General features: G+C 46.3%; 2 protein-coding genes across 2 annotated transcripts; one reads left to right on the top strand and one right to left on the bottom strand.

Moving 5' to 3' along the window:
* Nucleotides 1-22,935: 22,935 nt before the first annotated feature.
* On the bottom strand, nucleotides 22,936-29,332 carry ALG2 (ALG2 alpha-1,3/1,6-mannosyltransferase). Its single transcript, XM_047830466.1, has 2 exons — nucleotides 28,914-29,332; nucleotides 22,936-25,718 (listed from the first exon to the last, which is right to left on the bottom strand). Exons 1-2 carry the CDS (start codon nucleotides 29,259-29,261, stop codon nucleotides 24,816-24,818), a joined length of 1,251 nt encoding a protein of 416 aa, XP_047686422.1. The 5' UTR covers nucleotides 29,262-29,332; the 3' UTR covers nucleotides 22,936-24,815.
* Nucleotides 29,333-29,372: 40 nt separating this feature from the next.
* On the top strand, nucleotides 29,373-36,427 carry SEC61B (SEC61 translocon subunit beta). The gene is made up of 4 exons (XM_047830467.1): nucleotides 29,373-29,728; nucleotides 29,924-30,021; nucleotides 32,617-32,718; nucleotides 36,144-36,427. Exons 1-4 carry the CDS (start codon nucleotides 29,726-29,728, stop codon nucleotides 36,229-36,231), a joined length of 291 nt encoding a protein of 96 aa, XP_047686423.1. The 5' UTR covers nucleotides 29,373-29,725; the 3' UTR covers nucleotides 36,232-36,427.
* The last annotated feature ends 24,521 nt before the right edge of the window (nucleotides 36,428-60,948 follow it).

Raw genomic sequence — 60,948 nt, 5'->3', positions numbered from 1 at the left:
GCTGGATGTGAGTCCCTTCTCGCAGGAGTCTCCCATGTGAGTCTCTCAGAAAATGCAACAGCCTCACTAGGCCTGATCTTGGAAAACAGCCCCTTCCAAATGGATGTCCCAGTCAAGGGACGGACGGGAAAAGCTCAAAGACTTTTGTGTTGCTCTGGAGGCCACATGGCCAGAAGCAAAGGGGAACTCCCGGGGATCTCCCTTTTCCTTTCGGCAGAGGCACCTACACGGCAAAACACAGCCTTGCTCCGGGGGAGAGGGGGGAAGCCGGTGGGGGGGGGGGCTGCAGAGGGAAGCAGGAGAGGGCCTCTTATAAAGCTGAGAAGCCCAGACCAGCAGATCTGGTGCCCCCTGGCCCTGGGAGGCAGCCAAGTGAGACAGAGGACATAGGCTGCGGAGGGGACCCTTCTGCTGTCTCGTCCATTCCTGGAGTGAAGCACGTGTATCCTGACTCTTGATTATGCACGGGGCACCTGGGTGGCTCGGTCGGTTAAGTGCCCGACTTGGGCTCAGGTCATGATCTCATGGTTCGAGAGTTCGAGCCCAGTGTCTGGCTCCATGCTGACCGTTCAGAGCCTGGAGCCTGCTTCGGATTCTGTGTCTCCCTCTCTCTCTCCTGTTCCCCAGCTTGTGCTCTGTCTCTCTTTCTCTCTCCCTCTCAAAGATAATAAACATTTAAAAAAAAAAAAGGATTATGCTCATTTCTAGTTTTTCTTTGCAATCGCATGACTCTCCTTTTCAGCAAATCTCATTGGTGATACAAAGGAAGGCTTGCGATAGAGTTTCTCTTCAGCCTCCCTTGTCTCAGGAGCCACTCACTGGTTTCGCACAGGAACGCAGGTTACAGAACTTCAGAAAAAAGTGTTCTAGGGACAGGGATCCCAAAAGGGAAGTTCATTCTAGAATGATGCGAAGCTCTCAAAAATGTCATTTTTTATGGGGCGCCTGGGTGGCGCAGTCGGTTAAGCGTCCGACTTCAGCCAGGTCACGATCTCGCGGTCCGGGAGTTCGAGCCCCGCGTCAGGCTCTGGGCTGATGGCTCGGAGCCTGTTTCTGATTCTGTGTCTCCCTCTCTCTCTGCCCCTCCCCCGTTCATGCTCTCTCTCTGTCCCAAAAATAAATAAAAAACGTTGAAAAAAAAAATTAAAAAAAAAATGTCATTTTTTTTTTTTTTAAATTTATTTTTGGGACAGAGAGAGACAGAGCATGAACGGGGGAGGGGCAGAGAGAGAGGGAGACACAGAATCGGAAACAGGCTCCAGGCTCTGAGCCATCAGCCCAGAGCCCGACGCGGGGCTCGAATTCACGGACCGCGAGATCGTGACCTGGCTGAAGTCGGACGCTTAACCGACTGCGCCACCCAGGCGCCCCTCAAAAATGTCATTCTAAGTGGATTCCGTTCTGTGCTTAATTCCAACAAAGGAGAAAAGAGAGAAGTAGCCAAAGACACAGGCATGGCCGCACTGGACACTGCTGGATCCAAGCAACATAACTGCCTTGTGCCAAAGGTGGGACGAGAACACACACACACACACACACACACACAGCAAGGACACGTAGGGATACGGTCAGGATGGTAGCCCAGCATGACTAAGATGTGTGGAAAATGACAGAAAGGTTTTGATGGTTCTACTCTCTGTGAATTCAAAGTTGCATCTAACTGCATTTTCAGAGGCCTGAAAAACAATGGTTTAAACCAATAGGGCTGCACTTTTGTTTCTCTCTCAGGCAGCACAGGGTTGCTCTGGTGGCTTCACCATGCCATCAAAATCTGCTTGCTGCTCTGCCATCCTTACTTAGTGAGTGGCTTCCATTTGCAAGTTTACCTCATGGCCCAAGAGGGCTGCCAGCGCTCCTACTATATTGGTGTTCCGGGCAGGAAGAAGAAGGAAGTGAGGGAGAGCAAAAAGGGTGCCTTCTGAATGTGTAAGTTCCCTTTAAAGTGATTCCCCAGAAATCTCCCCAGCGACTTCTGCATACATCTGACTGACCACCTCATTTGCAAGGGAGGCTGAGAAATGTGGTTTTAAAGTGAGACACATGGCTGCATTCAACACTCTGGAGATTCTGATTACTAAGAGAGCAAAGAGAATGGGCCATGGGGAGGCAACTAGCAGTTTTGGACACAAGCTCAAGGAAGACAGTGAACAAAGAAGGGAAAGTTCCCTCCCTCCCCTTCTTAGTCTGGAGTACGTGGTGCACTATTAACAGGCAATAAAAGCCTCTAGCAAATTTTCTTCCACCCTCTCTTTAAACGTTAAAGGAAAGTTCAGACCCAGGGAAGTGTGACAGCAGCATTTAAAATGATTTCAAGTTCCAGCTCCCCGGATGAGTTTCAGTGCAGGGTGCTGAAAAGGACTCAGAAATCCAGAGAACGTGATGAGATGAGGGAGGGACTTGAACAGGAATCCCATTTTCTGAAGTGCGTTCCACAAGACGTCGCTCTGTGTCACACGAAGAAATGGCTCCTTGGCCAAAAGGCTGGGAAACTCTGGACTAAAACAAGTTAAGCTGTTTATTTAAATTAAAAAAAAAATTGCAGTCATAAACATGCTCACATACCTTATGATTTTTTGTTTTCCTTTCTAAAAGGGAGCATTTCCAAGCTTATTTGATCATGGAAATCACGTCTTGCAGAGCATGCTGTGGGACGAGGGTTCTAGAGTAAACATTTGGGACACAGCGATGTGGTCAGAGGCTGCCTCCTTACCTGCCAGGCTCTAGCTTTCTCAGAGCACTGCCCGCATCAAAATCATCCTAGCCTCACTGCGGGCCTACTAAATGTAATGTTGGGTCCATGGCCTGAAAATCTGCATTTTCCCAAGCTCTCTTGGTAATTCTCAAAACTCACTGGTGTTTGAGGTCCACTAGACAACAGAGCCGAGCCTCCACTTTACAAATACTATGACTTGATGAATTCACCTCCAGGTGAGCTCCTGATGGCCCCCTCAAAACTCATTTCTCTCATCGCCATTTGGTACCCGGATAATTTCCTCAGCGCGGTGCACGGCAGCCTGCATTTATCTTTATTGCCGTTCTCTTTATTGATTTAGGTCCACCTCTGCAATTCGTCAAGCTTGGATTGTGTTTTAATCTTGTCCTCCCGAGTAGCTAAGATCCCTTCCAGCTTTGTATCATGCCGACATCTGATTAGCTGGGTCTCGATTCCATCCTTCAAGTCATTAATGAAAATATTAAATGGTGCTGGGTGAACACAACGGTCTTCAGGCCTCTCTGCAGACGTATGGCTCCTATAACTGCCACTGGTCTCTTCTCGGTGCCGTCATAGGTTGGACATCGCAGCCAGCGTTTCGGTTGAAGGTTTTTGCCTCCTTTACAAGTCCACACGTACAGGGTAAATCTAGGTAGAGGAAAATAGAACTACCTAATGAATCAATTCAATAAACATTAGAGCAACAAAACGTCTTTAAGGCATGCTATGATTTTCCTCTCACTCCAATGGCGTGTGGGCCACAGGGTGAAGAAGCTTATCCCAAGTGCGTGCGTTAGAAAGATCAACTTTTCTGTAAAAGGCGGCTCAGCGCCATCTTTGAGCCACACCATTCTGGGCTGAGCCAGGCTCACAACAATCAGCTTGTACGTAGTAATGCGGTGAGAGCTCGCTTTTCTGAAACTTTCCTGAGTGCTAGCTACTGTTCTTACCTCTTCAGAGGCGTTCACTCTTGGGATGCTTAGAACTCTCCCATGACGTGAGCGCTGGCTGCTTCAGCGCCCTCTTCTGGACGGGCTGTCAGAGGCACAGAGAAATTGGCTAGCCTGCGCGAGGTGCCAGCGCTGAAAAAAGAGCAGACACTCAAACTCAGGCAACCTGCCTGGTTCCCTCACTGGACTCTGGACCACCACCCTGTGTGGCTATAGCTGTGACGGAGTGAGCAATTTGGTCGGAAAGGCCTACCCAGGGCTCAGAACCCAGAAATTACCAGCAAGACTGTGCGTGGTGTTAACGGGTTTTTATCAGTTGTCTTACTGAATGTTTGGGAGCTGTCAATTGGGATTAGCTGCACCTGTTGTACAGATGACAAGAGAGAGGCACCGATATTCCCCTCCCCCCCCCCCCCCCCCCCCCCCCCCGAATCCACCCCAGCTCCTGCTGACTCCGTCCCCAGGCTGGCCTGGAGGACACCTGCCAAACAGCCGGGGCCCTGAGGACTCCCCAGGGCAGCGGGGGTGGAGAGACTAGCACCACAGGTCACGTGTTCAGTCCTCCCCACCCTCCCCACTACCCAGAAATTCCTTCTGTGGCCTCCTCCGCAAACCTGCAGCAAAGTGGGGCTGGGCTGAAATTTTCTCCCGTAGAACAAACACGCTCACTCACTCCAGGCTGGGCCTGGCCTCATTCCAGCAGCTGAACGAGACCAGGCCCTGCCTTCGGAGATTTGAAAGTGGAGCAGACATCAGCCAACAGTCCCCTCTCACCCTAACCCCGGGGCGGAGGAGGAAGCGGAGGTGTCACCCAGCTGTCACCTGCTCTGGGAGAGCCGGGCGGGAGCCAGCCAGGCTTCCTGCAGGGGGCGAGAGCTGGGCCTTGAGGTCGGGTTTCAGCGGCAGCCGAGGGGCAGGCGGGTGGCTTCTGGGGGCTTCTGAGGGCGACCGACGCCTGGCGAGCAGCGAGCACCCACAGGCAAGTAAGTGCCTGCCTGGCAACAGGCTAGCCCCATCCTCACCTCAGTCCTCAGACTCAGCCCGTCAACCAGGCCCCGGCAGCTCCCTCCTGAGCTGACGCCCATCTCCTCCATCAGTAGAGCCACGGCAGCCAAGGACAGGGCCCCCGGGATAAAAAGCTGTCCCCATTCGGACACTTTGCCGTGGCGGGTGGAAGAGACCTGGAGACACGCGTCTTTGTTCTCCCAGTTGGCTATGAAACACTTCGGCCTTTGGCCACCAGAGGGCGACAGTCGCCCACACATCGGCTATTGCAGCATCCTGGGGCATCCGCCCGGGACATCCGGGAGGCTGTGGAAGAGGACTTTGTCACTGAAATTTCGTGGGGACTCCCCCCACCCCCAGCTTTTAAACGCCTTCAAAGCGGCGTACTCCAATCCCAGGGAGCAGCCTAGTTTAGGGATAGCACCTTAGGTACCAGGATACCAGATCCGGGGAGTCTAGACGACTGGTTCAGACTCGAGCTCTGACCCTCCCCAGCCTGAACTGTCTCCTCTGTAAAATGGGATGGTTTCCATGACAGGAGGGAAGTGAAGGGGCTCTGAAGGACACAACGCATGACGAAGAAGTTTTGATCAAAGCTGTTTCTCCTCCTGGTGTCAGTGCCAGTATCCTGCTGGTCACGGAGAAGGATGGGGAGGCCAAGGAGCCCGCCCACCATGACCTCGGGTGTCCCGGAACGTGACTGTGTCCCTACTTCCGAGGGCAGGAGGGAGGCAGGGAAGCTGGGACAGGGTGGGTGGTAGTTCACAGGGTGACGGCTCTGGCCCTGGTTCTGACACCGCCTCACAGTGTGACCTCATGTGTGCCTGGCCATCTGTGCCTCTGGACCTCCCAGCGCCCTCCCAGCTCTGCCATTGCAGTATCTCCCAGCCTGCGGTCCTCTGAGCTGTTTTGAGAGAGAAAGATCACTGCTGTGGGAGTTGGAGGGAGGGGCTGAAGAATAGCCCCCATACACCTGGAGATGGGAGTTTCCCTCTTCCTTTGAGCCTCGATTTTCTTATCTGTGGAATGGGCAGGTTAGACTAGGTGATCTGTAACCATTGTCTCTTCACCCTGTCTCAGTAAATACACACAGAGTTCATATTGGTGCTAATTAAACAAACAAACGTGCCTCTGCCCAACCTGGCCAGGTCTCCAGGGACAGACACTCTGGGGCACATACAAGTGTCAGTTCTGGATCCTGAGCTCCCCGCCCTTCCTTCTGCTTGCCAAAGCTCTCTCCCCTCTGGGTCTCCAGGGTGCTGTCTACGACGGGTCATTTTGTCTTCGGGGGCTTCTTCTGTCTCCATCCACAGCCCTCCATCCTCCCAAGTGAGGGAGCTGTCCACAGCTTTGTCCTTTCTAGTCCCTGTCCCCAGTGCATGACCCACCCACAGCCAACACCACGGGCATAGGGCTATTCCATAAACAGGAGCTGGATGAATATTTAAAGGGAAGTAGTAAGTACTATATTAACAACTTACATGGATGTTGTAATGATCCACAGTGAAATATTCCCTCACCTCTTTGCGAAATTATCATTCCAAACCACGGAATACATTAGGTTTTATGATCTACTCGCTTCCTTGGGGAAATATAAATCTTGAAACATCATCTTCATAGGACAGGGCAAAGAGTCCCCTGGGACACAAGATGTTTAAGAACGTTAACTGAGAATCAGAAATAGTTTGCGATTAATATCGGGGTTTTGTTTATGGGCACAAATAAATCCCTGGTGTAGGGCTGACCTGTAAAAATCTGTCCAAGATGAAAACTCTGATTGCAGATGATGGAAATGGGGAAACAATCTGAATTTAAAGAGGTGATTTGGGGTGCAGGGTTGCAGTGTTTAGGAGCTAATATTTTCTGACCGTAAATTTGTATGCTGTTCAAACATTCCTAGTCACCCACTAAAATAGATATGATAGAGACTAGGAATTTATATCAACGGTCTACAGCCATCCAAGTTTTGTAAGTAGGTCGTGTGAAACGGGAGGTTCTTGTTCCTAGGGTCATTGAAAGATCCCCCCTCAGCCCTGTTGCACCATCACTCAGGTGAGGCCCCCGCTGTGAGATGCTCAACGTTGGGGGGTTGGAGAGAAAGCTGTGTCAGCATCTGGGGCCTCGGGTGACTGGAAGTAGGGGGTCCTCCTGGGAAGAGAATTGCTTTGGGGGTGAGGAGACCCACGTGTGCCCTCTCACTCAGTAGCTCTCCGGGAGGTTAGGCAGGCCTCTTCTTTGTTTACAATCCATCACGGACTCCTCATAGCTTCTCGAACAAAGTCGAACCCTCAGAAGCTCTAGCCTGGGTCATAAAATCCTCTGTGACTTGACTCTGCCCCTTTCTCCAGGATCATTTCCCATCACACCAGGCTTTTGGGACTCAGTACGTACTCTCCACTTCTTGGTCCCTTAACCTGCAGCTTCTTCCCAGAATATCCTTCCTCTTTGAGCCATTTGGTACACAAATTGCTATTTTTTAAAAACAGCACGACGGTCTTCTTGTCTCTCAAGCCTTCTCAATGGCTCCTGGGGAGAGGTAGTTTCTCCTTCCTTTGAGTTTCTGGTAAACCCTGAACATCGCGCTCTCCCTCTGTCTTGCAACCGCCCTGTACACAGAATTACAGAACCTACTTCCCTGCCTTACTGGTCTTGGACTTGGCCAAGGGGCTTGATTAAACCAGTGCGATGTGAACAGAAGAGCCAAGGCCTTAAGAGGCCATGTGTTTTCGTGTTCTCTAGTGCTTCTTTGATTTTCCATGGGAAGAATGTGTCTCTGACAGCTGCTCTCCCAAGGAGAATATGGAGTCACCTGGAGCCAATCTGAATCCAGCCCTTGTCTGGAGCCAACCCCAGCTGCCCTCAGCCTGGAGCAGAGCTGCCTTCACCAAAGCACAGACACGTGAGTGAAAAAAATAGATGCTTATCGGACGCCACTGAGTTTTGAAGTGGTTTGTTATGCAGCAATACTGTGTCAACAGCCGACTGATGCACCATTTCACCTTGGGGCCAGAGCTCAGAGAGGAAGTGCACGTAGAGGAAACCATCTGCTAATTTCGGAGGAGTTAAAAAATATTGGGGCTGGTGCTCTAAGCCTCTCAGAAGAGTCCACCTTCGGCGCGATGCCATGTCTGATAGTGGTGCGTGGGGAGGCAGCACCTTCCAGAAATGGGCAGAGGTAGTGCCCTGGCTTCATATTCGATGCTGGGACAGAGATCCAGGAATTCCCACATGTCCGGTGGGGGGTGACGAATGTCTGGGGGGAGCTCTCTGGTTTATATAGATGAGAGATTAGCACAGGGGCACCACAAAGCACAGGCCGTTGGGATCTCAGGTTGCACAAGGTCTCCAGTTATCCGCCTGACATGCCGAGATCAGACAAGGAGCAGCCACTGGGGGTCCCCAGGGAAGACCCCAGCACAGGCTGCCCCTATAGTATGAGCACATAGCAGTAGAGAATAGATACATGTTGTTTTAAGCCACGGCAGCAACGGAAAACGACTGTAAGCTGGAAGCCTGTTGCTACTCTCCAGCGGCAGGGGATTGTCTGATATAATCTTGTTTTTGTAGAGAAAAAAATGACAGAGATTTATGGGAGAGAGTATAGAGCTGTGGTTACAAGTTCGGCCTTTGGAGGTAAATAGATCTGGAGGTCTTCCTCTGGTTCCACGCTTCCCAGCTGTGTGATCCTGGGCAAGTGACTTACCCTCTCCCAGCCTCAATTCCTGCATCGGTAAATCTCATATTGTTGTTGTGGGAACTGAAATGTGCCTGCTGTACAGTGAGCACCCACTAAACAGAAATATCTATTATTATTATTATTATTATTATATTATACAAAAGGACCTACAGCAATGTGACAGTCATCTTGGGGTGAGGATGACTTTATTTTTGTCCTCGTTTTCTGATTTTTCTATCACGGACAAAATTTCCTTTGGAATACGAGAAAAAACAATACCAGGTGAATTGAAACAGTGAAAGAATCTGAAAATGTTTAGAGCTTTTTATATGTCTGATTTGTTCTCAAACAATGAGCTAGATGGAGTTTGTTGCCTCTTGGGTAATGTTCCCATTTACTTTAATTTTTACAAGCTAGTTGCACATAAATGCTTTCCAATGCCAGTTCTTTTAAACCATTTTTTATTTTTATTTATTTTTTTTTAATTTTTTTTTTCAACGTTTATTTATTTTTGGGACAGAGAGAGACAGAGCATGAACGGGGGAGGGGCAGAGAGAGAGGGAGACACAGAATCGGAAACAGGCTCCAGGCTCTGAGCCATCCGCCCAGAGCCCCACGCGGGGCTCGAACTCACGGACGGCGAGATCGTGACCTGGCTGAAGTCGGACGCTTAACCGACTGCGCCACCCAGGCGCCCCTAAACCATTTTTTAAAAAAGCACAACAGACTGCTTTTGCCCACGTGGTTTGTTCCCAAGACCTTGGGGTGGAAGGGACCCTAGCGGGGCACGCGGCCCTGGGAGAAGCGCATGGGGTGCAGGAAGCCGGGTCTTCTGAGAATGCAGGGTTGGGTGGGAGCATCTTGGGACAGAGGGCAAGCGGGCCGTTGCTTGATACTAGACTCCGGGAGGAAAAAAAAAAAAAAAATCAATGTTCAATTGTGGTTTTAAGGAGATTATGTTTACTTAAGAAAGTCATTAGTTGTGGGTATTTCTTTGCAAATGGCTTGAAACCGCATCTTTGCTTAGCTATGCAAATGTTAGCAGGTAAAGCGAATTTTATTTCTAATTTTAATTCACCAAACATATCGAGTGTCCACCATGTGCCGGGTAGACTGGAGAGTGGATTTGGGCGAGTGGATGAGGAAAAATGGATAAATCAAGGGCTCCAATTTCCCTGAGCTTTATTACCTACTTTAACATTTCCCCATATTTGCTTTATTTTGCTATTTCTTTTAAAATTATTTTGCAAAGCCATTTGAAAGTAATTTCCAGACAGCGTGACTCTTTATCCCCACGGATTTCAGCATAAACCTCCTAAAGATAAGAACATAGTCCTGTATCACCATATGCTATTATTACTAAGAAAAATCAGTAAAAATTCTGTAATATCTAATACTAAGTCTATTCAAACGACTCTCTCGCACTCTCTCTTTTCAGCTGTTTTGTTGTCATCGACACCGATGCTGTGTTTTGAATTGTCTGGAGTAAAAATGACCTTTGTTCCGTGTAGCCAATGGCACTGTGTTCGTCCCCTAGCACCCGCTTGCACAGCAGAGTCCTGTTGGAGAGAAAGTCATGGGCTCAGCAGGGCTGCCTTGCACCTTCCCCTTATGTGACAACAAATATCATGTCTCATAAGAGAAGCTGGTCCCTTTTGACTCCCCTTTCCAATGCTACCCAGGAAGAGCTTACGCTCTCATCCCAGAGCAAAGGCTCAGATACACACCTTGCCTGATGTCACCACCTAGAAAGTGGCAGAGCAGAGAGACTCTGAACTGAGTTGTGTAATTACAAAGCTAGAGCTCTAGGGGCTCCCAGGTGGTTCGGTCGGTTGAGCGTCCCACCGGCTCAGGTCTTGATCTCACAGTTCATGGGTTGGAGCCCCGCGTGGGGCCCTGTGCTGGCAGCTCAGAGCCTGGAGCCTGCTTCGGATTCTGTGTCTCCCTCTCTCTCTGCCCCTACCCTGCCTCAAAAATAAATGAATTATTAAACATTTTTATTTTATTTTTATTTTTTATTTTTTTAAAAATTTTTTTGTTTTTCAACATTTATTTATTTTTGGGACAGAGAGAGACAGAGCATGAACGGGGGCGGGGCAGAGAGAGAGGGAGACACAGAATCGGAAACAGGCTCCAGGCTCCAAGCCATCCGCCCAGAGCCCGACGCGGGGCTCGAACTCACGGACCGCGAGATCGTGACCTGGCTGAAGTCGGACGCTTAACCGACTGCGCCACCCAGGCGCCCCTAAACATTTTTTAAAAAAGAAAACAAAGATGGAGCTCTGCTCGTCTCCCCCCATCCCCCCTGTCTCCCCTTCTCCCACGTGCAGGAACCACTGGAGTGAATAACTCTGACACCAAAGTAGGAAGCGGACCCAGCTCAGTGGAGGCGATTACTGTCCAATGGTGATTCCCCTCACAGTATGCCACAGAAACCATGGCAAGAGCTTCAAGGAAACAAGAGCATTGCCTTCTCCAGAATGACTCCCCCTGACAACCTGTTGACTTAGCTCAGGCTGCCATAACAAGGTGCTGAAGACCGGGGAGGCTCAGACAGCAGCTCTCTACCTTCTCGCAGTTCTGGTGGCTGCAGGTCCAAGGCCATCAATGTTGGCTTCTGTGAGGCCTTTTTTTCTGGCTTATAGACACCTGCCTCTCGCCGTGTCCTCACGTGCACTTTCCTCTGTGCGCACTCAAAGAGACAGACGGAGCTTTCTTGTGTCTCTTATAAGGACACAGTCCTTATTGGATTAGGGCCCGACTGTTATTATCTCATTTAACCTCAGTTTCTTCCTTCAAGGCCCTGTCTCCAAATATAGTTATAGCTTAGGGCTTCGGCGTGTGGATTTTGGGAAACACGATGCAATCCATCGCGCCTGTTCAGTGTTTTTACTGAAAAGCAAATATTTTGGTTGCATCTAAGTTGGGTTTAGCACAGTGTAGATGGTGGTCTGCCTAGCCTAGATGCTTATTTACAATCCTGACCATTCCCCCTGCTTAAGTGAGGTTCCCCTGGCTTTACCCATTGACCCAGCAAAAGGAAATGCCAACTGATCACATCCTGGAGAAAAACCCAGCTCAGCCCTCAGTTTCTTCCTATAGTCTTCTCCTCACACCCTCCCACTGTAGAAACTGAAAATGCCAAATATTCACTGCCCTGTCTCCTTTGCACCAAGCAGGACCATGACCAGGGCTTGGCCAAATCAGACTCGTGCCCGTGATTTGAAGTGTAGCCTGCTGAAGCGGAGGAGGGATCCTGCAGAAGCCCCTCCGGCAAGGCGTCTGGAGCAACAGCAGCCAAACAGTTTCCCGAGGTGGCAGATCTGGCGGCCGCCTCAGTGGGGCAGCAGCAGTGGGGTCTCCGCTGGGCCAGTGATGAACATGGTTTCCAACACTGTCCCAGCTGCGTGGCTTCTGAGGCCCTCTCGTATGCTCTGTGTGCTACTCAGTGTCCTACGACAAAGTTGTTGTCGGTGTGAATTACTGAGTAGATTTCTTCCACTTGCAATGAAGAACTCTGGCTGCTACCTCACCACCTCTGAAGGCCGTGCAGGCACGATCCATTACTAAAAGGAATCGTCTTACCTATTAGCTAAGCACAAGGGATGCTGCAAACTTCCTTTTCTTTCCAAATATACTCTTTCTCTTGGAATAATTTTAAACATACAGAAAAATTGCAAAGGTGGTACAGAGTATTCTCATATACTTTACAACCAGTTTCCTCTATTTTTTTTTTTTGAGAGAGAGAGAGAGAGAGAGAGGATGGGGGAGGGGCAGAGGGGGGAGGGAGAGAGAGAATCTTAAACAGGCTCCATACTCAGTGAAGAACCCCACATGGGGCTCGATCTCATGACTGTGAGATCGTGACCTGAGCCGAAATCAAGAGTTGGATGCTCAACCAACTGAGCCACCCAGGCGCCCTAGTTTCCTCTATTATTAATATCTTACTTTAGTATGGTACAGTTGTCACAGTTAATAAACCGTTACTGATACATTATTGTTAACTAAAGTCCAAACATTATTTAGATTTCTTTGTTTTTACCTATTATACTCAATGTCCATTTTCTGTACCAGGACCCCATCCCGGATTTAGTTGTCATGTCTCCTTAGTCTCCTCTTGGCCATGACAGTTTCTCAGACTTCCCTCGTTTTTGATGATTAGTTCTGAGGAGTACTCATTGGACGTTTCATAGGATGTCTTTCTATTGGGACTTTTCCGATATTTTTCTCATGATTAGACTGGGGTTATGGGTTTGGGGGTAGGAAGACCACAGAGGTAAGTTGCCCTTCTCATCATATCATATCAAGGATACATCCCATCAACATGACTGATCACTGTTGATGTTGACCTTGGTCAGCTGGCCCAGGTTGTATTTGTTATATTTCTCGACTATCAAGTGACCCTTTTTTTTTTTTAGAGAGAGACAGCATGAGTTGGGAAAGAGGGGTACAGGGAGAGAGAGAGAGAGAGAGAGAGAGAGAGAATCTCAAGCAGGTTTCATACTCAGTGCAGAACCCAATGTGGGGCTTGATCCCATGAACGCATGACATCATGATCTGAGCCAAAATCAAGAGCTGGACACTCAACCGACCGAGCCACACAGGCCCCTCTATCAAGTTACTTTTGTTCTTTCTTTCCATTGTGTAGTCCTTGGAAGGAAGGAGCCATGATAGCTCCCCAACTAACAGAGGAAGTTATGATTCACTTCCTTGTGGGTGGGATAGCTTCTGCACAAAAATTTCCTTTCCTTCCTTCCTTCCTCCCTTCCTTCCTTCCGTATGTAGGTATTTAGTACTTATTCGGATCAGTATGGGCTCATGGGTATTTATTTTATATTTTGGATTATAATCCAGCACTATTTTATTTATTTTGTTGCTTCCATATCCCATTAGCATACCCTCCATCAATGTGGGCTTTAAAATCTGTTTTGTTGGCACTTTCTTCCTTTGGCATTGTAAGGTGTTCAAGGCTCATCTTGCCTATTTCCTGCACCATTCTGGGGTTGGCCGTTTCTCTAAGGAGTGTCAATTCCTTTCACTGGAGAATGGTATTTGAAACCACGGTTCGGGTGCTAGGTATGCTTGTAGCTACTGAACGGTTCTTGCCATTTCCTAAGCCTCTCAGCTGAGAAGACAAGATGTACATGGATACACTAGCCTGTGTGTATACGCACGCCTATACGTACTCTATGTGCGACCGTCTGTGTTTATATTAAGTTGCGTAGGAATTCATAGTCTTATCCCCAACTCCCATCCATTGCGCACTCAGCACCTGCGAACCTCCCACGCCCACAATGAGAAACCTCTCCCCCATCTGCCATCCATTTACGTCAGTGTCCAATTCCAGTGTACCCACAAAGTAGGTTCAGAATTCACCCTCACCCCGATGGGAAACAACTTTGTCAACTACAGTAGAAGAGGTTTATGTGTCATTCCTTTTGTCTTTAGTTGTTTTTTAAAAAATTTTTTTACATTTATTTATTTTTGAGAGATAGAGAGACAGAGCACAAGTGGGGAGGGGCAGAGAGAGAAGGAGACAGAATCGAAGCAGGCTCCAGGCTCCAAGCTGTCAGCACAGAGCCCGACGCGGGGCTCAAACCCATGAACTGTGAGATCACGACCTGAGCCGAAGTCCAGTGCTTAACTGACTGAGCCACCCAGGGGCCCTGCTTTTGCCTGCTTTTGCCTTTAGTTTTGCAGACACCACTAACTTGCAAAGTTACCTCAGGCAGCACCTTCTGCTCCACCCCTTTCAGTAAGGCTGTTTGACTTTTGTGCAAAATCCCTTTTTTCTCCCGTTATGCAGATCTCAGCCCAGACGGAGTCAGCCTCAGACAGTCCCTAGGACCCCTTCTTTCTCCTGACCATCCTTCCTCTTTTCTATCCTCCGTCGTCTTCCTGAAACCTGCTAGCCCTTTCCCTGGGGTGGGCCGGGGAATATGAGCTCGGTCTCGAACCTGAAGGAGCAGAGGAGAGTTCTTCCCGTCAAGGAGTGATGCTCCATAGACCTCCGGGGGATGAGGTCCAAGGTCCCAGATCCCCCAGAGGATAGAAACTATAAAACAAGAACCATTTTCTCTTCTTAGGGTTCATGGTCTCTCGGAGAGTTACTTCCAGTATATTGTTTTTCGAACTTAGCCACCATCCACAGACATGAGGATGGAAAGGAAGAAAGGGGTGAATGGGAACAGGGAACAGTGTCCTGCCACGTGGAAGACTGTGTGGACTGGCTGCAGGGTTGGGTGAGAGTCACTCACGCCACAGTTCCACGGGGTAAGGATTCTCCCCAATCAAATCGTTCATGGAAACAAAATTTCATTTGCTTTTAAACATTATGTTCTTCAAATTTCTCTGTTACGTCTATTTAAAAAAAATCACCAGTGTATTGGAATATTTTGAAAACTCACCCACTCCTGCCTGAAAGGTGATCTAATAACAGTCTGGTGCCTGTCATAATCTCTGCAGCTCTGGCCTGGGGGTCCCCAAGTTTGAAGTGGCATCCCTCATTCTGTCCCCGGGGGTGCGGAGGGAGCCCGACAGCCCGTCGTTTCTTGCCTTTGATAAGCACCTTCCTTATACGAATTGCACCTTCCCCTGAAGTAACTTTTCCAGCTTTACCCCTCACCCCACCCCTTCTGTCCCTGTTTAAAAGGAGGCTATTCAGACAGCTTGAGAACAATGATGCTTCGGGATGGTTTAATCGGGGAAAGGAAACCTGTAGAGGGTCTTATCTGGGGTGAGTGTCTCAAGCATCCAAGATTATCTCCCTGTCACCTTGTGACCCATCTTCTTCATGCCACCTTTTAATTTTGGTAGCAATTACGGTGTATCTGGATAATGCCCATTAGCATATTCATGGTCATCTCTTCACATTTATTGTCCACACGACTCATTAATCTTCATCTACTTTGTGTGTTTGACAGCTCAATCTATTTTGCAATCTCTGGGAAGCAGCCATAGCCCCCCAAAGCCTTTGTTTTCCTGTAAATAAACGGTGTTGGGACCAGAGGACAATGGTGCATCCCGTGGTGATTGACACCAGCCACGGCTACTAATCAGGATGGGACTTCATCGCCAGCTGAGTCGAGTGCATTATGGGGCCATTGTTCCAACGCTGCCAGGGCAAGAACACACACAGCCAGTCACCTTCGCAAGATGGGTTGATTGTTCTTCAAGATTAGACCGAGTTGCCTTATTATCCGTCCCAGACAACAAGGCATCTCACCCAAACAGACGCATGTGCAGGGATGGCCGGTGCGCTGGCCAGATTTGAATTGCTAATGTATAATCTGCCCGGCACAGATGTGCAATGAATATTTGGATGTTGTTTTGCCCGTCAGTCGAAGAGGCTGAATGGATGAGGTGATGAGTATTCAGTGATGGGTCCTGGACGTTGGCCAACAGCAGAGTTTGAGAACTTGTGCTGACGATAATCAGACTCCCCTGCAAAGTACCTTTGCGGTACTTTAGCAGCAAATTCTGTTAGAGACTGGTTGGTGGAAAGTTCCCTTTCCTTTTTGGTGCAATGAGATGTTTCGTTATGTGTTTCAGACTTGGAAAATGTATAGAAGTTGCCTTTATTGTGCCCTCACCTACCAACACTTGAGGCTGTGAGTAACGCAGAGCTGACTGGTTGGGTTTGAATTCCCCGTTTTCTAGCTTATTTGTTTAAGCTCATTTTGCCTGTTAAAATATGGCTGAAAAATTCTATCAACCGTATAGGGCTGCTATGAGAATCCAATGAGTTGATGTACATAGAATAAGCCCTAGAACAGTGCCTGGCTTAAGCGTGTGCTCAACAAATGTTAACAATTACCATATTATTGGTCATTTGCTTTTTCTCAATGTTACTGTGGCCAAGTAGATCGGATACACTGAAAATAAAGTTAAACCATGTTCATTACGTCAGGATGTCTCCTGGCCTTCACTCTGCTGCTTTATCTGGCACAACTCCAGGTGTATGGGACATTTCCCATATTTATATGATCACGGAGTCCTTTTACCAGAAGCATCTCTTACAGCTTATTCCCCCAGAACATACTATAGGAAAAGCTGCCTAGAATATAACACATTTGCAGAGCTTTAAAAGAAAAACATGGGATTCAAGAGTGTATATATAATCAAGCTACTTATATGTGAAAGCAGTAGGAATTAATTATGCAAATGCCTATATTCTCTCTGAAAAATAAGTCATTCAAAGGTAGTATTTGCACGGAGGGAACACAAGGATGGCAGCTAAGAGCTTGTAGGAAGGCAGTGAGACCAGTGGATTGCACTGAAAGAAGTCTAAGCAATCATAGTGAATATCTTGTTAAATAGACATCAAAAGATTAAAATACCTTCAAAGAAATTATTTATATTAAAATAATGGGATAACAGCATATCACAATGCAGATCAAAAGAATGAAGAATGGGAAAGAGAAAGCAGGTGATCTAAAAAAATTTTTTTTAAGTTTTATTTATTTATTTTTGAGAGAGAGAGAGAGAGAGAGAGAGAGTGAGTGGGGGGAGGGCCAGAGAGAGAGGGAGAGAGAGAGAATCCCAAGCAGGCCCTGCACTGTCAGCACAGAGCCTGACGAGAGGTTTGAACTCACACACTGTGAGATCATGACGCAAGCCGAAACTAAGAGTCGGACTCTTAACCGACTGAGCTACCCAGACGCCCCAGAAAGCAGGTAATTTTTTTTAAGAAAAAAAAAAAGAAGGTAGAACAGATTATCATCTATCTATCATCTATCTATCTATCATCTATCTATCTACCTACCTACCTTCCTACCTATCTAAAGGTGTAATAAAAGCAATTCTGGTAATTGTTCATTAAACATCAAAGGCTGGGGCACCTGGATGGCTCAGTCACTTAAGTGTCTGACTTCGGCTCAGCTCATGATCTCACAGTCCATGATTTCAAGCCCCATGTCAGGGTCTGTGCTGACAGCTCAGAGGGTGGAGCCTGCTTCAGATTCTGTGTCTCCCTCTCTCTCTGACCCTCCGCCATTCACACTCTCTCAAAAATAAGTAAACATTAAAAAAAAATAAAAAAAAAAATCAAAGGCCAATACTCTTAGATACGAAGGGGGAAAAGCCCCCTAAATCCAAGCTTGCTCCTCTTATTAAACAAACCAAAAAATAAAATATTCTAAGTTAAAATATGGGTAAAATATGATTACTCAAATGTGATCAAGAAAATCAGGTTTGGGAATATTAATATCAAACAATGTAGAATTCTACTTACAGAGTATTACATGTTAGCAATTTCATTTCTTTATTCCAGTCCCTTGCACAAGGTGGGTCCTAAACAGATAGTAGGTTTATTGTAAAAGTGGAAGAAATTGGCAAAATGTACATGGGAAGGGATGGTTTGCTTGCCAGGGCCACTGAGTGGACTATTTTAAAGGATCTCCATTTTAAGTACCGGAGAGGACACCTGCTTTGTCTGCCTGACTCACTGACCTCTGCCTCCTTCCTCTGCCCTGGGCTTCCTTCTCCTAGCTGTAGGAGTCCTGCTGCTGTGGGATCCTGGATTCTGGATCCTGGCCACAGTCTGTGGGAGTCAACCTGCGCCTAGCAAACCGTAGAAACTTGCCCCTGACTTGCATTAAGAGAAGGGTCTGTCTCCGTCCTTCACTGATGTTTCTCCAAACTCTGAAAAAGAGGAACTGATCCACCTGGATGATGCAAGAGGGAGTAAGAGGGAGGTCTCTGCTGCTATTGGTGACTGTGTTTCCTGCCACGAGGAAGAAACTGGTCTACAATGAATGACAATGAAGTCTCCTACACAGAAATGGTATTCTGGTGGCATCTGAATTTCTAGTTTTATTTGATCCTCAAGCCAGACGCACCCCTGCACTTCTCCTGGTTCCGGTGTGCAACTTTTCCTTGTGATAACATGATTCATCCCTGCAGAGTCCCCAAAATTCCCTTGCCTGCCTAAGCTAGTATTGGGTTTCTGTCACTTGCAACCAAGAGTCCTAATTGTGAAGAATGTTAAATAGTGGTACATACGTCCTGACACAGGATATTGTACTGCTCTAGTGAACTGGAGTGTTGAGTTAGGTTTCCTGGTCCCACAACACAACAGAGGCCTCACATTTGGCTGAAAGCAAGCTGGTCAACATGGTGATTTGGTTTGAAAAGAAACATTACCAGTTAGTGATTTTTGTTTTTGACAATTGCTATTTTTGTGTGTGTGTATTGGTAGGCGGTTTGGCAACCTTCTCATGTGTCTATTTTTTTACGCTTTTCCTTTTGAAATTTCCTTCTTAAAAGTTTAAATATTTGCTTTTAGAAATTAAAGTTATTTCTCCTTGAGGCTGCTCATAACTGTAAAAAGTTGGACTAATTTTGATACATAATAATACAGATTAATATAGAACAAACTGTACGTCCCCAGTAGGGCCATTGTCAGAAACACAAATATCTAAAAATATGTTGTAAAAACATAACTGACCATTAAGATTCTTTTATACTTTTATGTTCAATTTTCTTTTATTTTCTTATGAGAAAGGCAACTTATGCCACATCAGAAAATACACATAGAAGAAGAATTTAATGCATTTTGATAGTCACACTTACCTGGGGGCAACCAAAGTCATCACATTGGTGTATATTCTAGTAGAAACTTTTATAATTACCTATGCTCCTGTCCTTTCACATTTATTCACTTACAACATCTCTCATTTCCCATAAAAACGAAACTGCAGCACATGTGCTTTAAAACAACTTTATGAGGTTTAATTTCCATACAATAACATACCCTTATTTTAAGCCCATATTTTATTAGTTCTGATAAATTCATACATCTTTATAACCAGCATCATAATAAATACATAAAACACTTTCATCCTCACAAAGTTTCTTTATGCCCTTACCTAGCTGGTCTCGGCCTCACCCTGGGCTGCAAGAAAATAGTGACCCGCCTTCTGTCACTGTAGATTGGATTTTTTTCTCTGAAGTTTCCTACTAACAGTATGAATTCTTTTGTGCCTGGCCTCTTTCCCTCAGCAGCAGGCTTTTGAGATTCATCCGTGTCATTGTGTTTACTGCTAGTTCATTCCTTTTTATTGCCGAGAAGTGTTCCATTGTATAATACAACCACATTTTGTTGATCTATTATCATTCTCCTATTGATGGGCACTTGGATTGTTTTCAGCTTTTGACTATTAATACATTAAACTGCTATGAATATGTGAATAAGTCTTTGTTCAGATATATGTGTTCACTTATTTTAAGCAAAACACCTAGAAGTGGAATTGTTGGTTTGGACGGCTGGTGTCATGTTTAACTTCATAAGAAACTGTCAAAGTGCTTTCCAAAGCGTACTTTTTAATATTTCCACCAGCAATGGGTGAGAGTCTAGGTGTTCCATATGCTTGTCAACATTCTTACTGAGAGTCTTTCATTTTATGGGCGTGTACTGGCATCTCGTTGTGGTTTACATTTGCATTTTCTTGATGACCTATGATGTTGAGCATCTTCTCATGTGCTTATGGGCTATGTGCGTACTTTCTGCAAAGTGGCCTTTCGAATCTTCTGCTCTTTAAAAAATGTGGGTTATTTGTCCTTTTGAGTTGTTAAGAATTCTTTACATATCCTGGCTGCAGGTCTTTATCAGATAAATTAACTATGAATATTTTCTCTCAGTCTGTGTCTTGCCTTTTCATTTTTTTGAAAACACAGTGTCCTTTGAAGAGCAGCAGTTTTTAATTTTGATGAGACTTGACTTATCAATCTCTCCCTTTAGGCTTTGTGCTTTTTGTGTCCTATCTAGGACATCTTTCCCTACCCTAAGGTTATGGAGATTTTCTTCTGTTTTCTTTTCTAAGTTCTGCAGTCTAGCTTTTATATTTAGACCTAGAATCCCCTTCAAGTTTATTTTTGTGTATCGTGTGTGGTAAAGGTTGAGGTTTTTTTCTCCCCCATACAGGTATCCAATTGTCCCACATCATTTCTTAAATAGACAAATCTTTTCCCCGTTGAGTTTCTCAGCACCTTTGGCAAAAATCAATTGACTGCATATGTGATGTATTTTAGGACTCAGTTCTGTTGGATTGATCTATTCGTCGTCTGTCCTCACTTTGGTACCACACTGTCTTGACTGTTGGGAAACCTCCCAATGTTGAGTTAAGCAGTGCACAAATTGACAGGGAACTACTCCTTTTGGGATGGTTTAAACCACCTGTCCATTGCCCCACGGTGTGACTTGCCCTGGCACAGGCAGACTCTCAACGCTACTCTTAAGGGCAATTCATCCAGCCGGTGAAACACTGCCTTCATCCCTAACAAGCTCATGACACGCTGTAATTTACAAATCAGCTTCACATCCTCTGGCTCACTCATTTACATACTGATTCAGCCCCTCCAACTCACTCTTATCTGTCCTTCTCCACAACTGCCCTGTGGGGCAGGCTACTCAGTTCTGATCATACCACTTTATGGATAAGGAAACGTAGACTTCAGGATTATTGGCATCAAGACACCTTCTCAATAGTTGTGGAACCCTGGAATTCTAGAAGTAATCCAGAAAAACAAAGGCCAATCTGATTTAATCGTTTTAGCAGTCTGTTCTAACGGTGCCTGCCAACATCTTGGGTGAGTGGCAGGTCACAAAGGTAAGCCCCATCTACGCCTGTACCCCTCCGCCCCCAACACACACACACACACACACACACACACACTCACTCTTCTATATTTGTCTGAAATGACATCAGTAGCTGGCCTAGTGATAGTTTTGCTCATGTTCACATCTCTGGGTCACAACAATTCACCCTTATTGTGAGCCCCACGCAATCCTCCGATCCTTCTGACAAGGCCAGAGTGCTGGCTCCAGCAGCCCCTTGGCTCAGGAATCAGTATGGTAAAATCCCTTTCCTCCCTCCCAAGGGTTACTGTTTGATCAGAGGACAGGTTGGAAATGGAGTCTGGCATTTGGAAAGCTCCCATCCCCCAGCTAGTAGGCATGGCACTGGTGTCTGGATCGTGGCATCCTCACAGGCTGCTGGGGATGGAGTTGCAGAGGCTCAGGTTAGGGATAAAAAACTGAGGGGTTCAAAGGAAGTGGCAGGAGATGAGGTTTTTGATAAAAGTGGAGGGGATGTGAGGGGCCTCATTAAGAAGTTAGAGAGTTACGATGACACTGTGTGACCTCAGGCAGGTCCTTTTTTCTTTTGAGGCCTCAGTTTTCCCACCTGTGCCAGAACAAATTAGGCTGGGTGACCTCTGGGGTCCTATTCAGCTGAGTGGATTTGATAGTGGGAGTTGGAAACGCAAAGAAAGGCGGTCACAGGGCAGTTGGCGCCACTGACAGAGGCGAACAGACAGCAGGTCGGTGAAGTGTGCACGTAGGTGCCTCATTCTCCTTACGTTAGGAGAGGTGGAGCCAGGTAGCACACGTGGGGCTGGGGACTGGGCAGGGTAGAGGTGGCGAAGCATTTACTGGAGAGGCATCTGTTGGACCTTGCCCATCTGGCATCAGACAGCTGGGTTCGTTACAGCCCCAGGGCTTCCTAGCTGCAAGCTGCAGCTTTTCCACTGTCAACACAGCTACAAGAACTATCTGGAGCCATCCTGTGAAGAGCAAATGAGACAACCTGGAAAGACCTTTGCAAACTCTGAAGTTTGCGGTATTTACCGAGGGGGGACGGGCTAAGATTTCCTGGTATGTGCAGTCCTGGATGGATTGGGTAGCTGTGGTGAATCCTGGCTCATTCCCTTTTTAGCTGTGTGCCCTTGAGCAAGCCTTTCATCTCCCTGAGCTCCCTCGGGGATAAAATGGGGGATAACCACAGGCATCTCACAAGATGGCTGAGGCTGAAGAGGGAAAATGACTGGCAAAACCTTTCTAACCCTGAGGACCTCAACAGGCCCGCCTGCAGTGCTGTAGAGGGTTTCACGGAAGAAGGGACACACAATGAGTTTGGTTAGGGGGAAGGCAAACGGAATGGTAGAGTGGTTGGACTGTGGAACCGGAGAGCCTGGAGACTGTTCATCCCTCCGGGCTGTGTGACACAGGCAAGCTGCTTAACCACACTCATCTATAAAGGCAAGAACCCACACGCCTCATATAACCGTTAGGATAGATCAGTTGTCTGCTATGTATTGTCATGCCCAGCACACAGTGATTGCTAGAAGAATTACTATTGATAGGGTCCTGGACAACTCACTTCAGTGTGCCATGCTTCTATTTTCCCTAACTCCAGCTTAGTTTTGGAAGCTGTGAATACATCTTATGGGCAAAGCTCCATCCTAGGTCTAGGAGCCAGGAGCGAATCCATCAGGGGCTAGAAGCTCACGGCACGCAGAGTTCTGCATCCTTCACCCCCCATCTTTGGTCTTATTGTCACCTGCCGGGGTAGACAAGGAAGGGAAATTAAACTTAAGGCCCGTGAAGTCCTGTAGTCCATTTTGTTAGGATCTGCGTAAAAATGGCCAAATAGGCAAAAGTTGTAGTGCTCTGAAGGGGTAAACACCAGTTATCGATCAGAGCATGTATGACTCTGTCCTAAACTCAGTGGTCTGAGCCACCAGGCCTTTCTGCAAAGCCTGTGGTTCCTTGGAGGAACACGTGCACCAGGGCACAAAACACAAAACCCACAAAACGGGGATGACCAACTTTATTGGACTGTAAGCTTTCACAATGACAAAGAAAAGCAAACTCAACTTTTCATTCCACAAAAGACTTCATATATTTGACTCTCATTTTAGAGAACTCCTTTTTTGGTACATTCTTTGCATATTAAATATTAAAATATTCTGTGATACAGACTAAGGTGATAAACTACAACCTGAAAGTCCATTCTGTAAAGAACCCCAAAGCGCAGCATGAACCCACATGGAACTTCTGCAGTTTTCATTATTCCCACATTACAAAATAGCTAACATTTATGTAGCCCATCCCACGTGCCAAGTACTGTTTTAAGTACTTTACATATATTATGGTAATCTATCATAACTACTCTGTGAAGAACATAGAATATTACAGCTGATGAAGAAGCTGAGGCACAAAAATTAAGTGATTTGCCCAAAGTCACTGACACAGGCTGTTAGGCTCTCAGGTCTGTGCTCTGAGAATTGATGAACGTGGAGCCTTTGGCTAGCGATCACCACTCTTTTTTAAAAATGAATTTGGGGTGTCTGGGTGTCTCAGTCAGTTGAGTGTCTGTCTGACTCTTGATTTTGGCTCAGGTCATGATCTCACGGTTTGTGGGATTGAGCCCTGTTTTGGGCTCTGTGCTGACGATGCGGAGCCTGCTTGGGATTCTCTCTCTCCCTCTCTCTCTGCCCCTCCACGGCTCACATGCGCGCTCTCTCTCAAAATAAATAAACTAAAACAAAATTGAATTTAGCTTTTGGGGTGCTTGACTGGATCAGTTGGTAGAACATGGGACTCTTGATCTTAGGGTTGTGAGTTCAGGCCCCACGTTGGGAGGGAATAAAAAAATAAATAAGTTTATCTGTAAAGATATGTTGAAAAGTGCTTTAATGTTTATTTGTCCTTAGACCAACAGCTAAGTAAGGAACTGTAAGACTGGTCAGTGCCACGAAAGGGCTAGGGTACATGGAAGGCAAACACCACGTGCAGGCTGGGAGGAGGGAGGAGGGTTAAGCCTCACAGCCATGGCACCTAAGGCAGGCCTTGAAGGATACAAAGCAATTGTGCCTTACACTTGGTAGGAGCTCACTTAACAAAACACCAACATTAACAAAGCTGAGGACTCTGAGGACATGAAGATGCTAACCATACGGAAGAGGCACACTCATGAGTGACACTGTCCTCTCACTTCAACATCTAGTTTACTCTAGTTTTGGACTTCAGACCTGGTTGTCTACGTTCCTAACAATACCACACAGATCAAGAGGTCCAAATCTAATGTTATTTTCTTTTCCTATGATAAACATCTATTAACGTAATGTCTCAGTGTGCAAAAATATAATAAATCATCTTTGTAAAAAAGTACAGAACATTCTTGCTATGGATCCAGGCAAAAGGTATGACTAACAAAAATTTCCTAACGGAGGACAGTGAAGGCTTAGGTGCATTGATTTTGGGAACTACGGTGACCCTGTTTTCCTTATGCTATGAACCCAAATTAATCGACTTTAATGATGACGTACTTAGACTATCAAAACCAAGTAAGGCACACTATGACTCAAAACTCATAGGCAGAGCAACAAAAATCCAGAGAAAATTTAATTAAAATACTCTGCTGAATGTAGAACTGTATCATTTTTATATCTTAATCAATACTGGTAAGACGTGGAATAATCATAGCATAAAACATACCTTCTTTTTCTGAAAAAGTAGATGGGAAGGTGTGGTGTATAGGAAAGTGGCTCAGATTCAAGATTCAAGTATATTTTTCTTTAATCTTGTCTGCAATAGATTCTAGGTTTCTTTCTTGGTTTCAAAAGTGAGTCTACAAGCTACAGAAAATGGAATTATGAATACAGCATAAAGGCCTTTAAAAAATTCTGATTATACCAGCAGTTTGGCGACATACTGGTAGAGCTGTTCCGTAAAAGCTTCAGAGGAAAACTTTTCCTTCACCCTGGCTCTCCCGGCCAGTCCCATTGTGGCTTTTAAGGAAGGTTCATGGATGAACTTTTCCATTGCTTCTGAGAAGTGCACAGGGTCAGGCTCACACAGAAACCCTGTGACACCGTGGACGATGGACTCCAAGGGCCCACCCGAATTAACAGCAATGACTGGGCACTGCATGTACATGGCCTCCAAAGGGACGATGCCAAAGTGTTCATTGCTTGGTGTGTAAAGCACGCAGGTACAGCCGCAGAGGAGTGAGATTTTCTGTTTGTCTGAGAAAGACCGCAGGAAGGTCACATACTGTGCAAGGTCGGACTGCTGGACCATTTTCTTCAATTCCTGATAGTGTTCCACATTCTCCAGGACTCTTTCGTCATACCCACCTGCCATGATTAGGTGAACCTTGTCCCAATCTTGGGATGTCAATCTTCCACGCAGTTTTATGAGGGCTTCCAGCGCCAAAGTCAGATTTTTCTTCCTTTCGTATCTGTTGATGGAGAGGAACAGGAATTTCTTCCCCTTGGGGATGAGGTCATCAAGCTTTTCAGAAACAGCTGAGTCAAAGCTGGTGACATTCAGAGATGGGTAGAGGATATCAGGGTCTACGTGAGATAGGGACTTGAATGTTTCCTTGAAAATGGCAGCTGTAAACCGGCTGTTGACCAAGATGCAGTCTGCCATGCCTGTGGTATATTCCTCTATCCAGTCGATTGGAGCCCTGTATAAGCGTTTAAGCAACGAATCTCTCCTGGTGAGCAGCAGATCTGGGAAATGACAATAAAACAGGATCTTCTTACGCCGTCTGGCCAGCTTGAGCACTGGGATACAGGCAGACACCTAGCCAAAGCAAAAATCAACAGCAGATATAGACTGGTCAACTCAACTTCAACCAGTCAAAATCATACCCATCCACCCTGCCTGCTAGTCTGTGGGCTCATCGTGGGCAATGTCTGATTCTGCTTGTGGTCCCCTAGACTCTCATCCAGTACAATGGCTGGTGTATAGAAGGCTCACAGACACCTGCTGGCTGTGTGCTAAGTACTTAGAGCTGCAAATCCAAATGTTTCCTCTAGAACAGCACTGTTCGACAGAAGTAAAAATCTAGTAACCATACTACAAATTTTTTAAGGGTGAAATTTAAAGAATATCAAATTCTTATTATTCCAAAATGTAATCAATTATCATAAAAGACACTTTACATTTGATTTTTCCACATTAAACCTTTAAAATCAGATGTATATTTTACACTTACACCACATCTCAGTTCAGACTAGCCACACTTCAAGTGCTTAAGAGCCACATGTGTCTAGTGACTACCACAATGGACACAGCAGCTCTATCTAGTGCTTCTCCTCCTAAGGAACTAGATGAACTATAGTAGTTTATAGTATAGGCTCTGGAATCAAGATTGCCAGCTGTGTGACCACGAGCAAGTAATCTACCTCTCTTTGTGCCTCAGTTTTCTCTTCTGTAACATGGCGACAGCTGCAGTTCCAAAAACCCTTGTATGGTTTTTGTGATTATTAAACGCACAGGTGCGTGTAAAATGCTTAAGAATTTAGCACATAGTATGTGCTCAATAAGTGTTAACCATAATCATTACTAAGCATGAACTATATGCTGGCATTCCTAGAGACCTTCCTGTTGGGTAATCTGTATAAGTTACTTGATCTCTAGCTCACTTATCACCTGAAGAATACTGCGAGATTTATCCAAAGCTTCTTGTTAGAAAGTAGCAGATATGGAACCAAATCCAGGTCTCCTACTTCCAAGCTGTTTTTTCCCCTATTCACTAGTCTCAGCTGCCTCATGGTTTTTTTTTTTATTTTTTTTAATTAAATTTTAGGACGAAACAGATGATCTTGGGATGACTCTTCAGTTACTTAAAAAAAATTTTTTTTAATGTTCATTTATTTTGACAGAGAGAGAGAGAGACAGAGCATGAGCGAGGGAGGGGCAGGGAGAGAGGGAGACACAGAATCCGAAACAGCTCCAGGCTCTGAGCTGTCAGCACAGAGCCCGACGCAGGGCTCGAACTCACAGACTGCAAGATCATGCCCTGAGCCGAAGTCGGATGCTCAACCGACTGAGCCACCCAGGCGCCCCTCAGCTGCCTCATGCTTAATGACTAGTTACACATGCAGGATATTTGGAAATGTCCATATTTCTTAAAAAGAAACAGCTTCTATACAAGCAAGGATGACCAAAGTAATTCAGGAATAATAATTAAAGGAACACACAATTACAGTTGTGAAACCTTTTCCACTTATCAGTTTGGCAAAGATTAAAATGGTTGATAACACCCAATGTGCACAAGAGCATGGAATAACAGGAATAACATGAACAGGAAGAACATGGAATAAAAGGAATAACACTGTGGGAGAGCAAAGTGACACGACCTCTTTGAAAGCTTAATTTGTCAATAGCTATTGATATTTAAAATAAACTCTTTGGGGGTACCTGGGTGGCTCAATCGGTTAAGTGTCTGACATCATCTCAGGTCATGATCTCGAGGTTCATGGGTTCAAGCCCCATGTCAGGCTCTGTGCTGACAACTCAGACCCTGGAGCCTGCTTGGGATTCTGTCTCTCTCTCTCTCTGTCCCTCCCCCATTCTCTCTCTTGAAAATAAATAAACATTAAAAAAATTTTTTTAAATAAAATAAAATAAACTCTTGGAGGGGCCCTTGGGTGGCTGAGTCTAATCACCCGACTTTGGAACTTCGGTTTAGGTCATGACCTCACAGTCTGTGGGTTCAAGCCCCACGTTGGGCTCTGTGTTGACAGCTCAGAGCCTGGAGCCCGCTTCAGGTTCTGGGTCTCCCTCTCTCTCTTCCCATCCCCTGCTCGTGTTCTGTCTCTCTCTCTCAAAAATAAATAAATATTTAAAAAATAATTAAAAAAAACCCTCTTGGACACCAACTTTGTTTCTAGGAATTTACTCAAAGGACATGCGGACAGAAGTACAAAGAAAAAGGATACAAGGATGCCCACTACAACACGGATCTATTTGCAAAAAACTGGTCACAATGAGTGTCCTTTAACAGAATAATGTATAAATTATAGTACTTTCAAACAAAAGCAGATTTTCCAGCAACCATTATGAAGCATGAAGTGAATCTCTAATATTGATATATACGGATGTCTCAAACAGAAATTTGGGGTGAAAAAAAGGTTATCATATAGTAGGTGTGCCACAATCCTCATTATTACAATTAAGATGCATCTGAGAACAGACACATATGCTAGAGCAGCCACAGGCAATTTCGGGAAGAATCCAGGAGAAACTGCTAACAGTGGCTACTTTTATGGAGTGGAACTGGGATGGGACGTTTATACTATTTGAATTTTTGTTCTGAATAAACGTTACTTTCTAAAATAAATTGAGGAAAAAAAGAAGAAGAAGAAGAAAAGAAAAAGGCATAGAGTCCAAAATAGCTAGAGCCCAGATCCAAGTAGACGTTATAAAGATAAAGAACTCTGACTTCTCCCAAGCCTAATAGGGAGCCATGTAAAAGTTTTAACAGGGGCATGACATGCTTAGCTTGGTGTTTTTAACACTACACCGAGGACGAATGGGGTGGCTTGGCCTCAAAAGCTACAGGCAGTGGGATGCATGTGGCCTGGAAGTGTCAACAGAAATAATGCAAAGAGAGAAGACGTGCAAGTTACTCAGAAGTGAAAGGTGACTGAAGGCTGACTTCTAATGCTTCTGCTTCTTAAAGCAAGCCCCAAGGCCCATCTATTTCAGAATCGCCGATGATCCAGCGAAAATGCAGCTTTCTGGGCCCCACCTCAGGGCTCCAGGATGAAAGCTTCTGAGAATGGGGCCCTGTGACAACATGCAACTTTAACGTGTCCACACTAAAGTTCGAGAACTAGTCTCACTCCCAATTCTCATCTCTCCAGATCAGTTCGGATCTTTCCGAACCGCAGACCCGGAGAGCTCAGTAGATGCCATGCAGTGCGCCCTCCCTACAGGGAAAAGGAGGCGAGGCGGGGTCGGGCGTGGCCGAACTCACGGCCGCCTCACCTGGTCGCACACGACCACGTCGAACTCCTCGTCGCCGAGAAACAGCACGTACAGCGCCAGGAAGATCATGCGCACGTAGGCGCAGACGGCCGCGCCCCGGCCGCCCCAGCCCAGGCTGCGCGGGAGCCAGTCGCCCGCGCAGCGCACCTGCAGCTCGCGACTATCCGCGAAACTGTGGCCCGGATCGTAGTGCGCGGTCCAGACCTTCACGCTACATCCGCGCGCCTGCAACGCCAGCGCCGCGTCCAGTACCAGCCGCTCGGCGCCGCCCACGCCCAGGTCCGGGTGCAGGAACAGCACCGACGGGCTGGGACCAGGGTCTTCGTCTCGGCCCCGCTCCTCCGCCATGGCCAGGATGTCGCGCCAGCGCCCCGCGCCCCTGCGGGCTTCCGCGCATGCTCCTCTCCGGCTCCCAGCGGGCCTCTGCGGGGCCGACCACGCCTCGCGGCGCCTGCGTCGGTTAGGCCACATCAGCGCAAATCTGCGGGCGCCCAGTGTCTGCCAGAGGGAATTTCTTGTCTGACCGTGTCTGTATCCTCCCTTTGGTAGGGATTGGACTCTATGGAGGGCGCTGCGATCCAAAGGAAGCAGGCGGAAGGTCTGCATTTCCCACGCAGCGACTGATCAAGTCTCCTGTAACAAAATTTATGCAGGCATATGGTGGGACAACCCAGGCGTCCCTGGAGCCATCGAGGACCCTGCCGGGGGCCTGGGGGCGGGGTCTGAGCCAGCCTCTCCTGCCGCTGGGCCTTTGAGGTCTTCACCGATCCTTGGCCGTCAGTTTCTGCCTCCAACTCCTTCCAGTCTCCAGCATGGTATGGCGGGCCCGGTCTTCCCTCTTTGACTCCTCCTCTCCCTGGCGCCCCGTCTCTTACTTTCTGCCTTGCCCTCCTCTTGTGGCAGCCTCGCTGTCCCCAGCCTGCCGTGCGGGTGCTGGTCTTGGCCGCCAGGGCCTGGGGTCTGGGGGCGTGCCGGCGGCGCTCACACTCTCGTATCGTCTCTCTCTGTAGCCTGGTCCGACTCCCAGTGGTACTAATGTGGGCTCGTCAGGGCGCTCTCCCAGCAAAGCGGTGGCTGCCCGGGCGGCCGGATCCACGGTCCGGCAGAGGTAAGGATTCCCGCGACCCTCTGGCTGTGGTGTCAGAGAGATGGGGCCCAAGAATTCGCTGGTCCGGAGGAGACCCCGGAATGAATCACCAGGGCAAAATGAGCCTCAGGCGACGTGGCTGTAGGTCTTTCGTGTCTCGAGAGGGAGGCAATGTTTTCTTCCAATTGTTCAGTTTGGGACACCGCTGTTAAAAAAGTAAAGTTAACACACGAGTTGGATCAGAGACAACTTTGAGAAAACTGATGTTATTAAACTGGTCTTTGGTCCTGAGCTTTCCCGTCTCATTTTTATTTGGAGGTCCCATCACACTCAGTCTAATGGGACTTGTCTGATAACAAAACTCAGTCTCCTTTTATCCTAGCTTCTGCCCCAGTTATATTTCCATTTACTTCCATATGGCACTGTTACTAAACACTTGTTTCCCAAAGCCAAAACTTCAGGGTGGTGTTGGATTTTTCTTATGCTCTGTCTCTATTTAGTCATTTGTGAGACCGAATGGGACACAGAAAGCTTCTCATCTGTCCTTTTCTTCTTTATTTTCACTGTTCTAGTTTAGCCCAACTTCTCTCCTCTAGACGTTTGCGTTTTCTACCAAAGTCTTGTCTCCAGATCACTTCCACTCCAATCTGTACTGCCCTCTGATTCTGTCACACATCTTCTTAGTGTCTGTCTCACTTCTTTTTGCTGAAATTTTAAAGGAAAATGGGTGGGGGTGGATACCAATGCTTTTGGTGTTTTTTTCAGCCTACTTGCCTCTTCTCCTCTTTTGTGATCTAGCAGCAGTGAGCTTAGTCCAACAGGACTCACTAGGCAGCCCCTTCACCCATTTCTATTTATTCTGCAAGACCAAGTTCAGGGGTTATTTCCTCTTGAGGCCTTTCCTGACTTGGAAAGCAGCAGTAGCTATGAGTCTTCTCTTTTGCTCCCAAAGCATTTTGTTCATGTGGTTATAGTAGCATTTATATTTTTGTATTCATCTGTTTTGTTACGCTTTTTCAGAAATGGCCCATCATCTCCGTCCTACTATAAGACCTGGCATAATAAATGATGAATGTATGAAGGAATATAGCCATCCTGTAGTCTTGGGATTTTTGAAGGAAACATAGGGCATAGGAAGTGGGAGGCAGTTACACTGTGACCAGAAAGGAAGGGTAAAATAGACCCCTAATAGAAATTTAAGGGATTAAAATGGGCTGTGTCAACTTCTACCTGGCTTTCCAGTGGAGAGATGGGTAGTGTTTTGAGTACATTTGGTATTTCCAGGTACCCTGATTATCAAGTCCTCTGCATTGTCCCATGTGCCAGTAGATATAAAAAATCTGTAAAGAGCCTGGACTGATTTCTTTGGATCTCCTGTAATTCCGGGAGACTTTGAGAATAAGCACTGCAGTTGGGAGGTTGTGGGAATAGTGGAAAGTGCGTGGGTCCTAGTCCTGGTTCAACTGGTGACTTATCCTGTCCATACTGGATTTACTATCTAGTTCAAGTTCCTTTTTATGAACAAGGAGGAAAATTTCAGGTACCTACCCCACAGCTTAAACGATGTATATCCTTGTGTGTAAAGGCTGTTCCAATCCCTGCATGATTATGTTTGCTATTTACAATAAGCTTTCTCATAGAAACAGCCATACACATGGACTTCTAAGTCCCCAGGCTACCGTATAGCCTATTATCAATGTGTCTGCACTAGAGTCTGGGGTAAAGGCCCCATGGCAAGGGGATTAGGAGCAGAGCTGGAAGGGCAGTGAGAAGAGATAGGGGGAGCAGGGTTTTCACTTCTGGCTTTTCCCTGTGTACCCTGGTCGGTGGCAAAGTGCTATTTGGCTACTTCTGTGTTCTAGGGCTGCCTGTACCACACAGCTCGTTTGCCAACCCTTGATCCCCTTGTGAGGGACGTTCTGGCTGGATGTTGTCTGCGGTTTTCATATCTTACCTCTCTGCCCAAGATCTATAGATAGTATATCCAAATAGAGAAAACGGATTACAAAATAATTTTTTCTAAACTGTATACTCCATTTTAGGACCTGGATTACAGTAAGAGCTTAATTGTTTTGGTTTTTTTTGTAGCAAGTACAGTAACTTAAAAACATTTTAAAGTAGTCATTTTAAAATCTGATTATATGGATGCAGGGCTTTTAAGCAGGGGTTTATTACTTGACTTCACAAAAACACGTTTGAAGAGAAACTGAAGTGCATTGTCCAAATGAGGCACCCATGTTATGTGGGCAAGTGGATGGGCTCGAGTCAGAACTGGGTCCACTGCCTAGGTTGGCTGCTTGCTGGCTGTGTGGTCCTAGGCCCTTTACTTAACCTTTTATGAGCCTGTTTCCCTCATTTATAAAATGGAAATGGTGACTACTTACTGGGGTTGTTGTATTCCTTGGGATATGGCAGTACTCAGTCCTTAGTGGTTATCCTGATAATGGAGTAAAAGCAAGAATTTGGGGGGTTCAAGGGAAGAGAAGTTTTTTGTTTTTTTTTGTGGGTTTTTTTGTTGTTTGTTTGGTCTTTAACAACGTAGTGGTCGCAAATGTTATAATGCTGGTGTAAGGGCATCAGAGAAGTAGGCGTTTGTAATATTTCTTTTCTTTCCAGAAAAAATGCTAGCTGTGGAACAAGGAGTGCGGGTCGCACGACCTCAGCAGGCACAGGGGGCATGTGGCGATTCTACACCGAAGACTCCCCTGGGCTCAAGGTGTAAGTCTTGGGAGCCGACCTTGCATTTCTGTCCAGTGTCGCACGGCCGTCGGCAGCGCTGTCTCTGCCACCAGCGGGGTTTGCTTTGATGAGATTTACAGTGCACAACGGCTGCATTCGTGCCAGGCAGGCTGGGTTTGGTTTGTCTGTGTATCAGTCAGTCAGCTTAGGGCCTGGAATAACATCTCTCCTTGGATTGAGTGGCAGCAAGGGAGAATCTTCATGTGGCTGTGTCAGAAGAAATGAATGGGAACAGAGAGAGCTGGAGGGAGAGCTGCTTAATGAGGTGAAATTGCTCTTCATTTGGTGTTCTTGTCCCACCCTGAGTAATAGGAGTGACCGCTTGAATTGGCGTCGGGTGAGTTTGCAAAGCTCTCCTGGAGGAACAGGCTGATACTATTACAGCCTAATGGGAGTTTCTCCGTCAGGCTGTGTTACCAGACGTTCTTTGGCCTCCTTGCGTTTGCCGGGTGAATAGACCCTGGAGGGTGAACATGTCACTTTCTGAGTTCGTAGGTCCGGCAGTGCTCATTAGGTGATGGGAAGTGGGCGTCCAGGGTCCCTAGGCCTCGCTCACCTTGCAGTTTCTGGTACTATGTGCCAGACCTGATCTGCAGGTCTCTGAGTATGAGGCTCCAGAACACCACTGCTTACAGCTATTTCCTCCCTTACACCCGGCAGCTGAGGAACTGGAATACTGATGTGCTCGTTTGCTCACAGAGGCACTTACAAGTCAAAGACAGCAGCAGCTGGAACTACATCTTTTTTTTTTCCCCCTCACTTACTTACTTACTTACTTATTTATTTATTTATTTATTTATATTATAATTTATTGTTACATTGGCTTCCATACAACGCCCAGTGCTCATCACCCGCTTTTCGCTCTCCCCCACCCCCATAAACTCTCAGTTTGTTCTCACTATTTAAGAGTCTCTTATGCTTTGCCTCCCTCCCTCCCTGTTTGTAACTTTTTTTTTTCCCCTTCCCCTCCCCATCGTCTTCTGGTAAGTTTCTCAAGATCTACCTATGAGTGAGAACATACGGTGTCTGTCCTTAACTTATTTCACTTAGCATAATACCCCCCAGTTCCATCCACATTGCTGCAAATGGCCAGATTTCATTCTTTCTCATTGCCAAGTAGTATTCCATTGGATATATAAACCACATCTTCTTTATCCATTCATCCGCTGATGGACATTTAGGCTTTTTCCATAATTTGGCTACTGTTGAAAGCGCTGCTGTAAACATTGGGGTACATGTGCCCCTATGCATCAGCACTCCTGCATCCTTTGGATAAATTCCCAGTAGTGCTATTGCTGGTCATAGGGTAGTTCTATTTTTAATGTTTTGAGGAGCCTCCACACTGTGTTCCGGAGCGTCTGCACCAGTTTGCACTCCCAGCAGCAGGGCAGGAGCTGGAATACACCTTCTGACTGTGCAGTCCCGTGCTCTTTCCACGTGGCTTGTCTGCTAGAAAAAGACAAAATTACATTTACTTGGATTAGCTTAATTAACTTGACTAGTAACTTGACTTGGATTGCAAATGTAGTTGAGGAAGACTTCCTAAGTTCCTTGGAATTCTTGAGATTTGGTTTTACTTGATTTTTTACTGTTGTCGTGAAGATTTGTAAGGTGAGAACGTATTTAGGAAATAATTCTTGGGGTTGGGATGTGTGAGTTGGTATTTAAAACCTTTTGGTCTTTGTTCGAGGTAATCTTTGTATTTCAGAGAGAAATTTTGAAGCCTCTTGCTCTTCATGGTATCCAGAGGACTTAATTGTATACCCTTGCCAAGAAGGTGGTAAAACCTCTTCGTGGGCGTCTGGCTTGTGCTTGCTCTGGGCTTTGTGTTGTTGAACCGCCAGGCTTGCTTGCTGCTGCTTAGTGCTTGAGTCCTCCCAGGATAGAAGCTGTTCTTTGAAGTGTCGTAAACCACAGTTTCATCCTCAGGAGGAGAGCGATATTTTTGATGAAAGGACGCAGATGGGAATTTATATCCACAGATTCACATCTTGGGTCTTGTTGCTGGTTCTTCTTAGGAGTTCAGAATTGTTTTCAGGCTGATAATAATTGCATTTCCTGGAGCTTACTGTAAGCCTGCATTGTGTTCGTATTAATTTATTTAACACCTCAACAACCCTACGGGAGAGGCGCTGGGATTATCCCCATTTTACAGATGAGGAAAACGAGGCTTGGAGAAGGTAAGTGACAGGGCCATGGTCACAGCTCATGAGTGACAGAGTTGGGTCCCAGACTCCAGCTCTCTGGGAGCTGCGCTCTCAGCTTTATGCTCTGTGTCTGGCGTCGCTCTAACATTGCACCAAAGTAGAGGGTATGATCAAGTGTAACTCGATGAAGATTGCTTCCCATGTATTTTTGAATTTATTTCAGTAATTGTACAGATTTTGGAAGAACGGAATAGTGTAGCAAGGACTTTGATCTCTGTGTTGTTTATCGGCCACTGATGGACTCTTACTCCACTGCTCCACTGGATTACTCCACTCACTGCCTTCACGATAAAGATTTCTGGGGTCTTTTCCAATATCCACTCCCCAGTTGTATCTGGGAGGTGAAGCAACATCTTAACGGGGTGGGGAGGGGGCTCATTTCACCAGCCAGCATTCACAGGTTGTGTGAGATCAAAGAAACCCATGTACTAATTCTCAACTTGAAAAACTCATTTGATTAGGGAAGCGTTGATGGGTGGAATCTGTTTCCTTCTTACAATAAACTCCTAAATTGAACTAGATGGGAACCTTAAAGAGTAAGATGAGCACTGTGTATGGAATTAGGAAACCTGAGCTCAAATCTCTTCCTTCCTATTCTGGCTGTGTGCTGTTACGCAAGTAATAATTAGTCTCTGAACATCAGTTTTCCTTATTTATAAAATGAGATTAATATTTGTTCTGGGTCATGAGTTTTGTTGATCAAGTGGAATTATATATTTGAAAACACCTTGTAACTTAGAATGTGATATGTGTCTTTTTATGCCTGATACATTCTAGTTAGACAATGAAGGTTGTCTTTAAATAAATATTAACTTGAAATAACAGTTTGGTAATTGGGTTATTTGCACATAGAGAGTTTGGGAAATTTTTCTTCCTACTTTTTATTATGGAAAATATCAAGTACGTGAAATTACAGAGACTTGTGTCTCCAAGACATCAAATCATTTTATTTATGTATCTTTTAGTATGTTTACTAAAAGATAAGGATTTTTCCTTTCTAAGTAAGCATCATGCCATTTCCACACCCTCAAAATATCCATAATAATAATTTGGGGGAATATTACAAAATGTTGTAAATGATATTCTTGCGTGAATCTCAGGTACGCCCCCTGCTTTTTCCCTGGGCAATCTTTAGTGTTACAGATAAAATAATGTATTAGTACTAAAAGTAAGCCTGCCTTCTCTTCTTATTTCCAGTGGCCCCGTTCCAGTATTGGTTATGAGTCTTCTGTTCATCGCTTCTGTATTTATGTTGCACATTTGGGGCAAGTACACTCGTTCATAGATTCGGCTACATCCATCTGTCTGTCATCTGAAGAAGAAGGAAAGAAACCCAACATATCTTGGACCAAAAGCATAGTGATTTTCTGTTTGTGAGAAAGAAGTATACTGTAAGCTTATTGTTTTACAGGGAACTTAACAAGAATTGGTTTTAAGGAATCAATTTTTTTCTATGGCTAATAAACTTTTTAATTAATTTATACCAAGTCTCGTTGCTGATCCCTGACTACCAGGGCCCTTAGTCTCTCCAGATTTACAGGTGAATATGCAGAAAACATGTCTTGGGGAGATTGTTTTCTTTGTTGGATTCACAGTTCCTTATATGACCATGTAGTCACTCAAATCCAAGATACTGTAACTGGCCTTGGCTTGTTTTCTTCCAAGCATTTCTGTCCTGGTGATTGTCATTTTGTGTGTGCTGTGATTGTTAACGAGTGTGCCTGTGACTCCCATCAGGCAGATCTGTGTTCAGAGGCAGCTGGTACCCAAGGGAACAGCCATAGGGATCATAAACCAGATATCTTGGATAAAATGGTTCCTCATTCTGTTCTTTGTCTCTAAAACTGTAGATAATATTTTTGCCTCTTCTCTCTCTCAGTTCTTAATTCTGTGAGTGTAGACCCGAGATGTCCATTTATTTATCACTGGTTGCTAAATCTGTTTTGAAAGAATTTATTTGGTACATTAGATTTATCAAAACAAAATTTGTTTCATTTTGAGAATTAAAGACCTTAATAATCAGTGAGATACCAGCATTTCTAAACTGAGTTGATACAATTCCAACCCAAAATAAAAAAGTTTGAAGTTTCACTTAGCTTATGTTGTCTTTCTAGGAAAAGCATTCAGTTTCTCGTAGACCCTAGGAAATACCAGGAATAGCTCACAGTGCATATTCCAGGAGTCTAGGACTCTAAGCCAGAATTTCTAAAGAGTGAGAGATCCATATGAAATGCCCTAGTTGTTCTGTACAATCAGAAAATGGAGAGGTGGTGTATTAGTTTAAAAAATAGCTGATTTTAAAAACCTCTTTCTCAAGTCTGTTTAAGAAAAACTTCTTAGAACATTTAAGCAGTTTCCCGAGTTTCTTAAGTCCTGGCTATAAAGTTATTTAGGTCCAGAGTATCAAGTTTAAATGAAGGAAAAAGTATGTATCTTGTAAAAAGATTTCCTAAGGCAGTAGATGGGTGAGCGAGCTCTTGTAAATCCAAACAAATGGCAAATTATTGGGGGAAAAGGAGGAAAAACTGGTTCCTTTGCATCCTGGCTGCTGCTTATTGCATGAAAATGCAGTAGCTATCTTCATGTTGAAATTCAGGAGACAAAGTCAATTTTCATTTGGAAGAAACGAAAGATTATGTTATCCGTAATGGATTTTTTTCCCTGATATTCAGGTTGATGGTTCCAGTAACAGCTAAAAGTTATGCATTTCATTTGCAAAAGAAATCTGTTCCTCTCTCCAGAGGGTCTCTTTTTCTCTGGGGGGAGAAGCTGAAGTCACTTGGAGGAGCTGTTCGGCTGTGGGGGGCACGTTCTCTTTGCCGCAAGATGCTGCCCTTTAGCCAGCCCTGTCTGCCTCAGTGATCTCCAGTGGACTGGTGGCTGAAAGTCACGGAATTTTCTGAGCTAGTGATTTGTAAGAAAATACTAGTTGTCAGTGGCAGAGCAGGGAGATGTTTCTTTCAGCAGAAGGAAAATTGGTGGTTGGGCATAAAAATGTACGACATCTATTATGTTATGTAGCTACTTTTGGCTCTGATGATACAATGCTAATACCATAGCTGAGAATTTCAGTGTTCAAGCTGTTCCTTTCTCTTTTCTTTTTCATTTTTAAAAACTAGGGTAAAGTACACATACTGTAAAATGTACCATCTTCACCATTTTTCAGAGTGTAGGTCAGTGGTGGTAGGCACATTTCACACGCAACCATTGCCACCGTCCATCTATAGGATTCTTTTTCATCTTGCAAAACTGAAACTCTAAACCTACAAATAAAAACTCCCCTCTCCTCTTCTCCCGTCAGCCCTTGGCAACCACCATTCTACTTTCTGTCTCTGAATTTCATTCTCTAAGTACCTCACAGGAGTGGGATCATATAGCATTTTGTCCTTTTGTGATGGCCTATTCAATTCAGCATAAGGTCTTCAAGATTCATCAGTGTTGTAGCAGAATTGCATACTCAGAATTGCCTTTGTCAGCCTTTTTAAGGCTGAATGATACTCCCATTTGTATGTATATACCACCTTTTGTGTTCCTTTCTTTCAAAATAGAGATTTCTAGGCTGTTGTTTCTTGAGCCCTAGGGGACTGTAAGCTATTCATAGTTCTAAAAGTCTAACAAATCAGATCTTTTTCTGCTTTACGCTTACCTTGACCCAAGGAATTCTCAAACCCCCTTCACTATCGGCTAGAATTCTAGCCACTTCCAAGTGGACAGAAGCCAGCACGGAATTAGTACGCTCGTGGTGTATGGGCAGTGGTGCCAGGGATTGAAAAATTGTCACTGCCTTTCAGGAAATCCATACTGTATGGTCACTTGTCCAACAGAAGAAAACCAGAGAGCCGGGATCCCCTAGCTGGAGAGACTAAGAATTCACTGCGTCCTCCCAGTGTTTAATAGAAGAGCCTGGGGCCTGGAGGCAAGATTGTACCGCGAGTTCATAGAGCAGAGGCCAGAGACCAGGCTTCCCGATTCCAGACGAGGGCTCCTCTTCAGAACCGCATTGTGACCCTATTTTGGGCCCATGCATAAGTCAGCGACCTCTTCCTAGAGGCTAGGCTCTGGGACTAGATAAACAGCAGTGGGCTTTGGAGTTAACTGGGCAGTGTTGGTCAAAGGGGGAGGAGTGAAGCCAGCAAGGTTAGCCAGTAGAAGTAAAATGAATAAGTCACTAAATTTGGCAGAAAGTCAGCAGGTTCATAAGACTTCATGGGGAGACAATCGGGAGAAGCGGCCAACCGAAGGGCATGTTTGCATTCTCGGGACCACAGATGGTAGGTGAGCCAAGCACACAGCGAGACTGGCCGAAGAGGGCTCAGGTAAAGGCTGCGCTGCCCAAATCCGATCCCTAGCAACTAGCCCTCTTTCCCGAGCCAGAGACATTACAATAAAGTAAAATGTGCAAATTAAATAGTCTGAGACTAGTTATACACAGTCTATATGGCTCCGTTTTGGGGCAAGGTCTAGGATTCTGTATCTCAAAACAAAGGACATGAGGGGAAGAACTTGATGACACGCGAGTGGGTTAAACTGGTCCTGCAAACAGGCTTGTCTTTCTTCGCATTGACTCTGGCCAAAGGCAGAGTAGATAATAGATCCTGTAGGGCAGCTTGTTCTAGAACCCCTCTAAACTGGTTTGGGTGGTAGAACTGAAGTGGTTCTCAAATGTTGGCATGTGTCAGAATCGCCTGGAAGGAGTCTGCTCCTGCCGCGTGGTGGACCTGGCTGGCAGCAGCCTGGGAGTCCCGGTGTGGGCTCCGGGTGGGCCCAGGCCTGTCACTGACACAAGAGTGTTATTTTTGTTCCCCTTTCTTGTCTTTGAAGCTTCAGCCACGGTACCACTTGCTTTGCGGTCTGCACCGTGCTGGGAAATTCACCCTGCCTCGTGGGATTTTGCATTTTGTATGCCGCGGGGCGGTGTGCGTGGTCAGCTGGCTGCCGCGAGGCCCTGCAAGGCCCAGAGTCCCGATTGCCCCTTCTTCAGTTCCCTCACTCTCTGTCACAGCAGCACTTTTTACAGACGTGCTGCACGAATGCACAGAACAGGCCCTTGTCAGACTTCCTTTTGCAGGAGGCTCACTGCACTGGAACCTGCAGCCGGCTCCAGGAGGCAGTACCACTGAAACATGATGATCTCACTGGGCGAGGATTTCCTGCTGGGTGGGCCATCGGATACGGATACCGGCGTGGCATCCCGCTCTCCCAGCCCTGAGGTGTGATCGGCAAGGAGCCTCGGCACTGTGCTCCTCGGCCGCACCTGCCTGGCTGTGGGAGAGCTGCCGAATCTCCACCCGGGGTACACCTGTGTGGCACACGCCAGAGAGCCGTGAAACATTTGTGTTCATGCCATGTGCATCCTTGGCACTGCTTGTTGGTGGGCTTTGTAGGAAACCACAATTAAATTTTGGTAAGTGGGGAGTTAATTCTCACCAACCTCTGACCCTGCCTCAGGCTTGGTAGTCTGACCCAGCTCACTGCTCCTCCTCCTCCTCTTCCTCCTTCCCCTCACCCTCCTCCTTCTTTTCCTTTTCTTCTTTCTCCTTTTCCTCCCCGATCCTCCTCCCCTTGCTCTCTTCTGTTCTACACAACTCAGATTCCTGGCCTATCGCATGCAAAGAAACAACACTCCTCCAGTGGAAGTTACTAAAAAATAATTCTGATTTTCACCTATACTTTTGCAAGTTGTGAGTTGAATTGTGTCCCCCCCAATGTATATGTTGAAGTCCTTGCCCTTAGCACCTCAGAATGTGACCTTATATGGAAACAAGGACTTTACAGAGGTAGTCAAGTTCAACTGAGGCCATCAGCATAGGCCCTAATCCCATATGACTTAGTCCTTTTAAGACGGGGAGATTTGGACACACACAGCCATGCAGGAGGAATGCCATGCGAACTTGAAGGCATACATCAACAGGAACAAGTCAAAGGCAGGCCTGGACCAGCCCTTTCCCTCGAAGCCTTTAGAAGAGGCAAACCTGCCAGCACCTGGATTTTGCACTTCCAGCCTCCAGGACTGTGAGACCCTCCGTTTCTGTTGTTTAAGCCTCCCCACCTTGTGCTATTTTGCATGGCAACGCTAGCAAACTAATACACAAGGACACTGAAGGGGAAGCCAATCCATAGCTCAGCCATGCTTTTAAACACCCCCCTTCTTGTCTTCCTAGTCCTGTGACACCTGCAGCAGCTAGGGAGCCCCCCTCGCCACCCATGAGGGAGGAAGGTGGTGCCCCAAACCTGGAGCACAACCGTTTTGGGTCACCAGCAGTGACGATGTCCCCCAGTGTCAACAAAAACCTGGCCTCTGTTTATGCACAAGGCGAGCACTATTTCCATCCAGCTTGTTCAGTCTGGAGACTTGCTCATCTCATGATGAACTGAGAAAAACCTAGTGTTCTGACTCAAGAGACCAAGTAGGAAAACTTGGTTGGTGACAAATTCTTGGGAGGGAATTCGGTAGTGAGCAGATCTTGTTTAGGTGAGTGGATGACATTCCTACAACCAGCAATAAAGCCCGGACCAGTGGAGGCCTTAGCACTGCCAGCTGGGATTTGGTGATATGCAAACCAGCTCGGGATCTGGATTCAAGTTTTCATTTATGCATAGTCTCCTTGCATTCCTGCAATGAGTTCCACTTGGTCATTGGGATGAGAAGACTTAGCACAGCAGGCCAGACACTGCTATTTTCAGAAAGGTCTGTTTGCAAGGTTGGCCCTTGACTGGGGGTCTGGAAACTTGGCATTTGAGCCGTTCCCTAACTCGTAAAGCTGACAATGTGGTTTAGTCTGGACACCAGCTTTCCTTCCCAGAGTCTAGAATTTTTGGTAGTTGCCAGGCAGAAGATACCTATGAAACCCCTGCCAATAAAGTCCTTGGCAGTGAGTTTTTAATGGGTCTCCCGGACAGAAGCATTGCACACATTCCTGCATCCTTCACTGCTAGAGAAAAGAACGTGCTAGACGTGACCTTTGCAGGAGGGACAGAGTATAGGAAGACTGTGCATGGATTTCTCTAGACTACACCTGTGTCTTTTTCCTCTGATGACCCTATAGTGTATCCTTTCACCGTAATAAACCTTAGCCGTGAGTACAACTATATGCTGAATCCTGCAAGTCATTCTAGAAACTCTGCAAACATGTGGGTGGTCTTGAAGACCCCTGAAACAGTCTGATGTATTATTTTTTAATGCGCTGTTGGACTATGTTTGCTAATATAAATATTCTTCAGTTCAGCTCTCATTTGTCAAGCTTTCCCTTCACACACACTATTCTAGACACACTGGCAGACAGCAACTTCTTTGATCTTTGGAGGTACTCACGATGAGTCATCTTACAGGTGAGGAAACCGAGGCCCACAGAGATGGCGTGCCTCACCCAAAATTACGGAGCGACCGACCACGTAGCAGAGCTGGGAAGCCAGGCGGCTGCCTCTGCGTTAGGGTGATGAACTGTCCTAGTATCCCTTCCACCGAGGGGTTTCCTGGGACATGGCACTTTGAGAACTAAAGTTGGGGTGGTCCAGGGCAAACCAGGACAGGTGGTCACCCTGCTTCAAGTCTACCGCTGTTTTATCTTTATCTGACTGGAGACTTCTATTTTCCTAAAGGAGGTGGGCATACTTAGCCCTGAATTGGAAGAGCAGACACGTGGCCTCTCGAGAACAATTCCCAAATTCCTTTCCCTAGTGCCAAACACGGGCCCTCACAACCTGCTTTGCTGTGTCTGCTCCTTCCTCTTCCCCACCAAGCCTCCCTCCACCCCTCGCCCCTGCTCTGCTCACCACATTTTTCAGCATTACTGGTTTTAATTTCCTTTACAATCCCCTTTGCAAAAACTTCTTTCCTGATTTAATTACTATTTCTCTTAATTCAATTTCATTCTCTTGATTGTCATGAAACTCCTGGCGTTGTTTCTCCAAAGAATTTAACGGCGAGGGCCTCCGCTCAGAGATTAATTGTCATCATTTCGCCCTCAAACACAGGCACTTTCTTATTTCTCTTCAATTATCTCCTGGAGAAAGGAAAGTGGTCACTCTTCTTTTCGGGGCTTCTCTGAGAACAAACACTGCTGGGGGCTGCCTTTTGAGAGAGCGAGAGAAAGCAAAGTCTCTTACATTTTTCTTCCACCTTCTACTGACTCTAATCTCAGGATCGGAAAGCAGACAGAGAACCCCAGGCCCCATGGCTCTGGCCATGAACAGTTTGGGGGTTCCGGGGGGAGGCAGCCCAGACTTAAGAAATGACGGCCCTCTGCCAGGAAGGGTTTGGGACAGTGAGGAAAGGGAATGGGGGCCAACTCTGGCCTTGAACAGCCCTCCCAGCTAGAGTCTCTCAGAGGAATGTCATGTAGCTCAAAGGAACAGAAACACCATGGGCTAGAATTTCCCTTCTCTGGACTGTCCCTCTCAGGACCCCAAGGCCCCGGTGCCCTGTGCCTCTCACTGTTTCCTTAGGTTCTCAGTCCAGCAGCCCATTGACCTTGCAGAGACATCCCCAGCCCTCAAACTCTATTTTTGCCCGCTCTACTACCCCTGAATCTCCTCTGTCTTTGTGTGCAAATCTTGAAAAACAGTTGCCAGAGGAGGCTGGACTATTCCAGGTAGGGTGACTTCCAGTGGGTCCAGTCGCTACAACTCCTGCCCCTGTGGGTAGAGCCCCCTGAGAGGTAGAAAGTGCTGGGTCTGGGGGGTCAGACCAGCATCTGAGCCTCACCCAGCCTGGCACCTAGTCGCTGTGTGATCTCGGTGCTCAGCTACCCCGAGCCTCGGGTCCCTTGCCCACAAATATTCGGACATCACACCATGTAAAAGGGGCCTAGGCCTGCCTTATCTTTTAGGGCAGGGTTAAATGAAAGAATTCAAGCAAAGCATTCAGTACGGCACCTGGCACGTAATAAGCCTCCAATACAAGTAGTAACGTTCACAGTGAGGAGCATTTGGTCATATGTTGTAGGATTCCCAACTTTTAGAACTGGAAAGAAAGTTTGAATTCCAGTTCAAATCTCCAATCTGAATCTAAAGTCCTGTCTTCAGTCTCTGACTCTGCTTGGATACCTCCTGCGATGGGGAGCTTGCTGCTCTTTGAGAATCCCTGCCTTCTTCAGGCCATTCTGCAGATGCCAAGTAGGAGCTGTATTTACAGGTCTGATGTGTTTCAACTGCTTTCCACTTGCAGGGAACGAGATGCCCTTCCCTATCCAACAATAACGCAGGCGGCCAGAGGACAGGACCAAATGATTGCTTGGAGGATAATTTAGCAAATAACTCAATCACATCCTCACAGGTGATGGTTCCAGACTCCAGACTCTCCCCTTAGCTGGTTCCTGGGACTTCTTGTCCAGCTGAAGAAGACGTTTGGGACTGAACGAGGAGCACAGCTTGTCCAGACACATTTTATAGACAAGGTCTCAAAGATCCCCAAGGAATCTTAGAAATCACCCTTTCCTTGGATTCACAAGCGCTCATAAATGATACGACCTATTCCTGGTTATTCATGCTCATTAAATGTCAGAATAAAGAGCAGAGCCCACAAGGGGCCCCATACCTATTACTTCGGACCGCTTGGCTGCATTTATGACGAGAAGGCTCAGGGGTGTTTAATATAAGCTACCCAATTTGTCTAATAAAATCCTTCCACGTCTGATGTTACCAGCTTCATGTCACACACTCTTGTGCTATTGGGACAGACCAGAATGTATTTTAAATCCCCATTGTGTCTATTTAATTTTTTTTAAAGGAAATGATTTTCGCAGTGTAAGGCGGGTTTTCTCATGTAAATATACCTATATACCTATGCATCAAGACACCCAGGAGATGATTTAAGGGGAGCACAATATAGGAAGGAAGGAGCCACAACGCATTCACGGCTCGTTTAATTGTAGATCCCTACTGTTCTCCTAAGACTTAGGATTTCTGCAACAGTGGATTTGCATTGTTATGTAGCATATATATTTTTTCAAGTTTATTTATTTATTTTGAGAGAGAGAGAGAGAGGGAGAAAGAGAATCCCAAGCAGGGTCCGCACTCTCATTGCAGAGCCCGATGCGGGGCTTGAACTCACGCACCCAGAGATCGTGACCTGAGCCGAAGCCAGACGCTTAACTGACCGAACCACTCAGGTGCCCCTGTAGCATATGTTTATATAAAGCTGAATTTCTTCTCCTTGAACACTTAATAGATTTAACCTTATTTTAATGATATAGTTTGTATAGGCTCCTAGAAGGTTTGGATTGGGCCTTAGAATTTAATTTGGCCAATCCTTGCTGTTACAGATGAAAAAACTGAGGCCCAGAGAGGTTAAAGGATTGCCTGCAATCACACTGGTAGGAAGCCTAGATTTCAAACATTCAAATGGAGTGCTCTTTCTACATTAACACGAATCCCTTACTGTATGGATAATTATCTGACTCTCACGTACATACCCACACGGGAGGGAGGTGACATGTACCCATAAGGCTGTTTACGACCAGGGCATCTGGCTGCACTGTGTGTCAGCACTGACCTCCAGGATTCACATGGCCACCCGATGTTTCCGTGGCTGTCCTCTTGCCCCGCTCCCTGTGCCTCTTGAATCCCAGGCATAGCTGCGGTGGAATAAAAAAAGTGGACAAACCCTGAATTAGAACAGCTGGCCTTCGAGCCAGCTGTCACTTCACCTCTCTGGCCTTCATGTGGAAAATGGAGCTACTTCCTCCTGTGACCCCCACGCCCCCATGCTAACTGCAGTATCAGTCACAGGGGATGCAAGCAGTATTGGTCTAAAACTCACCCCATGTGTAGTGAGATGAGCCTCTTTAGCAGTCTCTCTGGTATAAAAGGGCAATACTACTGCCTCCTTGTCCTCTGGCTCTGAGATCCTGTTTATGTTGAATTAATCTGGCAGGTGGATCAGCTTGCCATCTCACAGGTGCTGCCCCTTCCTCGCACCCATTGATGAGGGACCACAACCCCCTTTCCCCTCCTGTGCGCACAAGGCATCTACGCATGTGTCGCAGACTCTACAGGAGGCTTGAAGAAACAGAGAGGTTTGCATCATCGTATTGCTTATTCCCCCCTCTTTTTCCAGCACTCTTCTTTCTGTAGGGTTTATCCCAGAAATTCCCTCTCACCTCAAAACACAGAATAACTTAGCTCATCAATTCTCTATCATTTAGGAATTATGTTTTGCTTCAACACAGACTTGTGAAACAATGTCTTAAATATGGTTTAAAATTTTCTCCTGTGTAAAAGAACTTTGGGGATAGGCATCCTAGGGCTGGTGTGGTAGTGTAATAATCTCATCAATGTCCTAACTTCTTGTCTTTCTATTGTGCTGTCCTTAGCACAAGCCAACCATCTTCAATCGAGATCACCTTAGGACCGCAAAATGGCTGCTGCAGCACCAGTCATTACATCCATGTTTCAGGTAGAAGAAGATGAAAGATCAGCAAGTAACCTATCAACTTAGCCCCATTTTCAGGAAGCTTTTCCAGCAGTCTTATCTGTAGTTTATTCCTTTATTCCATGGACCAGAGTTGGTCATATGGCCACTCTTACCTGGAAGGGAGGTTGGGAAATCTAATTTTTCAGCCAGGCGCATTGCTACCTCCAACAAAATCAGGGCCCTGTGTAAGTAAGAAGAGAGGAATAAATTTTGGGTAGGCAAACCAGCAATGTCGGCCCAACTCAGTTCTGGACCTCCCTTTGCATAGCCAATGACTCACTGCATCAAAGCTAAGAGACCATCACGCTGCCGAAGGGAGGGAGCTGGAGTGAAAGAACTGGTTGGATCTTTCATCTGCTGTCTTCACTAACCATCTCTGAAAGTGATAGGAGCAGCGAAGAGATTAATTTATTTCTTTACTCAGCTCCCTACCCCGTTATGAAACTGACCACCCTGCTGGGAACGGAAGTTACAGTTGCCTTTATTTTCCTGCTGCGTCACCCAGGGATTCTCCTGACAACCGGAAGTCAGATATGAGAAAGCATGTTACCTCCTGTAGATTCAATTCAGTGACAGAAAAGATGGCTGATCATTATTCTGAGTGTCGCCACGTCTGCTAAAGCTGCCCGCTCAGCTGAAGAAAAGGGTTTTCTGAGAGAGCAAGAGCCAGAGCCAAAGCGCAAAGGAGTCCAAGGGGTAGGACGGAGGCAGTGGGGAGAGAGAGAGAAGAGGGGAGAGAAGAGGGAAGGGGGAAGAGTAGAGGCTCTTTTAATATCCAAGGCAGAACAAATATGTATTGATAAGATTGATGTCCATGAGTGACCCAAAGGTACATACGATGGCCTGGGAGCCGGCATCAGACTTTATTCCAGTGTCTCTCACTATTTAAAAATATCTCCCTCCAGCCAAAGCATAAGAGACTCTTAAAAACTGAGAACAAACTGAGTGTTGATGGGGGGTGGGTGGGAGGGGAGGGTGGGTGATGGGTATTGAGGGGGGCACCTTTTGGGATGAGCACTGGGTGTTGTATGGAAACCAAGTTGACAATAAATTTCGTATTAAAAAAAATAAAACTATCTCCCTCATTTCAAAGCAATATACGTATATTGAAGACCATGTGAAACATTATGAAAAGGCACAAGAAAGTGTTTTTAAAAACTGCTTTACTGATGTATAATCAACATACCAGAAACCGTCCATATTTTTAAAAACTAATTTATATTTATTTATTTATTTAGGAGGGAGAAAAATCTTATATATTTTTATTTTTTATTTTTTTAATATGAAATTTATTGTCAAATTGGTTTCCATACAACACCCAGTGCTCCTCCCAACAGGTGACCTCCTCAATGCCCATCACCCACTTTCCCCTCCCTCCCACCCTCCATCAACCCTCAGTTTATTCTCAGTTTTTAAGAGTCTCTTATGCCCCTCTAAAAGGCAACCGGAATGGGAAAGGATATTTGCAAATGACATATCGGACCAAGGGCTAGTATCCAAAATCTATAAAGAGCTCACCAAACTCCACACCCGAAAAACAAATAACCCAGTGAAGAAATGGGCAGAAAACATGAATAGACACTTCTCTCAAGAAGACATCCGGATGGCCAACAGGCACATGAAAAGATGCTCAATGTCACTCCTCATCAGGGAAATACAAATCAAAACCACACTCAGATATCACCCCACGCCAGTCAGAGTGGCCAAAATGAACAAATCAGGAGACTATAGATGCTGGAGAGGATGTGGAGAAACGGGAACCCTCTTGCACTGTTGGTGGGAATGCAAACTGGTGCAGCCGCTCTGGAAAACAGTGTGGAGGTTCCTCAAAAAATTAAAAATAGATCTACCCTATTTATTTTATTTTAGAGAGAATGAGTGAGCAGGGGAGAGGCAGAGAGAGGGCGGGGGACAGAGGATTCAAAGCAAGCTCTGCGCTGACAGCATCCTGATGTGGGGCTTGAACTCACAAACTGTGAGATCATGACCTGAGCCGAAGCCAGACCCTTAACTGACGGAGCCACCCAGGCGTTCCGGAAACTGTACATATTTAAAGTGTATAATTTGATACATTTTGACATAAGTATACCCCCATGAAACCATCACTATGATCAGCATAACAAATCCATCACCCCCAAAACTTCCCTCATCTCCTTCCCTCATGCCCCTGCCTGGCCACCGGCCACCCCACCAGGAACCCCTGGTCTGCTTTCTGTCACTAGAGATTACTTTGCATTTTCTTAACTTTCATGCAAATGTATACCACACATGTGCTCTTTTTTGCCTGGCTTCTTTCACTCAGCATAATAATGAGAAAGAAAAAGCCACAAACCCAACTTACAGAGAAGTAGAGTTGATAATATAACGTAGAACTTCCAGGATTGAGAACAATTAATGTTTAGTCATATTTGCTTCAACTTTCCTTCTTTTTTTTTTGTCATGTCATTTATACAAAGAGATAAGTTTTTAAAACTTGTACATTTTAACGCACAATTATAAAGCAAACCGCTGTGTAACCACCACCCCTGTCAAGAAGTGGAGCATGGCAGGCACCCCGTGTCTCCTCCGGACAGCTACGCCTCCCTCCCCATTGCAGGTCATCACTAACCTCACTTTCGGGAAAGCCAATTTCTTGCTTTTCATTTTGGTTTTATGACCTAAGTCTCTGTCCCAGTAGGGCAGAGTTGAGTCACCTGTTTGTGAATTTTGTATGAATGAGATCATCCCTCACATCTCCTGTGACTTGCATTTTCTCCCGTTCTGTTTGTGAGATTAGCCCCGTTGTGCAAGGTGGCTACGGTTTGCTCATTTGAGTTGCTGTGGAATATTCGGTTGTATGAATACAGCACTGTGGGCCCGGCCCACACCGGCGAGAAAACTTTTAAATGTAATCAGTTTGGCCTTATGTTGGCACCGAAGCCTGGCAGTCAGCAGACAGTCATCCAGCAGCAAGCAAAACGTCCCCCATCCTGCTGCCAGTCCCCCAACCCCCACCCTGTGTCCAGAGAAGCTTAACCATAAATATTCACATATGCAAATTGTAACTATTTACAACAATAGCTTCTGCCTGACAGAGTATTCTTCCAAAGAAGCAAGCACAAAGTCTTTTTTTGTTTTTTTTTTTAAGAGACATCGAGAGGGAGAGAAAGTGTGAGGAAGTGGAGAGAGGCAGAAAGTGAGGGAAAGAGAGAGAGAGAGGGAGAGAATCTTAAACAGGCTCCACACCCAGCGCAGTCATGTGGGGCTCGATTTCACAATTCTGAGATTACGACCTGAGCCAAAATCAAGAATCCAACACTTGGGGCACCTGGCTGGCTCAGTCAGTCAAGAGTCCGACTTCAGCTCAAGTCATGATCTCGAGGTTCGTGAGTTTGACTCCCACGAGTTTGAGCCCTGCGATGGGCTCTGAGCTGACAGCTCAGAGCCTGGAGCCTGCTTCATTCAGATTCTGTGTCTTCTTCTCTCTCTCCCCTTCCCATGCTTGCTCTCTCTCTCTCTTAAAAATACATAAATATTAAAAAAAATTTTTTTAGGGGCGCCTGGGTGGCTCAGTCGGTTAAGCGGCCGACTTCAGCTCAGGTCATGATCTCGCGGTCCGTGAGTTCGAGCCCCGTGTCGGGCTCTGGGCTGACAGCTCAGAGCCTGGAGCCTGTTTCAGATTCTGTGTCTCCCTCTCTCTGACCCTCCCCCGTTCATGCTCTGTCTCTCTCTGTCTCAAAAATAAATAAATGTTAAAAAAAATGTTTTTTAAATAAAAGCAAAAAGTCCAATGCTTAACTGACAGCCATCCAGGCATCAGAAAGTCTTTTAAAAGAAACCACGAACTTCATGTCATTGTGTCAGTCAGCTCCGGCTACTATAACGAAATACCACAGACGGGGTGGGGGGGGGGGGGCTTAGACAACAGAAATGTATTTTCTCAGTTTTGGAGACTGGAAGTCTAAGATGAAAGTGTCGGCAAGTTTGGGATCTCCAGCGGCTTCTCTCCTCGGCTTGCCGATGGCTGACTTCTGTCCTCACAAGGCTGTCCCTCCTTTTCCTCACTGTTCCCCTCTGTGCCACTTCGTTTCCTGATTTCTTCATAAAGACCCCGGTCAGAGTGAGTTAGAGCCCACACTGTGAGCCCGTGGCCTCATTTTACCTTAAACACTGCTTTAAAGGCCCCGTTTCCGGATCCAGTCACATTCTCCCTCATGGGACTGGGGCTTAGGACTTTGATACATGAATTGGGGGGAGCAGCTTCAGCCCATGACAGTCGTGTTCATCTTAAGACAGCTGGTTCTGTTCTCCACGCCGGAAAGAGAAAGCAGGCCAAAGTTGGAGGATCTCTTTCGAAGGGCCGCTGACCCTATTTCCACTCTCTTCCTCAGGCCTTTACTCCACCTGGTTCACAGCAACTCAACACCATTGTTCTCAGGCTTCTTCAAAAGACGCTCTCACTATGAGTTATAAAGGAAGCACCAGAAGTCCAAACCTAGTTTCACGTTTCTTCATGTATCAGGAATAGTGTAATTAGAGTCACTGAGGTTGGTCCTTGCAGTCTGAGACTTTTTTTTAAGGGTTCAGTGCATTATTCAAGGTAAAAAATAATGATTTAGACATCGTCCTGCCTGTAGCAGATGGACCCCATCGTCCCTCCTGAGCCTTCTGTCAAGAGGTTCTGTTTATCCTGTGATGGCCGGAGCATCTGCTGGAGTGAACGTTTACAAGCACGTTCTCACTGAGAATGATTACGTCCTAATCACCACCCAGCGAAGTAATCTTAATCCCTGTTGTACCAAGGAGTTATCTGGAGAATGAAGAATGTGAGATTTTCAAGGTCACACAGCAGGAGAGTCACAAAAGCCAGTTTCCGTTTCTCAGTCTAATATGAATTCCACGATTGCCTTCTCCCAAGGGGAAGTCCATCATCAGTTTTCTGTTCAAATTGGGGTACCGTGGTGATAGTCATTGGAGGGCGGAGCAAGTGAAAACAGCATGATGACCCAGAGTGGTCAAGAGGAAAATAAGTTTATGAGGAGGCGGGAAGAGCAGGCAGAGTTGGGGAAGTATTTACGTTCCTCTGGGAGCAGGGCACACATTTTGCTTTTCAGAATGACCCAGAAGGCACACCGGGTCCCACTCACGCTTCCATGGTTTCAAGGCTTCCTTTCTCTGTCATAATCCAAACTCATGGATTTTGTTTTTTCACACTTGGTACATCTAACAGTTTGTGATGAAAGTTTAGAGGATCCTTCTTTGGGGCGGGGGGGGTGGGTATTTAAAAACTCTTCATTCAGGTTCTTACTTTCTTATAGAAAGAGCTGGGTTTTCCATTTTTTCTCAAGTGAGTATTGGCAACCGTGGTAGTTTAGATCAGGGGGTGCTGTCAGCCTAATGCAGCCACTGCCTGTTTGTGCAAATAAAGGTTTATCAGAACACAGCCGTGTTCATTCATTTACATATTTTTATGGCTGCTTCCTTGCCTCAGGAATAGAGGTGAATACTGGTGACAGAAACTATGGTCCGCAAAGCTTAAAATAGCTAGTCTAACCCTTTATAGAAAAAGTTTGTCAATTCCTAAGCTTGACTATTATTCTCAGGTATTAGCTGCCCCTCTCTGGGGAAAGGTTGTCCTTCCCCTCACCACCAACTTTAGCATTGGTCGTGCTTTAGGTAATTAATGAAAGTGGCATCAATCACCTCCAGGCAGAATCTTTAAGAGCCAGCACATGACACGCCACGTTCTTTCTTTTTCCTCTCCCCCATAAGACGAGCTGTGGTCCAGAGACCAGCTGTTTCATTAGCTTGAATGAAGATATGTAGGCAGCTGATCTTGATGGAAATGTGCATTGCAACTTTTCTACATATCTAAAATTACTCCAGGACCAAAAGCTTTAAAATATATTAAAAAAAAAATAAGTAAGCTGCACACCGATGATATACGTACTTGCTGTTTAAACTTGAAAACTGTAAGTGCTAAATACAATGCAGAATAAGGGCATTAATGGGAAAAACAGGTGAAATCTGAATAAAGTTGGTAGTTTCATTAATAGTAATGTTCCAGTGTTAATTTTGACAAGTGCACTGTGGTTCTGTAAGACGTTAACATCTGGGGAACCTGGGTGAAGGCATCCAATAAACCTCTGTACTCTCTTTGCAAGATGCTTTTAAAAATACAAAACATACAGACCCCCTAAAAACTTCAAGTAAGAGCAACACGGAGAAGACAAAGCCACCCTTAGCTGTAATCCAGCAGCCTTTGAGGGGCTGAAAGGGGAGGGTTGGAAGTTGGTACGTCCTCACTTGGGCTTGTCCCCACAGTTCACTGACGTCCTTCTTATTTTTTAAAAGTTCTTTTTTCTCTGTGTGTTTCATTTGGAATAGGTTCTATTTCTATACTTTCAAGTTCACTGATTTTTTTTCTTCACCCATCACTTCACACAATCCACATGTTTTTCACCTTAGACATTGTAGTTTTGATCTCTAGAAGACAGATTTGGGTCTCTTGTATATTCTCCCTGTTTACTTGACTCTGTGAACACCTGTTTAAGGTCCTTTTCTGGCGATTCTCACATACGTGTCCATTCTGAGTTGGTTTTGGTTGATCGATTGGCTTCATTATTGGTCATGTTTTCCTAGTTTTTGCATGTCTGGTAAGCTTTGATGGGATATCGGCATTGTACATTTTACTGTTGATGTTAGATATTTTGTATTCTTGCAAATTACAAGTATTGTTCTGGATGCAGTTAAGTACTTGGGAAACCGGGGGTTCCTTCTGTTCTTGTTGTTATGATTGGCTAGTCAGGTCTGGAGCTGTGCAGTCCAGGACTGCTTGCCCACTGCTGAGGCAAAACCCTCCTGAGTGCTTTGCCCCATGCCCTGTGAATTGTGAGTTTTTCAGTCTGATGGCTGGCTGTGGGCCCTGCTTCCAGCCTTGTGTGGGGCTTTAGGTTTTATCGCCTCTAATCCTTTCAGGTGGTTCCTTCTTCCATCTTAGGGAGTTTCTCCTCATGCATGTGTAATTGGCGGGTGCACCAAGGGCCTTGTGCAGATTTCTGATGTTCTATCTCTGAGTGACCTCTGTATTATAAGCTCTTGCTGCTTTGGTTCCCCCCGGACTCTCAGCTCCATCCGCTCAACCCAGAGAGTCGGCCAATTCTTCCCCAGTTCCCTTCCTGTGCTATGGCCGGAGGACAATCATCAGATACTAAGTTGGGGCAACCACAGGGCTCATCCCCTGTGCTTTGGGTCTCAGGTATGTTTGTCCTCTGCTGTGTGACCACCCGTGCTCTGAAAACCATTATTTTATGTATTTTTTCTTTCTCTTCCTTCCTTCCTTCCTTTCTTTTTTTCCCTTCTTTTCTTGTTTTAGGTAGGAGGTAAATGGGTCCCTGTTGCTTCTCTTGGCTGGGAGCAGAAATCTCCATATTCTTTTTTGTGCCCTGTCTTTAAATGAGATGTACTTTGTTGGTCTGTTTATAGAGGTTTCTGCGGTGAGGGGAAAGAGGGACCAGGACAGCTCTCCTGGCTTCAAAGTGCAAGGGCTCCCTCTTCTTTTGTTACCACAGAGAACTCAAAATGTGGAACTACTCACTCTCCAGAGCTAAGCTTTCCGCCCCCAGTTGGTGTTCTTAGAGCTCTACCAAGCCTTACTTTCCAAGGTAGACAGCACAAGTCTTACTAAGGAGTGAAGACGTAGTCTAAGTTGAAGAGGGAGCCATTTGTGAAATGGCAGGGCTGAAGGAGATGCCAGGGCAGATGCAGAGAGGAGCTGGAGGCAGAGGCCGAGGCCATACAGGTGAAGAAGCCAAAGCTGGGGGCAAATACACACTACATGAGGGCCATGTTTAAGGGAAAGTCCATTTACACGTTCCACGTCTAAGGCAGGGGCGAATACAAGTTTGCCAAACAGAGGAACAGCCACGTATAAGAAAAGGCCCACACACGGCTGGGTAGGATGTTGAGCATTTGAGAAGAGCTTTGTGTCTGAAACACCTACGTGACAGAGATGGCTTGGCTCCCCGATGAAGATTAAGAGCTTCCTCTGCAGGCCTCCCAGAGAGTTGTCACCGGGGAGAGCATGCCTGCTCAGGGATGTGGTAGACATGTGACTTAGGCCCAGGCCCAGGAAGGTGAGAGGCGGTGACATGTATCTCCCTCATGGGCTAATCAATTTTGCCCCATCCCTTGGACTGTGTGTGTGCATACTGGATGACCTAATCACTGTCACGTGCCGGGTAATGCCCTGCCCCTCCTTGTGTTGGGGGCCTAACAATGGAGTCTGACTTCATTTCATAGGTGGGCAAACTGAGACCCACACAGAGACATGGGGCAGCCCAAGGTCACTATTTATAAGTTGCAGAGTTGGGTTTTCCCACATTTCTTGACTCAAAGACTTCACAGAGGCCCCCTCCCACTCCTCACACCAATATGCACATTCGAGTGTCTTCACCTGCCTCTCTGTGAGTTGGTGGAAACCACAGAGTGGACCTGTGGGGAGACAAGCCCCCCATTACCCTTCAGCCATCACCCAGATGGATTGCACAGTGCAGGGGTAGTGACAGGGCAGAAGGCAGCTTCTTGCATTACCCCCCCCCCCCCCCCCCCGCCCCCAGCCTAGTCTGCTCCTGCTTTCATCTTTCAGGGGAATCCTTCCTGCCATCAGCTGGTGGCCTCATGGGGCAAATGCCTTGAGTCACTGTTGCCGCAACACTGGGAAGGTGACCACACAGGCTGACCACAGGGCTGGGGAGCTGGGACTGTCTAGAAAGAAGTTTCCCTTTGAATGTCTATCTAGAGGTTGCTCCTCATACATGTCCCGGATCCCGTCCGCCCTCCCCAAGCTCTTCACAGGTTGACTGTTTTAAGTTATGGTTGTGACCATGTCTCCCTGTGAGCCCACAGAGTGGCATGAAAACTCCCCAGGGGGCATTCAGGGAATGCATTCTCCAGCCCACTGTGGCCTCCCTTGTGTCTTACATGGAGGGACGCCTTTGCTCTTTGCAGACAGCACTAGTTGCTTTCAGACCTCTGTGCTTTTGTATGAACTGTTTCTTCTGTCTAGGATTTTGTCCTTAACCTGAACTGCTTGGAACACTCCCTCCTCATCCTTTTATTTTTAAAAATGACTTATTTAAAAAATTGTGGAAAAAATATACATAATGTAAAATTTACCATTTTAGCCTTTTTTTTTTTTAGCATTAAGCACATGCACATTGTTGTGCAGCCATCACCACCATCCATCTCCTGAACTCTTCCTCTTATAAAACTGAAACTCTGTCCGCATTAAACGATGATTCCCCATCCCTTCCCCCTACAGCCCCCTGGCAGCTGCCATTCTATTTCTGTCTCTACGAATTTGCCCACTGTATGCACCTTATAGGGGTGGAATCATACAGTACTTGCCCTTTTTAGACTGACGTTTCACTTAGCATAACGTCTTCAAGTCTCACCCATGTGATAGTATGTGTCAGAATTTCCCTCCTTTAAAAAAAATATTTTTTAATGTTTATTCCTTTTTTGAGAGAGAGAGAGAGAGAGAGAGAGAGAGAGATAGTGTGAGTGGAGGAGGGGCAGAGAGAGAGGGGCTTAAACTCACCAACCATGAGATCATGACCTAAACCAAGATCAAGAGCCGGACACTTAATTGACTGAGCCACCCAGGCACCCCCAGGTTTACTCTCTTGTTCGTGGTGATAAGAGTCTCCCTTTCCTTACAAGATTGCTGGCTATGTTTAAAAAGACGATATACATGAGTGCTCTGTGCAACCCCTGACACCACAAAGAACTGCAGGTGCACCTAGTACTTGCCCTATGAAGGCACCCGGTGGCTCCTAGAGATGTTTCTCCATCACAGATCAGGGGCCTGGGTGAAGTCTGTCACCACCATGCTCTGAAAACATTTGTGGGCTGAGAACTGGACAGCACAGCACGACTGGATTTTCGTCCTGGTTCTAAATGGCGGTGTGACCTAGGGCAAGCTTCTTCCCCTCTCTGGACCTGTTATCTTTTCTAGACCACCAAGGCCTTGGACTAGAAGATGTTTGAGGTCCTTCGGCCCATAGAAGCTGGGTGATCTGGGTAATGGGCAGGGTGTTACTTTCTGATGCTGTTGATTCTCTCCAAGGAAAGAGATCTCTTTCCGCTCCACCCTTTGCTGAGAGCTCTGCTGGTTTCTTAGGCAGGCCCCACAAGATGGCATGCTGGAGGCGGGTCTAGAGCTAGGGGTTCCGAGGCCAACAACGTCAGTTCCCCTTGCATGAGGTCAGGACCTGAGACCGGTGCCTCCCCGCTGAGTGCCCTGAAGACACCCCCAGGGAAATGCTGCCTGGATTACTTTCAGGGTTCTTGCCCCACCTGCCCTGGGCAGCTCAACCCATGTCCTCAGATCACAGGGAGAGTTCAGTATGTCCTGCTGTGACACATGGCCAGAGGGCAGTAAAACAAGCCCTCCTGGCGGGCAGGTGATCCTCACTGAGCTAGCCAGGCCTGACTCACAGCCTTGACCCGCCAGCTCCTGAACCAGCTGCTCCCTGGGCCACAGTAGGCAGACATCACACAGTGGGGGAGGGGATCAGGCTGCGGGAAAGCGTGTCCCTTGCCCTGGGGCCAAGGAGGGGAATGTGATATCAGCCTGGTCCGACTGGCCTGAGAGAACAGCTGACTCTGCAGGGAAAGCTGAGATGAAGTCCTCAGTTCAAGACTGGCCTGTAGCCTCAGGACAGGGATTGCGATGGTCTGAACCCCTGCCAAGAAGACAGCTATACTGGACCCTCTGAGGCCGAGCCCCTAATGCCACCTCCCACCTGACTGGGTTTGTCCTTCACTTGGTTCCTGCCCTTCTTCAGGGCCTTGCTTCCCCGTCTGGGGTGAATTTGAAGGTATTATGAGAACAAGTTTTGTGGTGTCTTTACTTAAAATTTGGGGACCCTGTTCCTTCTACCTTTAATGGAAATGTTACTCTGAAGGGTAAGTCTATGCTGTGTAATTATGTGCTGCAGTGGACATTCTCTCTCTTCACCACAGACTCACCTGTCCTTACCATGTCCTATGTCTCAGCTGGTCCCTATTTTCCCATTTTCTAGAAGGAAAAGTCCCTTCGTGTTGGATTATAGGAAATGACAATCCGGATGTTTCAATGTATAGTTGAAGAGGTCTAGACTGACCAAGAAGGTCTAATTTCTAGTTCCAGCTCTACTGGTGGTGTCTTGAGCAATTCTCTTCCCCTTCTGGCCTCAGTTTCCCTCTTTGTAGTGTGAAGTGTTTCTTTCCGGTTTTGTCTCAGGGTCTCTAATTTCTTCTTGGAAATCCAACCTTTTTTCCCCACTTTGTCTCACAAAAATGGGTTTAATGCGAATGTCTGAGAAATGAAACATTTTGCTGGAGACCAGCTCAGGACAATGAAACCTCTAACCTCTACTGTGGAGGGCCGTTGGAGAATTGCTGCCCCCACTCTGTTTGCAGAAAAGGTAAGATACCCTGTTGCTACGGTGCCCCCCCCCCCCCCCACCAGTGGGGAGGTAAGTAGGGGTTTTTGGAGAATGTCTCTGAATGGAAGTCAGGTAGAAAAATGTGCTTGGTATGGGGCCATGCTGGGATTCTCTTCATGGAAGAGCCATAACTTATTTTTCCACGGACCTCGAGATTGTTTAAGGGGATTCCAGAAACTTCATGTGAGCAGTGAGGACCTGGCATCCTGGGGCTGCCGGCCAGTAAGGCGAGCTCTCTGTGTTGGCCGCCACCATGTGCTGACTGGGAGCTGGCCGCGGCCGCCGGGGGCCCTCATGGCATCCCAGGTCATGTGAGAGACTTATCAGAAAGCCAGTGCTCATCCGTCAAGCATTCGGGTGGAAACCTTTGCCACGGAGCTGTCAGCATGCCTGTATCAAATGGGTTCACCTGCATGTGCCAGTGGAAGGGCCACACTCCAGGTGGCCCTTCTGGCTGTCCTGTCACCCTGCTCTGTGGCTGACAGACACCCGCAGCCATATCTCTCGTCCGTGCTGCCAGCAGCCTGGGTGCTTGCTTGAGCAGCTGGGCTTTTAGCTTGTTGCCGGAGGGAACCCTACCCTTCGGCCTCTGAGGAGCTGAGCTCTGAACAGTGAGCAGGAGAGAAGGAGGAAGAGCTTTCTGGATGCAAAATTGCGTGGGAAGATTCATGGCAAATTTGGGTAATACAAATCAAACCAGCTTGCGTAGACTAGATCAAAGGTTCCTATGCAGATGATCCCAAACCTGTGATGATTTGTGAAGAACATTCATTCTTCACAGCAAAATGGGGAAAATAAAGCCAATAGAATGAATTTTGCAAAACTAGTGTAGCTTGAGGAATTTTTCTTCATTTTAAGAGATATCCTTGCTCCTTCTTTTCTTTCTTCCTTTTTTAAATAAAATGTGTATTTATTTTTGAGAGGGCACAAACCGAGGAGGGGCACAGGTAGGGGGACAGAGGATCTGAAGTGAGCTTTGTGCTGACAGTGGTGAGTCCGATGTAGGGCTCGAACTTATGACCATGAGATCATGACCTGAGCTGAAGTTGGATGCTCAACTGACTGAGCCATCCAGGTGCATCCACCTTGCTCTTTTTTAATGTTAAAATGTTTCTTTCTTATAAAATGTTAGTGATATTAGATGGTAGTTGGTTTTTAAAAACATACTTACCTGATAACCTATGTCAATCCTCTGTCATTAAGAAAATTATTTTTACTGATGGATGAATTCCAAAAATCTAGGAACCAGTGTACTCTCAGAGGACTCATGAATAGAAGGTAATGGAAGAAAAGGGCAGGAAGTGGAAGGCCTTAGTCTGTAAGCGGCAGGTGACCATGCCTGTTTTGCTCACTGTGGTAAGCTTGGCATCTAACACATAGGTCAGTAAAGTCTTTTTTTTTTTCTTTTCTGTAAAGGGCCTGGGACTAAATATTTGAGGCTTTGGGGGCCATACTGCCTCTGTCACAACTGCTGAGTCTGCCCTCACAGCATGACAGTTTCCTTAGATGATATGCAAATTAGTGATTGGGGCTGTGTTCCAATAAAACTTTATTTATAAAAACCTGTGGCAGACCTGATTTGGCTCAGGGGTCACAGCTTACCCCAATTTAGCACAATGCCTAGTATCTAACAAATATTCAATAAGCATTTCCAGTGGGCAAGGAGGAAACATTGCAGGGGTAGGATTTCAGAAAGATCAGGGTGGTCGGGTGTGTAAGTTGGGCAGGGGGAACGCGAGGTGGAGCCCAGGCCTGGAGTGTTGGGGGTTCAGCCTGGAGCAGGGCAGGAGGGAAGGTGGTATGGGAATGGTTGAGCCTGTGTGGTGAGGATGTATTTAAGGAGTGAAGGAAAGGTCACGAATAGCTGGAATTGAAGTCCCAATTCCTTCAGCTAGGCCTCTCATGCCGCAAACCATGCTTCTAGAACTCAGAGCCTTATTCGATCTTAAATTAAAAAGCTTGGCTCTTCCAAACCACACTCTTGGCTTTCAAGACTGTTTTTGCTGTGACTTTCCAAAGCCCACTCCAAAAGCCAAGAATTTGAATCTTTGCTTTTTCTTTACATTTCAGCTATGCCAGCTTTGCTTGGAGGCAGTAAGTCCTGTATGTCTTAGCCTCCTGACTTTTCTGTAATGGGAGAGAGGTGTGCACCAAAAAGAGAGAAAGAGAGAGCAAGAGAGTGAGCGAGAGAGAGAGAGAGAGAGAGAGAGAGAAGATGTACTTATTAACATATTTGGTGCTAATAAAAGGCAGGAAAGTCTGGGGACGGTGCTGTTCTTGGTGAAGTCATGCTCAGTCATTTTTGGACATTTATGGTGATGGGGGGTGTTCAGTTGGGATGTCGGGGGGCACTCAGAATTGCTGCCCAGGCTTACCCCAAGGGCGAGTCTGGCTGGAGAGTCGTGGAGGGAGCTGCAAGCAGAGGAATTCTCTAACAGTGGGAAGAGCCAGAAAACCTAAAGTGTAACCTTTGAAATATGCCATCATGTATCCCCTCCAGTCCTAGGCAACCATCAGTCTTTCTGTCTCTATAGATTTACCTATTCTGGGCCTTTCATATTAATGGATTTTCCTATGTGGTTTTTGTCTCTGGCTTCTTTCATTTAGTATGTGTTTTCAAGGTTCATCCATGTTGTCACATTTATCTGAACTTCATTGCTTTTGATTGCCAATGCTAAATAATACTGTATAGATAGATATGCTACATTTTATTTATCCATTCATCAGTTGATGGACATTTATTTGGGTTGTTCCCACTTTTTGGCTATTATGAGTAATGCTGCTATGAACATTGGTGTACAGGTTTTTATGTGGAGGCGTGTTTTCAATTTTCTTGGGTATATACCTGGGAGTGGGATTGCTGAAGGATGACTTCTTGGATCTTAATCCCTCCCCACCCCTTCACACTCCCTATGCTCTGACCACAGTGGGGTTCTACTCCCCCACCCCTAGCCCATACTTTAGACCCTCGATGCTTTGTCCACACTGCTGTCTTGCATGAGAAGTTCTTCCCTCCTATCATTTGGACTTCAAGTCCTATGTGTTACTAAGGGCCCAACCTAACTATCACTTCCTCCATAAAACCTTCCTCCAATGCCTTTTAGAGAGAGTCATGCAA

The sequence above is a fragment of the Prionailurus viverrinus genome, chromosome D4 (genome assembly GCF_022837055.1).
Source record: "Prionailurus viverrinus isolate Anna chromosome D4, UM_Priviv_1.0, whole genome shotgun sequence".
NCBI classification, from domain to species: Eukaryota; Metazoa; Chordata; class Mammalia; order Carnivora; family Felidae; genus Prionailurus; species Prionailurus viverrinus.
This window is presented reverse-complemented; position numbering and strand designations above follow the sequence as displayed.

Excerpts from the sequence above, each read along its gene's own strand:
- SEC61B (XM_047830467.1), top strand. Across the intron at positions 30,022-32,616 it reads GGATCCACGGTCCGGCAGAG|AAAAAATGCTAGCTGTGGAA; the intron begins GTAAGGATTCCC and ends TTTTCTTTCCAG. Across the intron at positions 32,719-36,143 it reads GACTCCCCTGGGCTCAAGGT|TGGCCCCGTTCCAGTATTGG; the intron begins GTAAGTCTTGGG and ends TCTTATTTCCAG.
- ALG2 (XM_047830466.1), bottom strand. The coding sequence starts at position 29,261 with ATGGCGGAGGAGCGGGGCCGAGACGAAGACCCTGGTCCCAGCCCGTCG. Across the intron at positions 25,719-28,913 it reads ACGTGGTCGTGTGCGACCAG|GTGTCTGCCTGTATCCCAGT; the intron begins GTGAGGCGGCCG and ends TGCTTTGGCTAG.